General features: G+C 35.7%; 1 protein-coding gene across 1 annotated transcript; it reads left to right on the top strand.

The window, feature by feature from the left end:
* The first annotated feature begins 13,813 nt into the window (after positions 1–13,813).
* Positions 13,814–54,944, top strand: LOC114491861 (transmembrane protease serine 11E-like). The gene is made up of 10 exons (XM_036021343.1): positions 13,814–13,906; positions 29,761–29,885; positions 33,719–33,840; positions 35,226–35,293; positions 38,092–38,255; positions 41,154–41,192; positions 43,128–43,305; positions 44,197–44,456; positions 45,510–45,652; positions 53,197–54,944. The coding sequence occupies exons 1-10, from the start codon at positions 13,899–13,901 to the stop codon at positions 53,356–53,358; spliced, it is 1,269 nt and encodes a 422-aa protein (XP_035877236.1). The 5' UTR covers positions 13,814–13,898; the 3' UTR covers positions 53,359–54,944.
* Positions 54,945–72,089: the final 17,145 nt, after the last annotated feature.

The following is a 72,089-nucleotide window of genomic DNA, read 5'->3' as shown; positions in this document are numbered from 1 at the left end:
ATGTTGTTGCAAGAGGCAGTATTTCATCTTTTCTGATGGCTGAGTAGTATTCTAATGTATATACGTATCACATCTTCATCCAATCGTCTATCAAAGGATACTTAAACTCTTTCTTTAGACCAGTCAGGAACACCCATTGAACTAAGGTCTATTTTCTAAATCAGAGTGCAGCTAATCAATGAGGAGTAGGGTGGAATGCATTTGGAGAATCAAACACAATTAAAAAACTTATCTATCTATCTATCTATCATCTATCCTATCATCTGTCTAATCTATATCTATAGAGAGAATAAAAAATTAATACTACACTATGATAGTATATGGGCACTGGAATTACATTTCTTATATACTTTTAAATTATCGCTCTAGCTGTATTACAAATAGTCTAGAAAAGTAATACTACAAAATGATGGTATATGGATAGTGAAATTACATTTCTTTTACATTTTCTTCTTTTTGCTTACTATATGTAATATTATTGAACAAATAAGCATGTTTTTTGTCTCTAACCTTTTAGTTGGAAAATTTCAAATAAATCTCCAAGTAAAGGGAATAGTACAACGAACCCTCAAGTACTCATCACTTAACTTCAACAATTTGACAAATCTTGTTTTATGCATTGTTTCATAAAAATATTGATTTTAGTTAAAAAGAAGTTAAGAACTAGTCACCTACTTAATATTTTCTTTAATCTGTACAACTTACCTTTATTCAAATCAGTGAAATTAAGTTAAGGATATCCCAATATATTATTCTTGTCAGTTGTACAAGAATATTATTGTGCCCAATTATTTTTGAAAGTTTTGTTTTACTTAACTTCTTATCCTACTTACGCTTCTCAAAAATTGCACTGTGGTGTCCCCAGGATTGGGGAGAAAACACATGACTAGGAATTTGGGGATACAAAATGAAGTGGCTCAATGAAAGTAGTTATTTTGAAACCCCACTTTTATTTTAAAAATCTGTGCAAATTTGTATTTACCTTTTCTATCTGTGTTTAATAGAATTAGACTCTTTAAATTACTCACCACTGGATAAATTTGACACTGCAGGACGGTGGTCCATGCTGGACTTCCGGCTTTCTGTCCTCCAAGGCAGCCTGATAAATACCCCTGTGAACACAAGGTCCCCAGTTTGAGAGGCACAGCCTAGGTTTTCTCCCCACTTCTAAAATCCTGCTTTCGTCCCTAGACTTTGTTTGCTTGACTTTAAAACTCCAGTCGCCTTACAGACTTGGGCTTACATTCAGTCCTTTGGCATTTTCCACCACAGACCTCCTCAGTTAGTGTGCCCTACCCAAGGAACTATTATTCCTCAGTTGCCATTCCTACTAACAAGTCCAGGCCTGGCCCAATATTATGCAGGAGGATCGTGCATCCACGAAACCACAGGTGTGAAGATTCTTGTTCATTTAATAGGTCTTTATTGAGAGCTATTTGTCAGGCACATAAATAGTACTTCTAAATACTATGGTTGAAAAGAAGGATACAATCCTAGTGTTTAAGTAGTCTACATTGTCATGAGGGACACAAATGTACAGACAATTACAAAATGGGCTAACAAGTGCTACGTTAGGTGAAGTACTGTGTTATATGAAGCACAAAGCAGGGTCCCTTAAGTGGCTCAAGGATGTCCTCCAAGAAAGTGATGCATTATAATGACAGGAGAAATAAAGATGGGCTGTCTTGGTAGTAAGTTTTTATATAAATAATTTAGCCATGCAAAATTATTTCTTGGAAGTTAAGTGGATTGTCAAAAATGGCATTCAATATGGGACCTTGTTTCCAAGGTTGCTTTTATATTGACCTATCAAGAAGGGGGCGAGCCCGAAGAGTTTGAATACTTAGAGTTGTGATTAAAAAAAAACTCCGAACAGGGGGTCCTAAGATGGCAGCTTTGTTGGAGGGAGCATAATCCTCTGTGCAGGGGAGAGAAACTCGTGGATCCGTGGAGGAACAGAGCGAGGGGCCTAGGTTATTGCAACATTTATGAAAACAAGACATCAAAAATTATAGCAGATATTGAAAAAACAGATGGTAAGGAGGCTGCTTCAGCACAATAGGGACACAGGAATCAGTGCGGGAACCAGGGGGGTTGCAGCCCTGGGCCCTGTGCTCTCAAGTCTGCTTTAGGGCACCCGAGAGAGCGGAGTCACCGCTCCCTCCCCAGACAACAGGGATTGAGCAGCACCAGGGGAGGCCTTGTTGCTTGAAGGCACAGAGAGGGGAGTTGGACTGGTAGACAGTCATGCATGGGGCTGCAGGCACCCACACATAGCCCTGGGAGGAGTGAGTGCCCCCAGCCTGCCCAACCAGGGGCGGCCTGGACGTGTGCCTGCGCCCCCAGCCCGGTGGGAGTATGGTTCTGTGGAAGACCCAGACCTCGCAGCCCTGAACAAGGAAAGAGTGCAGGGGTTCGAGGGCTCCTGGAGCCTGCAGTAGTGAACTTGGGGCAGCACACGGCCCTTCGGGATTTCTGACTCTCGCGCTGTGAACCCGGAAGGGACTCAGTGCTTTGGGGGTTCCTGGAGCCCACAGCAGGGAAATTGGTGGAAGTTCGCACCCCTTCACAATCCCCGGAGCTTGCACCATGAATCCAGAAAAGATGTGGGTGCTTCCCAAGAACATAGAGCCTGCTGCGGTGAAATTTGGGGGAAGGGTGTGTCTTCTCTCCATCCCCGGAGCTTGCACCCTGAACCCGGAAAAGATGCAGGAGCTCTGCAGGGCCCCGGAGCCCGGGAGACCATGGCAGTGAGCTCTGGAGAGCGTGCTTGGGAGCGCCCATACCCACATTCAGGATCCTGCAGGGGAACGTGGGATTGGCTCTGGGGAGAGCGCCCTGCTGGCCCTGGGGACAGTACCTGAGAGACTGACTGAGTTCTGACTGAGAAGAGTGAAAAGCATTCCAAACGCCCCTCAGCCTGCTGAAGCCAGCAAGACCAGAAAAACTGGTCTGGCGGGTGAGAACTCAACACCCCTCCCTGATCTCAGCCCACTTCTCAATTTCCTGAACTATATTAGTGTGGGGGTTGTCTCTATTCTTTTACACACTACTCCTATTTACTAATCTTTATTCCCACCCTGCCTCAGAATCTGACCTCCCACAGCCTCACAGCTTTCTAGATCCAACTAACAATCCTTTTGTCCCCAATAAGAGTCTTATCTTCTTTCCATCCTTTCTAAAACATGGCTAGTGGGGTGGAAGATCACGTTAACACTATATGTAGCCAAAGGATATCCCATCTCTTCTCTACTGGCTGCTAGTGTAAATATCATAGAATACTGTCTTGCTGTTTTAAACCATTTTGCCTTACTCCAACTGATCACAAAAAAGAGTAGGAGGAAGCTGTGAACACCAGGATACATGAAGGAAACTGTACCACTGAATCTCACAGGTATTCTACCACAGAAGTTCACACCATAATCACAGGGAACCAGAACAGATCAATTTCAATTTAAGAAACAGAGGCTAGCAAGAAGAATCCCACGAACAATGAGAAAACAAAGAAACAATCCCCAATTGGAAGGGAAAGGAGAAAGCCTCAGAAAAAATGCTAAATGAAATAGATGCAACTCAACTATCAGATATTGAGTTCAAAACAATGATTATCAGGAAGCTCAGTGAGCTCACAATGAGCTACCAGAAACTAGAGGGAAGCTACAACGATCTCACTGCAAACTATATGAACATGAAAAAGGAAATAGAAACTATAAACAAGGGCCAAGAGGAAATGAAGAATACAATTTCGGAACTGAAGAACACAGTAGAAGGAATGAAAAGCAGGATCGATGAAGCAGAAGACCGGATTAGTGAACTGGAGGACAAAGTAGAAAAAAACACCCAGAAAGAGCAAGAAAAAGAAAAGAGGCTCAGAAGGAATGAAGAGGGATTAAGAGAAATGCAAGACAATATGAAATGTAATAATATTTGTATAATAGGGATACCAGAAGGAGAAGAAGAAGAGCAAGGGATAGAAAACCTATTTGACAAAGGAATGCTGGAAAATTTCCCTAATTTGATGAGAGAAAAAGTCACACGAATCCAGGCAACACAGAGAGTCCCAATCAAGAGGAACCCAAAGAGGCCCACCTCAAGACACATCATCATTAAAATGGCAAAATTTTAAGACAAACAGAGAATATTAATGGCAGCAAGGGAAAAACAGGAAGTAACATACAAGGGAGCCCCAATAAGGCTAAGAGCTGACTTTTCAATGGAAACATTCCAAGCCAGAAGAGAATGGCAAGAAATATTCCAAATAATGAGAACCAGATGTCAGCAACCAAGGCTACTTTACACAGCAAGGCTCTCAATCAAGTTAGAAGGCCAAATAAGAAGCTTCCCAGACAAAAGAAGTATAAAAGAGTACACCTCCACCAAACCAGCTCTGCAAGAGATGCTAAAGGGACTGCTTTAAGGAGAGGAAGGAAAAGAGAGAGAGAGGAACACATGTACATAAATGGCGATGAATAAGTACCTATAAATAATAACCTTAAAAGTAAATGGATTAAATACTCCAATCAAAAGACATAGAATAGCTGAATGGATAAGAAAACATGACCCACACATATGCTGTCTACAAGAGACCCACCTCAGGTTTAAAGACCTGCGCAGGCTGATAGTGAAGGGCTGGAAACAAATTTTCCAAGAAAATGGACAGGGAACAAAAAGCCGGGGTAGCAATACTCATATCAGACAAAGTAGACTTCCAAAAAAGGTCCATAAAGAGAGACCCAGAAGGTCACTTCATAATACTCAAGGGAAGAATCCACCAAGAAGACATAAATATTGTAAATATATATGCACCCAACATAGGAGCACCCAAATACATAAAGAAAATCTTAGAGGATTTTAAGAAAGATATTGACAGCAACACAATTATAGTGGGGGATTTTAACACCCCACTATCCAAAATGGACAGATCTTCCAAACAAAATATCAACAAAGATGTTGTGGCATTGAACAATACCCTAGATGAAATGGACTTTACTGATATATACAGAGCCCTCCATCCCAAAGAAGCTAAATACACATTCTTTTCAAATGTACATGGAACATTTTCAAAGATAGACCACATGATAGGACACAAAACAAGCCTCAAGAATTTCAAGAAAATTGAAATAATATAGAGCATTTTCTTGGATCACAAGGGACTGAAGCTAGAAACCAACCTGAAGGAAAAAAACCCAAAACACTCAAAATCATGGAGATTAAATAGCATGCTATTAAACAATGAATGGGTCAAGAATGAAATTAGGGAAGAAATCAAAAGGTATCATTTGCCAATGACACCTCAGACAAGGGTTTAATCTCCAAAATATGTAAAGAACTTACACGACTCCACTCTAAGAAGACAAGCAACCCAATTAAAAAATTGGAAAGGACTTGAACAGACACTTCTCTAAGGAGGACATACAGAGGATCCAAAGACACATGAAACCATGTTTAGTATTGCTAGTTATCAGAGAGATGCAGATTAAAACCACAATGAGATACGACCTCACAGCAGTCAGAATGGCCATCATAAACAAAGCAACAAATAAGTGTTGGAGAGGCTGTGGAGAAAAGGGGACCCTAGTGCACTGTTGGTGGGACTGCAGACTGGTGCAACCACTATGGAAAATAGTATGGAACTTCCTCAGAAAACTAAAAATGGATCTGCCTTTTGACCCAGCAATTCCACTGCTGGGACTATATCCTAAGAACACTAAAACACCAATACAAAAGAACCTTTGCATCCCGATGTTCATAGCAGCACAATTTACAATAGCTAAGTGCTGGAAGCAACCTAGGTGCCCATCAGTAAATGAATGGATCAAAAAACTATGGTACAATTTACACAATGGAATTCTATGCAGCAGAAAGAAAGAAGGAGCTCTTACCCTTTGCAACAGCTTGGATGGAGCTGGAAAGCATTATGCTAAGCAAAATACGCCAGGCAGTGAAAGACAAATACCATATAATCTTACCTTTAACGGGAACCTAAACAACAAAACAAAGAAACAAGCAAAATATAACCAAAGGCACTGAAATAGAGGACAGGCTGACAGTGACCAGAGGGGACATAAGAGTGAATTTCAGGGGAGAATGGAAAGGATTTACAGGAACAAATTTAAAGGGCACATGGACAAAAACTAGGGGGAGGGTGGTAATGGGAGGGAAGTGGGGAGGGTTGGGTGGGTGGGGTGGAATGGGAGTAAAAGTTTAATATATATATTATATATCATATATATATATATATATATATATATATATATATATATATAAAAGAAGTCATACAATAATGTCTTCATTGACCTAGGTGCCAATGAAAAGTTTACTTCTGGTAAATGTTCATTTTCATCTTTATGTACAATGAAAATTATGTAATGAATTTCTGCTCTGGTTTGCTTTACCTATAATAATTAAATTCAAAATGGAAGCCCAACTTTAATGTTTCTGAATGACTGGTTTTCTGCATAACCACATATTAACTCTTTCCTGGTTTTAATCTTCCAACTCTATTTCCTCTGAGAATATGTATCTGTGTAATGTTTTCCAATTTACTGCATGGATTACTGCAATCCTCAAACTACACTGTAGAATAAGGCAAGGAAAAAAAATACAATATTTAAAATAAAAAAAAAAAAAACTCCAAACAAGCTGTGGCGTTTCTTTCAGATTGAACTTTTTTGTGTGTGTGGGCATCTTACAATTGTATTATGTGTTTTGTTCAAGTATCATTACTTTTGCTCAGGCTGCTGTTGAGCAAAATTGACTTTCTTTGTTAAGCTGGTGCAATCTTAATTATTTGTGCATCCTTGGTCCTCTGTGAAGTCCTTGACAAGCAGAATCAATTGCTCCATTTTCTCTTGCATTAGCCTTTTGTTACCTTACCACACATGGAGCATTCATATTTGCCTTCTTTGTCCTGCCTTTCTGCTCACAGGGAGCAATTAATTATTCTGCTGTCTAACCATGAAACTCTATATATAGGGGTTGGCAAAAGTAGGTTTACAGTTGTCAGTATGTGAAACAGTTTATTCTTGTATTATTATTTATTAATTATTGTGTTATTTTCTACATAAAACTGCAATCCTACCTTTATTCCATCTTGTATACTTAAATATGGTAGATATTAAAATACATAAAGTAAACTGATGCAAATAAATTTTTTCATAGCCAACTGATTCTTTTGATTACATTATCATTAAAAGTCTATACTATCCCAGTATTCAAAAACTTTACATTTATTTATTTTTTCTTTCTTTTTTTAAAAGTGAAAGCTCTGATCTAACAGCTTTTTAAAAAATTTATTTATTTATTTATTTTTAGAGAGAGAAGGGAGGTAGAGAGAGAGAGAAACATCAATGTGCAGTTGCTGGGGGTCATGGCCTGCAACCCAGGCATGTACCCTGACTGGGAGTCAAACCTGTGACACTTTGGTTCACAGCCTGAGCTCAATCCACTGAGCTACTCCAGCCAGGGCTTATTTTTTATTTCTCAATAAAAGAATCGAACAGTGGTGGTGACAGCATTAGTTCTGAAGCCATTAGTTGCTTAGGTGAATATAATGTAAGACTCATTTCCCATTGAGTAATTCAGAAACAAACATAATTAACCATTGTGAAGTCCTCTGAGGTGGAGATAGAAGGATAGGCTTTGTCTACCCACAATTAATCAGGGCTGAGTAATGGAATTGAATGAGAAAACAGGTGAAGGGCCTGTCTACCCTTTTTTTGCCCTCCCATGAGGGTACAGTCCTGCACTTCAAGTTATTTCAGTGAAAGAATGTTTTATGTCTGGACTTTTTCTTTCTCAATTTTAGCCTCACCTTCTCTTCTCTTCTCTTCTCTTCTCTTCTCTTCTCTTCTCTTCTCTTCTCTTCTCTTCTCTTCTCTTCTCTTCTCTTCTCTTCTCTCTCTTCTCTTCCATGTGTATATCAGGCCTAATAATGCTATGTACAGTGACTTTTGATACTGAGTATTCTCCCTTAAATCTTTTTAGACCACAAAGAAATGGCTTGTTTATTCTGACAGCTTGTTTAGGGGTTCTATTTTAATAATTTGTATCTCATGCTTTCAGATATTCCACACTTAGGGCAAGTATCATAATTGCCTATGTATCTGTTATAACTTTATCAGGCCTAAACAAAGTAAGATGAGTCACTAATACACAGGAAAACATATTACTCTAGTAAAATAGGATTTGAATGGTGACAGGAAGTTATAGCTTCCAGTGATTGAAATAGCCTTGTTTGTAATTTTAGAGAAAACCAAAGGAATTGTTCACTTAAGACCAGTTTTAAATAAGCTGATCAACATATGAGTATTTTATAACAATATTTCTAATAATTCTGTAAATATTTTTGAGTGATTTTGCTGTACTATTTATTGTGCTAGATGCCATAAGAAATAAAAAATGAAAGAGGACAAAGTTATTTCCTTAAAAGAGACTGCAATATCAGTTATCCTTTCCCTTCACTGTAATCAAAATCATTTTATAATTTCCAAACAGAGACATACATATGTGCCAAGTACTACTCATTATGCCCATTGCTAGACTCTGCAGTTGAAGTTTGATTAATTTAGTACCATCTAACCTCATTTAATTTGTATAAATTTTGTATTAGAAAGTATCCTTTATACAGTTGTATATCAAACCATTAATATCGCTAAATATCCTTTCCTATATTTCTCCCTTTTTAAAAAAAATTAGTGTTACATAAAACTATAAGTAAATACATTTAAAATAGAAACTCACTAGACCTCACATCTATGACTGGATATTAAATAGTGTGTGCCTCCCCTCAGGAAATCTAGATAATTTATATGTACATATTCTCTTGGTTAGCCTCATAGGTTCAAAATAGTTGGTCTTTTGGGTCTGGGTGGCCCCACCCTGGTGAACACCCAAGACTCCGCCCCTCATACATAACAGGCATGTGAAGACAAAAAAAAAGGCCTACATGGAAGAACATATCAAAGCACCAGAACAAATACAACTAAGTGACCAAGAGATAGCCAACCTATCAGATACACAGTTCAAAGCACTGGTGATCAGGATGCTCACAGAATTCGTTGAATTTGGTCACAAATTAGATGAAAAAATCAAGACTATGCTAAGTGAAATGAAGGAAAGTGCACAGGGAACCAATAGTGATGGGAAGAAAAGTGGGACTCAAATCAATGGAGTGGACTGGCAGGAAGAAAGAAACAACCAAACAGGAAAGAATGAAGAAACAAGAATTCAAAAAAATGAGGAGAGGCTTAGGAACCTCCAAGACATCTTTAAATGTTCCAACATCTGAATTATAGGGGTACCAGAAGGGGAAGAGGAAGAGCAACAAGTGAAAAAGTTATTTGAACAAATAATAAAGGAGAACTTCTCCAATCTGGCAAAGGAAAGAGACTTCCAGGAAGTCCAGGAAGCTCAGAGAGTCCCAAAGAAGTTGAACCCAAGGAGGAACACACCACAGCACATCATAATTACATTACCCACAATTAAAATGAAGGAGAGAATCCTAGAAGCAGCAAGAGATAAGGAGACAGTTACCTATAAAGGAGTTCCCATGACACTGTCAGCTGATTTCTCAAAAGAGACCTTGCAGGCAAGAAGCGGCTGGAAAGGAGTATTCCAAGTCATGAAAGGCAAGGACCTACATCCCAGATTGCTCTATCCAGCAAAGCTTTCATTTAAAATGGGAGGGCAGATAAAGTGCTTCCCAGACAAGGCCAAGTTAAAGGAGTTCATCATCACCAAGCCCTTATTTTATGAAATGTTAAAGGGACTTATCTAAGAAAAAGAAGATAAAAAACATGTATAGTAAAAGGACAGCAAACTCACAATTATTAACAACCATACCTAAAACAAAAACAAACTAAGCAAACAACTAGAACAGGAACAGAACCACAGAGATGGAGATTCCATGGAGGGTTAGCAACAGGGGAGTGGGAGGAAGAGAGAGGGGGAAAAGGTACAGAGAATAAGTAGCATAGATGGTAGGTAGAAAATAGACAGCAGGAGGGCAAGAATAGTATGGGAAATGTAGAAGCTAAAGAACTATGACACATGGACATAAACTATATGGGGTGAATGTGGGTGGGAGAGGGTGTGCAGGGTGGAGGGGAGTGAAGGGGGGAACATGGAACAACTGTAATAGCCTAATCAATAAAGCATATTTAAAAAAAGAAAAAATGAAAAAAACAACAAAAATAGGCCCAAAAATGTCATATTAATTCACTCACTAATTTAACAATATTAACCAGTCTGTATTGTATATTCCAATAAATTATACCATAAAAATATTCTTTTAACATTGTTATTATCTGTTAATTGTAAACACCTTACCTCTGGTTTTTACTATGTGTATCATTATGTATTGCAAAGATTAACAGAGCCTCCCATCAATGCCCAGAGAAATTAACTCCAGCATTCTGGACACAGTTAAACAGATGAAGAATAAAGGAATACAGAAAACAAATCATATTTTGGCTAAGAAAATAAGACACAGAAAAGGAAAGTTAGTGACAAAAAGTTACAACTTGCTCTTCAGCAGCACTTTTATATGATTTCTTTTTGCTGAGATAGAAAAAAAGATTGATTAATTATATATATTTATTTTTAAAAATGAGATGACATTGGCTCATAGTGTCATATAGGTTTCAGGTATACATTTCTATGATACATGATTTGTATATTGCATTGTGTGCCCACCACCAAAGTCAAATCATCTTCTGTCACCGTATATTTTGTCCCCTTTACCTTTTACTACCCTCAACCCCTTCCTTCTGGTAACCACCATGCTGTTGTCTGTGTCTATGAGTTTCAGTTTTATATCCCAGTTATGAGTGGAATCATATGGTTCCTAGCTTTCTCTGACTAACTTGTTTCCTTTAACATAATATTCTTAAGATCTGTCCCTGTTGTAATAAAAGGCAGTATTTCATCCTTTCCTATGGCTGAGTAGTATTCTGTTGTACATATTACCACATTTTCTTTTTCTTGTCCTCTATCGAAGGACACTTTGGCTGTCTTCATGTCGTGGCCACTAATTACTTATATTGATACTGTTTGTTTTCTCAGCTTAAACAAAATAAAGTTCTTGGGGCCCTTCAAAACAGGAGGAAATGGATCCACAAATGAAAATAACTGTTTGTCTGCTAACTAGCTGATTCACTAGTTTAATGACATTGGCCAGTTTGTAATGTATGACCCAGCAAATTGACCAATAAAAGTATTGCTCTAGCAATACAAAGATAACATAGGTACAACTTCAAGTGCTTCTATAAATTAATCAGATTACCATGCATATGCATCCATGTATTATTAGGCATAAAAGAACTTGGTTTAAGCTAGGGGATATTTGGACAATGATATAAACCATCCATGACTAGCCACAATGGCATTATACTTCTTTAGCATATTCAAGCTTACAGCCATCACATGCCTTTTTGTTATGACATGGGCAGGTATAGGAAGGACTACGGAATAGTTTGTTGACTGGTAAAAATGCCTGTGGTCATGTTGCTATTTTACTAGTTATGCAATGTAACATATCTGCTGTGGGTTTCAAGGCCACAAATATGTTCCTTCTGACTCTGCTTTCACATTGCACAGAAGCGCACAGAGAAGAGACTGCCTTAATCTCAGGCACAAAATGAGGATAAATCTTTGAATACATTTTCTTGACAAAATAGTTTAGGGCAAAAGGATTGTAGAATAAAATTTATGATTTCATGAAAACAGCAACACAGAAAATAAATATATGAATGAAAGACAAACTTTTTTCTAAGAGCCTTTTTTCCCGTAGAGATTAATTAATTTAAAAATGGTTGACTTTGTTTTTGTATTCTAGAACTCTAAAAATAATTATCAAAGGGAAGCCTAAGTACATAAAATGCTGTGTACATAAAATCTAAGTACATTTGATGGATAATTTAGAGTCTAATGTTTCATTCCTCCTTCTTTCCCTGTCATTCTCCAAATATCTACTAAAGTATAAGTGATATGAACTTCGATGACACACACTGTTTATGTCTTCTGAGCAGCCTGAAGGAAGGACATGAACGTAGGAAGAATGTTCTTATGATAATCTTTTGATACCTTAGACTAATATGCAGTCAGCTTCTGTTTACATAGCCTTAATCTCTGGCTTTCTGGTTTTCTATAAATTCTAGCTTATATTCATTGGGTTTTTAAAAATTTATCTTTAGGTGTACAAAATCCTAAGTATACAAGATCATAGGACCATATACAAGAATTTGTTTGAGTTTGAAATCTGGATTTGGGTTAAAAAAAAGTCATGCAATTCTGTTAAAATGAGTCTGACAAGTCTTGGCCCAGAGTCACACTGAGAAAAAATCTGTTTTTCTCTGAAGGCAAGAGTATTATCAACATTTTCATAAAATATGAGCATAAAGTAGAATATAGTAAACCAGTGTTAAACCAGTATTAACGCCTCCTTAGTGAGAATTTCACTTCTTTTTAAAGGCTGTGTAAGAACAGTTTAATCTCATAGAATGGAAGTTTTTACTTCATTATTGTTGCCTTTTTATTTTTGGCTAAATTTTTCTTTCTAATGAGTATACAGAAAACTAATACTATGTATTAAAAAACTTCAAGTAAATATAATGTCATTCCACTGCATTAAGTGATTTATTGTCCAGAAAAACAGGGTAGATGCAATGCTCTCTCTAGTCCTGAGTACAGTGTGCCTCAACATAGAGTTTTTTGGGGGTTATTGCTAGAGAGTGATTCAATTTTTGACAGCTTATGCCCACACTTCACTGTGGATCCCAATGTCTATGTCTGTTCAGATGAGCCATTGGCTAAATGGATGTGTAGCAAACACGAAACAGTATCTATTTGCATTTTTAGTGGTGGTTTTTAGGATTGGTCACAAATACTCTCTAACACTTTCCTTCCCTCCCTCCTTTCCAGACATATTTTCAAGAGCCATATGTGTTAGAAATATGGTTATTGTTTTTTAAGAATTCACAGTCCAGTGGAGTTGAGATATAAGTAAACAAAAAACTGTAGTATAATATGCTTAGTGCTATGATACCATGAGATCATAAAGGAGAAACACCTAATCTAGTTTCTTAGGATTAGGAAAGTCAATTTAAAGATTATACATAACACAAATACATAGTTTTGCATATAACTGTGTGAACAAATTTTTATAATACATAATTTATTTTTCAGAAATAAGACAGTAGTGATTCAGTGTTGGCTGATATGCTGGTCTCTGGTATAATGAAAGAGATATACCATCTCAATTGGGGGTTAATATTTGTAAACAACTTGACTTTTCTAGAAGAACAATGTTACATAATTTTAAGATATTCATGCTTCTCTAATCTCTACTATATTTTCAATAGTTGATTATAGTTAATACCAAAGGAAAACTTTCATCATATTCATGGTAGAGTGGAAGGCATGTCAGATTAGTTAAAAAAAATATGAGCGTTTGTACTGGTTTAGTGGTTAATAAACTATGTGATTTTGACCAAGTCATTCAACTCAATTAAACCTCAGTTTCTTCACTGGAAACTCAAAGATGTTGAGCCAGAAGATTTCAGAGTTTCTTTCTAGATTTGAACATCTGACTTTTATAAACATTCTGGTCTATGTTAATACTTTTAAGTTAGAGTCTTAAGAAAAGGTTTTTAAGTTTCCACTCCTAGAAAGTACTTATAAACCATGTTCTCCAGCTCCCTATAAAATTTGACTTTGTCCTACAAGTTACACAAACAATTTTCATCACACTAGCCAAGACCCGTCAGACTGGTTCTGTTTAGATCATCAGTGACTTCTTTCTTCACCTCATCCAGCCCAGGAAGTTGCGGATAGAGCCTGGATGCACACACTTGGTTGCAGACCGAGGTCTCCACAGGACTCTTCCTGGCTGGTCAGCAATGCATTCGTGAGTTGCCCCCTCTCTTTTTCTTCATCTTAAATTAACTTGTAGTTTAAAATGACATAAACAACAGATATATAGATATGATTTATTTTTTGTTTAGCATAGAAAAATACTTCTGATATTTAACATAAAATTACATTAAGAAATAGATTTCTATACTATTTTAGTGTTTTCTGTTCTCTTAGGTCCCATCCCCCAAATTTTTAATATACTTTCAGAAGAGTTCAAAAGAGGATAAAGGTACATAGTGGTTGGCAGTTCTCTTTTAGTTTTTGTTTGTTTATTTCAAGAAGAATAGAACATATTTTTTGCTTGGGCTTTGTCTTATTGAGAAAATATTCTTATTTTTCAAAGACATACATGATAAAAATATCTGATATCATGCAGATCCAAAGTACATTTATTTATGTAAGTAGTTTACATTTTAAAAATTATTGATGTTTTGAAAGAGTGAAAAATAACTTAAAAAGACAATATGACTAAACTGTTATAACTAGATTTCAAAATAAACCTAATGAGGTACCACAATCAATTTCTGTAGTAGATGTGTCATAATTATTTTGAGGTCATTTTCTTTCGAAGTTAGAAACTAAACAGAATCCAGATTTTAGTGTATAAGTTTGTATTCTGAAAATAACTTTATCTTCAGATTAATATTTTATTTTCTCTGATTGATGTATGGGCATATCTTTTATTGAAATTAATTTCTACTTTCAGAAGAAAACAGTTTGAAAAATGTAAAACTTGCAATGGAATCTTAATAGAGAACAACACACAGGTGCTGTCATTGATAGAAAGTTCTATATACTTGTCATGAGAAGTTTAATACTTGTCTATATATGTTAACGAAGAAACTAAGAGCTACAGGCATTACAAATTTAGTCAGATTTTTTAAGACTCCCTGCCTTTGCAAGTACTTCTCTATAATCTATGATAGTTTGTGTCCTACCCTTTTTGCCTGCAGTATTTTTAAGAATACTGCCATAGAAAAGAGTATTTTCATTTAAATTTATAATTTCTATCAAACTCAAGATATTAAATAGATTTCAGGGTTTATTTTCCATGCTAGATCTGAGTGAGTCTGGGGTTTGCTGAGAGGAGCTATAAGGTGGGGGTATTGGAGTGAATTTTTCTACGTATAGACTTTAATTTGAAACAAAAGATGTACCTAGTTTTAGTCCTCCTTTCAAGCAGATGGAAGGTACATCTCAAGGAAAAAATAAAAAACAAACAAAAATGCCTTCCTGACCTAAAAATTGTACAATGAGTAGAGCATATCATGGTTGAATTGACCTTTGGAAATGCTAAGAGAATGGACTCCAGGAGAAGGGAATATATTTAGTGCACACAATTGCTGGAGTAAGTGTACCAACAGCAACGCTCTGGGGAAAAGATATGATTGAAATACTAGGACATATGTGGGCAATTTCTTTTTAAGGACATTGGTTCATAACTGGGAAGTTATATAAAAATAGGTGGATAGGTTTATTAAATGGCATGTTCCTCTTTAGTCAGATTTCTGATACTTTCCTACCCCCACTCCACCTGTTCTAAATGAGAACCACTATTTTAGAATTTAAGGGTGAGAAGAAATCTAGACCAAGATAAAAATTCTTTTGCTGCTATTTCCTTCAAACTCTTATGCTATTCTTTGAGCATGCAGTGATCAACAGGTGAGTTTTATAAACACATACCTATGAAAGAAAGTTAAAGAAAACTTTACCAAGAATAAATTTATAGGGAAAAGAGTTGAGTAGAAAAAAATCTATTATTAATAGAGGGGAGTGAAAAAGTAGGTTTACAGTTGCAAGTATGTAAAACAGCTTATTTTTGTATTATTATTTATTAATTATTGCATTATTTTTCCAAAGAACAACTGTAAACTTACATTTGCATATATTGATAGTGGATATATGCTGTGCCCACCAGCAACCACTGATAAGAATTAAAGGTAAATAGACCAAATTTACAGACACTCATATCTACATACATTTAAATAGATGAAGGTGAAATGAGTAATATTCAAATTAAACATCATGGACAACTTTAATTTTTACTCAATAGGATATGACTGTCTCTCAGTGTGTGGCTTGCATTAGATTCACTGGATGCTTGTTAAAAACAGAGAAGTCCAGTTCTCATTTCAGAAATTCCAATAAATCTCTAGTTGAGGCATGGGAGTTACACACATTATTTCTTATTTGTACTGAAGTTTGAGAAGACCTGATACAGTATAAAGCCATAAAAAGGGAACTGTTAAGATATAAAGAAACAAAAGCAGACATGAAATATGTCATGTTTTAAAGAGGTAGCCCTTTGTTCTATTTAAATTGGTATAATTATAGCTTAATGGGAGGTGATCTCACCCTTTACCTTTCCCTGCAAGGGAAAAAAGTACTCATTTATGCAACGTAGTGATAATTATGGAGGAGAAGATAATTTATGAAGGTATGGAAAACTGAAGGGAGGATACAGACACTACTTGGGTAGTTTGTGTCAAACAGGGAGGGTGGTCATTTTTGGATTAAAAATGTTTGTTTACATGGAAAATCTTGATATAAAATTAATCTGGTAATCTCCCCCCCTCCCAGTAAAATTAGTCAATAGATAGTGATATTCAAGGGCCACTTTACTGAGAGTTAGGCTCAGGGCTGCTGTATGATTGTGCTGCAGGTGTTTAACATTGGGCCTCACCTCTCCTTCAGCTAAGATCAGTCCTGTTTGCCCTGGCCAGGTAGCTCAGTTGGTGAGAGAATTGACTTGCTATGTTAAGGTTGTGGGTTTGATTCTTGTAAGGACACATGCAAGAAGCAGCTGATGAATGTATACATAAAGGGAATAACATATTGATGATTCTTTCTCTCAAAAGAAAAAAAGGTCAATTCTTGTTAATGCAACAACTTTTAGCGAGTTCTCATTGTGTACTCAGTTCTACATGGAAGACAACCATCTGTTGAGCACCTATTATGTATTGTACATTCTGTAAATCTCATTTAATTTTGACAATATCCTGAGAAGCAGCTATTGTGATCACTGTATTGTTGTGATCACCAGCTCGAAGTATCCAGGTTCAGTGAAGTGTTGAATCTAGAATCTAACTGTGGTCTATCTGGCTCCAAAGTCTATACTTTTCTACTGTAACACACTGTCTATCATGTGTGGGGACCAAAAAGGAGAGTCTTTGAAAAGTTTGCAGTCTAACAGAGAAATGGTAAACACGCACATGTGCATACCCACACATGGAGAAAATGTATGTGTATGTACACCCATGCATGCCAATACAGTATGGGGACAAAGAAAGAGATCATAAATAGATTAATATGAAATAATACACATATATGCTTAAGAAGAAAAGGTGGTGATATAATTTTATTTTCATTGGTATGATTTTTAAAACATTTAAAAGAATGCATGAACTGCCCTTATTTAATTTTCTTAAAACCATCTTTATATTTAAATAAAATACGACATGATTTTTCCATCCTATCTCAAAGGTGATCAGTGACTGAGAGTATAACACTTAATTACTATTTATCATCACTGTTTTATAAAAAGATTACAACATGTACTATTGCCTGAAAATCAAGTTCATCTTAGTGCAGCATTTCATGAAAGGAATTCATCAGTTTGGAGTAACTATGACTGTGTAGAAGACCTTTGTTATTCTTTCATTGTTGTCTGCTTCCCTCCAAAAACATGTCACTGCTTCACTATAAAGAGGGAATAAATAGAAACATTCAAGAAGAAGAAGCAATATCATGTGCTTCAAAATCAGCACAAAGGTTTATAAGTTTTATGATGTCTTTTGGCCTTATGCTTGATAATGGGGTCAGTTGGGCAGTTGGGGAGCAGGACTTCTAAGGGGATAGGTGTTGAAATGGGCACTCTGGCTACATTTATTGGGTTTGTCAAGGTTACAATTTAGAAGAACTGTACTAAAAGCATTTAGAAATGGATTAGAGATTAGGAAAGTTTTAAGAAGTTGAGAAAAAAAAATGAGCTGTCAAGACACAAGTCATGCCAGAACCTGCAAGACCAATCTTCTCCCAGACACGTACATTGCCTGCATGGTTGGGCAATTTCTGAGATTTTTAGAATAGTGATTGTGAGGTGATAGAACTAAGCTTTGGGTAATTCAAAGTACCATGCAATCATTAAATTCTATCTTGCAAGCTTTCATCTGAAGTTGTCAGATGATATCTTTTTTTTTTTGAAGCTGCAAAAGCAGGTTTGGATGAATTTAGCACTTTGTTTAAAGTCAAACTATGAGTTGTTGCAGAAGAAAATAATTGTTATTGTTTCACATGTACTATGTTCCAATTACTTTTCTAAAACAACATGCACATTTAATCTTTATAACAAGCTATGGTTATATTATTATACCCATTTTACACACAAGGAAACTGAGGTTCACAAGGTAACATTATCTTCCTAGGGGCAATAAATGGCAGAACTGGGTAAGCAAGGTCTATCTGACTCCAAACGTAGGCTCTAATTACAATGCTGTACTATCTTCACATTGTCTCCTTTATCTGCTTAGGTGGTTTTACTGCTACACTAATTAACTGTCCTGTGTGTTTAAAGACACAAAAGTTAAATTTGCAAGAAACAGTTATTACTCAATGAATAATCTTCTAAGTAGACCTCTGAGGCAGGTAGACAAGAAGAATTGCTGTCTGTCTGACATTTGCATATATTATATATTATTATATTACTATTATATTATAGGCAGAATGTCTGTCTGACGTTGAAAGATTAGGTGATTTGCACATGGTTACAAGAATGGGTGAGTATATTAGTATTAGAGATAGAATGTGTCTTCCCAGTTCACCTGTACACTTAGTCCAATATTGTCAAGTAGAAAAGTTAACACAGGTGTCTACCTGAACCAGAAAATATTATTGTTATTGTTATTACTAATACCATTTAGGTTTGTTTAGAAATATATGGCCTTTTAAAAATTAGTTATTATAAATTAAAAGCTTGTCAGGTCACATTTAGTAAAATTCAGAGAGGGTATATGTAGTAGGAACACATATATTCAGATATATATATATATATTTATGTATAATATGTATATGTTATTCATACATAATTCCTATATATAAATATATAAATAAAAATATATAATTTGACACCTATCAATAACCTTGTGAGGCAGACAGTATTAATATTACCATGATCTTATAGACAGGGAAGTAAAAATTAGGAAGACTGAGACTTTCACCTTTGTGGGTGATTGATGGAGCTGGAGTTTGAACGCACATGCTCTAACTCCAGTTCTGTACTTTCTAGTACTTCCTGCTGCCTCCACCACACCATGATCCCTGGAATCACAAGTGCTACCTTGATTAAGCAGAGCTAACTTTCCTTGTTCTTCAAACAATTAGCTTAATCTTAGTGCTTCAATTTCCCTAATCAAGAGACTATCAAAGATTTCAAATGATACCTCCAAAATACTACCAACCAATCTTTCAATCTATACAATACATTCAAGCCATAATTAAGCACTTGGACATACATCAATAGCAAAGCTAGATTTGGGCCTCATAAGTAGAGTTCTAAATCCTTGCACTAAATGCTATACTTCATGGCTGACTATTGGTCTGACTTATAGATTCTTAGAGACAGATCCAAAGATGAGTGTTTTTTTTTTTTTTACATTTTCTTACCAAGTTGAATCCCTTTTGCACATAAGGCCTAATTCAAAGCCTTGTTTGAATAGGGCAGAGGTGCTAGGGGTGGAGTGGGACTAAAGCTTTGAGCCTCATCTGCTCCTTCTCATCTGCTCAGGAACACATAAAGTAATTTCAGGGATTTTTCAACTCACTGTAAAAAGAAATTAATTTCTCATTATGAAGGTGGAATGATGACAAAGCCAACATTTGTTGAGCATTTACTGTGTGCCTGGCAGCCAATTGTTCTGTGTTATTTCATTTAACCCTTAGAAGAACCCTACAGTTAGCTTCTCATTATCCCCATTTGTAGATGGGGAAACATAGACTTGTAAAGGCTAACTTGCAGTAAAGGCTAACTTGCTCAGAGCCACCTAGTTGGTGAGAAGCAGAGCCAGAACTGAACCCAAACTGTCTGATACTGAAGCCCAGACTTTTATCTTTCCACTAAGTGAGAAAATGGAAGTCATTTGTTTAAAGTCGTATTATAATGAGTTTAAAGCCTATTATAATGAGATCCTTAATGGAAACTTGATATACTGATTCATTAGTATTAGATGTATTACTTGTATGTAAAATTTATATTGGTAGAGAATATTAAGTAATAATGTTATCATCTTTCTCATGTACAGAAATTGCAAGAGAATTAGTAAATAATTTTATTGATGTTCTCTTTTCTCAAAGATAATTACATAAAATAGCTATTTACCTTGATTGCAATTAACCTGTTTTCATATTGTAATTTCATTAAATTTGCTTATAATAGCAGGAAACACTGCTAGGGTTTAGTGGCTTTAGTATATAAAATGTAGTTTTGTTTCAGTTTAGTGTAAAGCAAGTCTGAAGGCAGGCAGGTGAGGTTCACAAAGAAATTAGGTATCTAGGCTCCTGCTGTCATGCTGTCCCACTGGCATAAATGTATATCATCCAAATCATGGTTCGGTATGGTTGCCTGAGCTCCAGCTACCACATATGTATTTTAGCTATGACATGCATACCAAGGTTCTAGCCACTGGAACAGAGATTCCATTGGTCAGAACTCATTCAAATGGAGACTCCTAAGGACAAGGGACATTATTCTATTTTCCAGGTGGATATATGCCTAATTCAAACTAAAATATTCTATTACTAAGAAAAAAGAACAAGTATTTGGGACCACAGACATGTTAAGTTTGAATGATGAGAAGCACATCATCGTTCAAATGTGATGAACAGTAGGCAGGTGGCTGTATGGGTCTGAAGTTTAAACAAGTTAGTTATTTGGTAATCATCAGCATATACATATAAATTAATGTCATGGACATTGGTATTAGAAAATACTTGGTTCTTTTGGATAAAATAATACTTTTCTTATAATACTATGGTATTAATTTACACATCAAGTTCTACCTTATTCTAACATGAATCTGAGCACATTTCATCATTATTAAAATATAATTGGCATTATTATCCAGGCAGTGCAAGACAAATACCATATGATCTTACCTTTAACAGGAACCTAAACAACAAAACAAAGAAACAAGCAAAATACAGTCAAAGACACTGAAATAGAGGACAGGCTGACAGTGACCAGAGGGAGAGGGGAGGGAATTTCAGGGAAGAATGGGAAGGGTTTGCAGTAACAAGAATAAAGGTCACATGGACAAAAACTATCGGGGGTGTGTGGAACTGGGGGGGAGGTGGAGAGGGATGGGTCGGTGGGCTGGGATGGGAGTAAAGGACAGAAAACTGTACTTGAACAATGATTGAAATAAAATAAAAAAGAAATAAAAATAAAAGAATAAAATAAAGAAAATATAAGTGGCATTATTAAAATGCCAATATAGTAGAGTGTAATTAAGGTGAGTATGTTATCATCAATTTCACAAATCTCATGTACCATCCAAAAGTTAAGACTCAGTACTTCCATGTATTACAGGTCGGCAATTGGATCAGGAAATCTATTAATCAAGAAATGTCACTTTTGGAAAATAATATAAACATTGAAATAGTTCATATATTTTCCAATTGTGTTTTCTTACTAGTGTTAATTCAGACAGGATTAAGTACAGAAATTTTTAGATTATCTGAAGGATTCCTAGTGTATGGTTTACAGTGCTTACCAGGGAAACAGCAACCTAGAGGACCTCACAGGGTTTTAGCATGTGTTACAACTGGCACATTCCATCCAATTTGAAGGCCCTTCAGTGGCTTAGATAAAGTGGAATTTTATGGGTCTATAGTTTTTAAAAATGACTTAGAATTCAAATAATTAAGAAATTTTATGTTTTCCTTATATAGTATGATACTCAGATTATTTCAAATGACTTGCAGTTCCTTAATTTGACCATTCTAAGTTATCTGGCATATAGCTACCAGAAAAATAATGCATTTGAAAAATTATGTTAAAGCTTATTGTTTAACAGATGCTGAATTTTAATTATAATAAAATCAAGCTTTTCTAGTTTGAGGCATGGAACACTAGCTTTGGTGAAAACTGGAGAGCATCTATATCAATTAAAATCTCCATTATTGTTTTTTTAAGGTGAAGATAGTGAGAGCACATTCAACATCATACAAATTGAGGGTTAGAGGATCCCAGAATTTGTAATGTTGACTATGATTTCAGATTTCTCATCTGAGAAACTTAGCACTTAGACGAAAGACCTTAGTCCTTGAATGAACTCTCTTAGGAATAAGATGCAAGTAATTGGTCTCCCACTTCAGTTATTTCCACTATATCATGCCAGCTCTCATAGGTGGTATCTAAACAAAGTCATGAGAAAGACTTGGTAGAAAGACATCAAACACTGCAAAAATTAATGAAAGTCTGTGCTGTATATTAGCAGTCTCAAGTGTCTATAGCTCAGGTTTCTCAATCATTTTTCTTCTGATAGACCTGCCATGACAATCACATACTTCCTATTAATTCTTATTTTCATTCCACATTTTTAAGAATGTATAATTCCCTGTGATGAGCTGCAGTGGCATTCATCGTCAACATTTCTGTGGGAAACTCCTGCTTTTAAAGTTGTTTATTCAGATCATACCTATTTATTATCTTGAACTAGAAAGAGTTTGAGGAAAAGAAAACAAATGTATTAGTGGAATTAACAGTTAAATAGTTCAATTTAGAAGTCTGTAAACTCATACCTAAGTACTTGATAATATCTTTAATTTTTTTTGTGCTCCATCTATCTGTGATTGTAAATTTCTAGGGGTCAAAGTGACAACTTAAATTTCCTAGGCTGCACCGTATCTGGTTGGGAACTTAATAAAGACCTCGAGGATAACGCAACAGAGATCAGAGACATTCCTTACTGTTGAGTTACCACGAATACTTATACAGTACACTTGTCTAACAAGGTCTCATGATATCAGATGCTATCTTTACAACTTCAGGTTAAAGTAGGAGGAAAGATTATCACTGCAGTTTTATGGTTGGTTAAATATAGGAATGGTTAAGCTATGGGTTTTGCCTAAGTTAAAAGTTAATGAGTGGTAGGGTTTTCTGTCATTCACAATATTTATCAAAAACTTCCTGCTGTGCAAAATAATATTATGTTGATTAAGACATTACTGCAGTAATAAGTAATACTATTTAAAAAAATCCTTTCCTGAGGACTTTTTTTTTACTTCTTTTAGAGAGAGAGAGGGGAAGGGAGAGAGAGAGAAATGTTGATCTGAGAGAAAAATATTGATTGCTTGCTTGCTTATTTGCATGCCCTGACTGGGATTGAACTGGCAGCCTGGGTGTATGCCCTGACTGGGAATTGAACCTGTGACCCTTTGGTCTATGGTATGATGCCCCAACCAACTGAGCCACACTGGCCAGGGCAATAATGCTGTGTTTTAATATCTGTGATTTCAATCACCTTTAGATACTTTATAATGTGAAAATTCCATATGGAGCCATTTCAATAATAGTTATAGGGAAGTATTGTCATATAAAAGATTATCATAGAACTTTGTATCTAAATGGTTTCATACTGTTCTGCCCCACATTGCATTGCTTCTACTGAATAGTAATTGATGACATTTGTTAGTATTGAGGAACATTCTAAGAGCATTATAAAACAAAGTTTTATTTCTGTACTAAGAATATTTTAGAGAATATAATTCATTACATTACATAGCACTTTTTTATGAGGAATTGAAAGAATTGCATTGCTTCTGAACAATTGCTCAGTTTTTATCTTCTGAGTATTTTGAAAAATGTACCTGATCAAAGTTTGCTTCTTTGCTTTTTTTGTGCAGTTTGGCTTCAGATGGCTCCTACAAAGCTGTAAATTTTGTGGACTGATTTAAGGAAATGTCTACATAAGAATTATGAAATACAGTTTTAATTCTATTCCTATCTAATGTTTTCACTTATGTTTTGCTTTTTTCTTGCATCTCAACTTAATTTAATACCATATATTATATATAATATACAATGTCTATGTAAAAATCTATGTATATTTAAAATCTCCTTACAAACTGTTTTAATCCAGTGTAGAGCAAGGGGAATATAAATAAAAACATTTCTAATGAAGACAATGAATTTCCTACCATTTGTCTTAGTGTTGTAAGAAGAAAATGGAAACAGTCGTATAGTAATTAGACTACCACCTTGTTATAATTATAACTTCTCTATGAGAACTATTTATAGTTATTAATGTAGGGAATGCACACACAATTCAGTTCAATGACCTTGTTGACGCTTTTAGACAATTTATAGGTATCTTTGTGCAACAGTAGACAGGGAAGAATGTGTTGTTTGTAATTTTTATTAAGGAGTAATTTGTGTTGTTTTTAAAAATCAGTGAAATCATATTCTCCATGTACACATATACAACAATTTCATTTTACCCTGGATATTTTTATAGTCTTATTGTAGAAAGTATGAAACAGATCAAAGATCTCACCAATAGGTCTGCTGATAGGAAAAACCATTTGAAAGATTTGTGTGGATAGGAAAAGAAGTCACAACCCTATGAGCTAAAAAATAAAGCTAGAACCAAACACAAAATAAAAAATAAATAAAATTTATTAATTTATATTATAAATCTTAGGCACTGACCTAGGGAATTAGCAATGTCATAAGGTAATACATTGTTACTTAATTGTGGTATCTTTCATTATGCTTTTGTTTAGAAATTGTTAACATACAGACATTCAATGGCCCCAAATAATGTCTCCTGAAATTAATGTCCCTTTATTTGCATTTGTCATTTTCTGTACTATGATAGTACTTTGTAGCTGGTAGATCAAATCACAGTTGGAAAATCACGTATTTAAACACAGATGAAATAGAAATATTAACCAAAACTTGATTATTATATAAAGTGTTTTATGGATATTAAGCTTCTTAAATAGAAATTTTTCTTTACAATGTCTGACCTGTTTTTCTTTGTGTGCCATATTCAAAGTTCTTTTCGAAGACTATGGCAGACCATAAGTGCTTTAAGAAAGATCAAAACCCATATTGTGGTACTAACAAATGGTTTGTTCAATTTGGTTTAGTCAACACCAATTCAATTCCCTCTGAGAATATTTCTTGAGCATGTAGAAATATATTCTATATTTACCATATTCAAAGAGCCCAAAATGCATACTTAGATGTGGTATTTGTATGTGGTATGTGGAATAAACTTAACTGAAGTGAAGGGGACTTTTGAAATTGGTTCCTAAATACACAAAAGCTTTTATGATGCAAGCATAGACTCTATGTGAAAATGTTATTCAGAAACCGAGGTAAATACAAAACAACTGCTAAAGACTCAAGTGCTATAGTTACATGTCACTTTTAGAAAATATGCATGTATTACTTTGATGAAAGTAAAATTAACTTTTAAAAAGTCCTTTCAGCTAGACACACACACAATCAGAAAGCCCACAGCACTTTCCAGCATTGGTGCACCTACCAAGATAGGCCATCCTGGAGAAGAGTGAGCTAAAGGGAGGGACTTGGGTATGAATGGGCCTTGGTAACTTGTTTTATATAAAGTGTACATATGCATGTCCAAAAAAAAAGAATAGACCCTGAGGTACTTCATGTAGCAGACAGGATGAGAAAAGGCAAATAATTGGACAGTTGCAGGGCAGAAGGAAGATTCCAGCCCACCCGAGATCAACTTGGGTTTCAAGCAGTCTCGCCACTGGCTATATCACTTCTAGAAAGATAACCGAATTAATGGAGAATGATTCAGAGATGGGGTAGACAGGACAAAAACCTGTTGTCAAGCCATAAGACAAGTTTTAGTGAGAAATGCTAAAACAAGGTCAGTGGCAATGGGATTAGGATGGACGACATTAGATTTGCTCTGAAAGTGAGAGTAAGGAATGAAAAGACCATTACAACTTCCCAACATAATTAGCATTTCATCAACTCTTGCTTAAGTCAACCAAGCAGAAATTATGTCCCAGAGGCCAAATTCAGTTTACCATCTGTTTTTGTACAGTGCTTGAGCTAAGAATAATTTTTGTACTTTTCAATGGTTGAAAACAAACTGAAAGAAGAAAATACTTCATGGCAAATGAAAACTATGAAATTTAAATTTTGGTATACAGAAATAAAGTTTTATTAGAACACAGACATGCTCATTTGTTTAGGTATTTTAGTCTGTGGCTGCTTTTTCATTACAAAGGCAGAGGTGAGCAGCTGCAGCAGAGATTGTATGACCCAGAAAGACTTAGTTACAACTCTTTGAACTTTCATAGAAAAGTTTGCTGACTTCTGGGTTCAGTAGTTGATAATAATGCTGTGGCACCAGCAGCTTTGTAGGTATTGTGCACATGTTCATTGCTCAACTGGACCGACCTGGTGAGACATGTGAACTAAGAACATCACTGCTGCTTATCTTTGCAGAGAGTGAGCGAAGGCTCACAATTCCCTATCAATGAGTCCACAGTGGTGGTGTCGTGTAAGGGACTTTTCTGGTGAACTTTCCTCTGAAGCACTGTGACTTCTCATTCACTAGTGCTTGCCTTGTTATTTGTGTTATTACCTTTTTTCTCCTTGCCTTTTTGTTGTTGTTTGAGGCTTTTCTTTTTTAGTACTCTTTTAAGAATGACACATTAGAAAGTAACACTAATGCAACTCTGGTCATGTTACTTGTCTTCTGGCCATTTTGGGCTTATCAAAATGTACCCACATTTTAACTGCTTTATTCACCTGATATTTTCACTGTCTAATCACAAGTGTCCCCAAATAAAAAACAGAAGTAATAAAAAGAAAGTAATTTGATGCCACTGAAACTATTAGAATTCAACCAGTCTGTCTGAAGGTAATTTTATAGGAGGAGTTCAGATGAGTTTCAACAGCACGCAGTAATAATTGCACAATAACTTATGTGCAGAAGGGGGTTAATTACATGTTTCTGATGATATATAAAATGGTTTTATTTCTCCATTTACTGATTTTTTGAGCACACTCATAACTCATTTAATTTGGAGCAATTCAGTATTGAATCACTAACTGAGAAAACAACAAATAAAGTAAATTAAGAAACAGGGTGAATCAGTTGAAAAAGCTATTCTGTACAGAATGAAAGGGAAGAGAAGAGATAATGTTTCAAATGACAGACATCTCAGTAATGTGGTTATTACTCTTATTATTAATAATTAAAATAATGATAATAATAATAGTCCTTGCTATTTGTACAGTGATTTTCTACTTGGGAGCTCAAAGTAATACAAGGTTTTATCACTTTTTTAAAATCTCTGCATAGCTCATCAGGTTAGGAGAAGTCTGGGGTTATTATCCCTGTTTTTCATATGGAGAAAATAGGAGATAATTAAATATGCTGGTACAAGATTGTACAAGAAATAGGTTGATGGTGGTACCCAGCAACATACTCTCTTAATTGTTTATTCAAAGTGTTTTTGATAGTTTCTCTTAACGCTCTGTCCCATGCTATCCCTCTTATCTCATTCAAAGTCACCAAAGACCATCACTGAAACAGCTGTAATAGGTGGGGGTCAGGAGAGAAGGACACACTGGTGCTTTGGGCACAGTAGTGACAGAAATTCCATGAAAAGGCAAATAATCATCGTAGTTATTTTTTGCTGTTTTGAAATTCAAACTTTTGCTCTCTCTTTTGTTTAATTCAAAAGCTATGATATTTTTGGTTAGAAAAAATTCATGATAAAACAAAAAAGTACATTAAAGTTTCTTATTTCTGCTATTTTGTCTCTATATATTTTGCTTTGTAGACAAATATGTAATTTTATTTACACAATTTAAACACAGAATGCATATTCTTCTGCAATTTTTTCATTAAAATATATCATTGACCTTTTGCATGTTAACACATGTAGCTCTACCTCATCAATGTCATGGCTGCATTATTTTACTTTTCTGTCTTGATTAAAACTTACCATAGAATAGAATTTCTGTCGTATTTCACAATTCTACATAGTGCTCATATACTCCCAATAATTATATGTGTCTTATGATTATAAATTTATATTTTTTAATCTGGCACGTTTTCATATTTGTTGAGAGGCTAATGTCTGCCTTTCCTTTGGCAGACATTTGAGAAGCTAATTTCCTTTCCCATGTATGCCTCCCCGTCCCCAAGTTTTACTTACGTCTGCTATATGCATCTCCCTTCTTCTGCAACAGGCGAATAGCAAGCATTCAGAGATGAAGGAAGGGGAGTCAGTTTTTAGGCTTCTTAGGCACATTTGCACATAAAAAACAACCTCCTGTGGAGGTCTTTTTATATTGCAGTAATTGTCATTTTAGGAACAGGTGTTTGGAATCCCACTCAAGGGAGAACTAGTGTTGGAAGAGACTGGGGAGAGGAAGTGGAAGTTTCCTTGACTACAGCCTCATGGGAAAGTCATGGGAGCAAGGGAAGAGACCAAGTAGAGTCCCGGGAGCCTTCCACTACATCCCAGTGCCTTCAGCAGAGGCACAGTCATATAGTGATGATGGCATTACTCACTACTAAAACAATGGTCGCACAGAACAGAACATGTAGGATGTGATGATGGTGTGGCAGGGACCAAAATGATAATAGCATTTTTGGGTCATAAATCACCAGGAAACAGAGATACCTTCATTTTTGCAAGCAACACAATTTCACATTCACGATCTCATTCTGGGTCCCACAGTCAACCACATGCTTTAGGAAGAGTGGGTACCCTGTCCCTCATTGACAGATGGAGAAACTTAGCTCACAGTCTAAATAATTTGTACAAGCTGGTAAGGAAAGAGCTGGACTTGTATTTTTTTTTCTATTCTGATTCAAACCCCTGGTGCTCCTCCAAAAATATCACCGCACATTTCCCCTAGTCCTCATGTACCAGACACTTCTCTGGAAGTATAAGTGCATGCCCTTGATTTTACCAGCATGGTAAATACCTGAAGAAACTAAAAATAGCATCACATTCAAACTCCTTAGCCAACTGACTGATTGTTTCATTTTTTCTAGTTGTTGAGTTTGCTTAGCAACTATTACAACATAAGGAAACAGCAACTTCACTAATCAAACATAAAACAGGTTAATGAACATTTTTTCAGTAACATGCTTTTGATGGCAGAAAACATGGGAGTGGTTGAGAGAGTCTCAAGAAGAAAGGATTTCCTGCAGCATCACTGAAGTTTAGAGATAAATATTACCTCAAACATTCAGCTTTTTCAGAACAGACCTCTGGTTATCTCTTATGTGTATGCTCAAAGTTTGTTTTGGAAATAAATCAGAAAAATAGAAAGAGATTGAATTAGAAACTCTATTTGGAACCTGGTATTGTTCAAGCTATAACACATCTCATAGGTTAAGATTCCAGGATAGTAGAAACAGGCTTTAAACATTTCCATAGCTCCTACAGTGCCTAATTCAGTGTCTTGCACATAACACAATAAACCATGGCTAACACCAACATGACATTTTGTACGTGCTAAGCACTGTGTAGGCATTTTAGATGCAGTAATTCATTTAATCCTTGCAACAATGCTATGAATAGGCACTATCATTATCATCCTTATTTTATGGACAAGGACACTGAGGTACAGAGAAGTCAAACTACATGCCAAAAGTCAGGTAACTAGAGTCAGGCTGGCTTCAGCAACTTGGGACCAAGGTGTGTTCTAAACAAAAAGAGTACTCTACCATCTAATTGAGTGTTCTGATTTCCACAGAAATACCTGTTTTACCTAAGGAGTGGGCACAGTGTACACTGTGGTATAATTCATCTATTTCCTTTCTTTCTCAGGTGTTCTATGACGAGGGCCACAAAGAGATCTCGTGTGAAACCATGGGTTATTGGTCTCATCACCTTTATTTCCCTGATTGTTCTGGCAGTGTGCATTGGACTCATTGTTCATTATGTGAGATACAGTAAGTATGGGCTTCCCTGGCATCCTGTGATTTACCCCAGGTATTTCTTCTTGTACATTCCTGTTTTGGTTAGCCTCAGGCTTATTCACTCATTACTATTATTTACATAGGTGGTACAAAGAACACTCTACCTGCCTTGTTTCATGTTTAATCCTTACAAACCCAAGGGATTCTTTCTCCAGCTTTGATGAAGCAAGTGTCCTGCTGGGAATAATAGCATGCTAGTTTTCAAACTCATTAATAAGTAATAATCTAGTCTTAATTAGGGAAAGACCATGGGAGAGCTAGAGTCCAGTGTCTTGAGTTGTTTGAGGTCATAGGGTTGTCACCTTGATTTAAAATACTTCTAACTCATTGAAATCCTGACAGCCCAATAATCAGAGATCATAGAGAATGAGTAGGTTCTCCTCCATGCTAGTAAGTTGGAAAAATGCTCCTAGTGATATATTTTTGAATAAGTGCCTATTTCTGTTATTTTAAATCTCATCTTGGGATGTATGACAGGTGATTAAAAAGGACAGGATACAGGATATGATGAGAAGGTTAATTGTAAAGAGGTTCACTCTGCAGTAATTGAGTACTTTGCTGATAGATGAAACATGAACACATTCATGTTATTAGAAAGGTCCCCAGGGTACTCCAGAGCTGCTCTTTGAGGGTATGAAACCCTTCTGAAGTTACCTTCTACTCTGCCTCAGGTTTTAATTAGTTGAGTCCACTATGACCTATTGGTTTAATATCTCCCTTACTCACTAGGTAATGTTTTCATATTCAAAACCCTGTAACTAAAGACTACTCACTTGATTATTATGTAATTGGGAATTTGCAGAAATGATTTTATGGTGATATGTAAATTGATGATCTTCTGCTAGCAGACACAGTTCAGTCTTAATTTTCCATGCAACATGGATCATTTACAAGCAGTTTAAAGAAAAAATATTCAATGTAATGATTTTTTTGGGTAAAATTTGTCCACAGGCAAGTCTTTGAATTTGAAGTACCTGCATTTTGATAATTTTTCTGGAGCATGTTTTTAATAAAACAGAATAGTTAAAATAACTTAACAATCCCATAATTCTGTTATGAATAGATTGAGTTCTGTGATGTTGTAAGCATCATTATTCTTCTCCATGGATGCCTAGGACTAGGTTTTATTCACTTTTGTATTTTTTGAATTTAAGAGGATCCTGACACATATTAGAAATTTAATTAGTATTTATTGAATTCTGAATGATAAATAATGAGCTAGTCATACTTACAATATTTTCTAGGGGCATACTTTGTCTTGTCTGAGTTCTTAAGGAATTCCTAGTAATGCTAGGGGTCTCAATACTTGAGTGAGAGAAGATGTTTCTTTCTTCTCCTTTGTCTCTTCTGAAGCCAAGTGCTTATAAGCCTTAAAATCTTATTCATATGTGTGCAATGAAAACCTGGCAAGATTTTTCTAGTAACCCGTTCCTGGATCCTATTGTTTGGATGATCAGCTGAGTACTATGGAACAGTTTTTACTGCCCACACAGCACACCTGAATAAACAATTGTTGTGATGTATAGTACTGTCATAATTGTGACCTGCTGTCTGTTTAGGGGAATGTAAACTAAAAACAGAGTGAATATAGCATGTGTGTATTTAGGAGATGGTACACCTAGATAACAAAACCAAACCAAACAAATCTATTACAGAAACAGACAGATAAAGATGGAATTGATCAGACTCGAAGAAATGTTGTTTTGGCATAAAGCCCAGGACAGTGTAGAATTGTGTGCCATTTGTGTCCAGGGGCCTTTGAAGTTACATCTCTGTTCCCTCTGTGATTTGAATGACAGATGGTGACTCTATTATGAGTAACATCATTGTAGGTTATAGAATTACAAATCTGTGAGAAAATTCAAAGTTCATCCCTATTTTTTCTTACTTTCTTGTTAATATTTCCAAAGATATTCTTCAGTAACTACACATGCCATATAATTCTAACAACTGGAAATATGTTTTGACACTTAGTGATCTGTTTAAGTCATTTGAGCAAAGTGAAATAGTAACTATAGATAAGTTGTTCGTTTGGTTGAAGTATATGCAGTTGCAGATATTTGACCATTTCTGACTTATATGAATTGCAACTTCAAATGATTCAATCTAATAATTAAAGAAAAAAAATCCTAACAGGTCTAAGGATCTAGAAGAGTGTGTTTTCTTCCTCTTTAAAACCTTACTATTCAACATGTGATTAGGTGCCAGTAGCATCAGCCTGGTGCTGGGCAATGAGCTTGTTAGAAATGAGGTCTTGGGCCCAACTTTAGACCTAAACTATTGGTCAATATTTCAATAAATTGAAAACCTTACTTGAAATTGTGTATATTGACTGGGACCTGCCTGCATTTCAGCTCACACTGGCCATTCAGGGAAGGAATGTGAGGAAGGAGAAACTTCACCAGTACCTCAGTTTGGTGGCTAATGCCCAGCAGACCCCAACCTTTCAGTGTCTCTGGCCTGCTGGCCATCTTCTTTATGTGTCATTCCAGACTTTTTTAGAGTATGACTGGTGGCTTCCCTCTTTGGATAGCCAAGATGTTTTGTTTGTTCATTTGTTTTTTAATTTACCAGCAGTTTTCTCTCATAACTTGTATATTATAAGAACTTTCTCTCATAGCTTTAATGAGTAGGTTTGGTTTTTTTCCCACCCTGAGAAGCAGCATATAAAGAAAATCTGTGCTTTGGGAGTCAGGCCTCAGGTTAAAGCCCTGTTCTGTCTTTTCTCACTATGCCATGTTGGGGGTAAGTGATTTATTGAATATTTATTTACCTTATCTGATAAATGTGGATGGATAAATCTGCCTTCCCATGGGAGTTATTATAGATAAGTGAGATATGTGAGTATTTCTGGGATACAGGTGTCCAATGCTAGTTTTCTTTTCCTCTGGGGTTTAGGTGAAAACGGAAAGAATGAGAAGCAACAGAGAAGAGGAGAGAGATTGAGATTGGGTGAGGCACACTCCACTTTCCTGGAATAATCATCAACACCAGTCTTGATCACCACCATATTCCTAATGTTCAGCACAGAGCCTCTCATAGAAAAGATAGTCGGCATTAGTATTTGTTTCATGAATATTCTGACGGCTCTGTGCTTACTTCATGTACAGAAGGGTAGAAGAAAAGCCTTGCTGTATTCATTCTTTAGGAGGCCCAAAATATGGCCTGCTTAAACTAGATGCAGAAAGTGGATAAAATGGCTAAGGAAGCAGACAAGCCAATTCCCCTGGCTGTCAGGGAAAAACAAATACAGTGGCAAGGGAGTCAGGTGAAACTAACTAGTGTCCCTGGAAGGTTATGCCAGGTGGCAGCTCTAGCTTCCTAAACTTTCTGTATACTGAATTCCTAGCATTTTAAGCCCTACCCTCATCTCATTCTTTAGTCAAAATACATGTTATGCTAGAGTCCTTTTGGCCAGAACTGATGTGAATTGGAAGAAACCTACTCTTGGAATATAAAAATGCATCACCCCTTGGGAAGCTTCCGAATCCATCCCTGTGTGTATGGGCAGATGGCGTGACCTGCTGCCTCCTGCAGCTTACTCAGGTGTTGATAACACATGACTAATTAGCCCACAGGAACCCCAAGCATTTCTTATGACTTTTACACTCTAAGTCTCATGATGATGAATATTATTGTCTTTTCTTCTGAGATAATCATGAAGCTCATGACAGGATGATGGAGATGAAGATTTGAGTAGGGACATTCTTCCTGGTCTCCGTCTTTCCAGCTACCGTGAAATGGGAAAATGAGCTTTACAAGCATCTGATAAAAAATATGATGGGTTTTTATTTCTGTCCATGTAGATCAAAAGAGGACCTACAATTACTACAGTACATTGTCATTTACAAGTGACAAACTGTATGATGACTTTGGAAGAGAGGCTTCTAAAAATTTCACAGAAATGAGCCAGAGAATTGAATCAATGGTAAGCATTTTGTCTTCCATTTGTAGGGCCATCAATTTTTACCATAATTTTTACTACCCTTGTTCCTAAGACATCTATTCAACTGATCTTTCATATCTTTTCAAAATGAGAAGAGGCCCCCTACCTAAGATATGTAATATAAAAATAACAATACTTGACTTTGGAGAATATGATGTGCAGAGCTGAACCGAGTGACCTGAATCATTCCTTTATGCTTTCCTACTCACCCTTCCTTCTCTAGGGCTCTGCTCTTAACCAGAAGAATCCAGAAATTCTGGGAATGTGAAGGTTGATGTATCTTAGACTTCCTGTAGAAGAGACCTTGAGAAAAAGACCACAAGACTGAAACTATTCATAAATATACTTTAGTATTTTTAAATACTAAAATACTTAACCTTGGGCCAGATTTTAGTACATAGGTCTATAGAAAATCTGTGGGTACTCATTCTAGCTTTAAGGCATTAACACTATCCTGAGGGATGTTTCAAATATTTTAAAAAATGGGAAAATAAGCAGTATTGGCCAAAAGAACAAGGGCTTGGGTGATTACTTTTCATTGTCAGGTTACTTAGAGAATAATTTAGACTTTTCCCAATATTTTGTGAGGTAATTAGTGTTATGATGTGATGGAAATCACCCTAAACTAAGAGTTGGGACACCTATTTTCAATATCATGCACTAGCTAGTGATGTGTTGTTGGGTGCATCACTTATCATTCTGGACAAATTTCTATATGTAAAGATTGAACATTAAGACTAGATGATTTCCAAATTGTCTTCCAGTTCCAACACTCTGAGTAAAAACAGAATGGCAGTGAGGCTCCTGGAAACTGCCTGGTAGACTAGGAGCTTGAAGATTTGAATATCTTGCTAAGAACAGGGTCAAATCCTGGTTGTGTTTATTCTTATAAACACCGAATCAGGGATGTGCCTGAATAAGCTCTTCATTCATATATATATGTTTTCCCACCAGGTTTGGAAACCATGTGACACTCATGAACTCCTTTTATAACCCAACTAATTACTTGGCAGAATTATTTCATTTTCCTTGTTTACATTTGCCTATATCTCAGGATGTGAATATTTACTCCTGCTTTTCAAAAATCAGTCTGTTTATTCTCTTTTATTTCTTTCTGAGTGTAGCATAGAAGATGTCACTCCTGCTCACTCCACCACTGTGGCTCCCTAGTTCTTGTAATTCCCAAGGCAAAGTTCAGTGGAAATCACTGAGTAGAATACTAAAAAAATTCCTCAAGTTTAGTACATGGCGAAATGTTGGTCAATGTATTTTGTTTTGTTTTTAATTAAAAAATTTAAGCTTTGAATTAGCTTGCAGAATTTCAGAAAATTGTTCTTGCTGACATACTTTGAATATTTTTGGAACAGGTGAAAAGTGCATTTCATAAATCTGTACTGAGAGAAGAATTTGTCACATCGCACATTATCAGATTCAGGTATGTAGATCTAAAATTATTACTTCTGAATACAATTTAAAGTTAAAACTGTTAACATGATCAGTTATAAATATTGTTCTAAGTGTTCTAATATGATATAATTCAATTTAACAGATATTCATTTCATACCTGTTCTGTGTTAGGCTTGCTCATTCTCTAAACACAAAAGAAAGCATTTGCAGGATGATTGTGAAGGGCAGATGTATTATTGGTGCCTATGTTATAGAACTGTTTTTATGGAAACTCTAGCACAAATAGGGACCTAAGTCACATCCTTTGGTTTAATATTAAATAGTGTAATAGACAAGGTTTGTCTTTACCTCTTGGTTCTCCTTATCAGCTTTTTATCTTCTTCTATTCTACCCTTTCTGCTCCAAATATTTAAGATCTCAGATCTGATCATCAACTGTGAGCATAAATAAAAGTTCAGAGCATAAAACTTTAAGCAAAACACTCTATGAGAATCTTAAATAATATATTGTCTTAATGAAAATTATTTGCATTTTCCAAAGATAGGATAAGAACTATTTCCAATATTATTTCAATGACAAAAACTCCAAGAGTTACTTCTTAGTCTATTTGCTGATATCTTTGAGGTGATCACTTTGGCCATGTTCTCCTGAAAATTCCACACTCTCTAGCATTTAAAATAGTGTTCTTTTTTGGATCTCTTTAAATTTTTACTTTCTGAGGGGGATTTCATCAACCCACATGGCTTCATATGCTATTGAAATCAAAGTTTATATTTCTAGTTTTTCTGACTTCTGTTTTTCTGACTTCTAGAACCATATGCCTGCCCATGTACATCTCCACATGGAAGTTCCACAGAAACATTTTGAACTCAAGGAAAATTCATTCATTCTAATAAGAAACCTGGAAGCCATTGTATATGCCTTCCTTTCCTGGGCTCCTTGCATGTTATGAATAACTAAGTTCTACAAATTCCATCCACCAAACCACTTTCCAATTTACTTCTTCATCTTACTAATCTTGCTGTTCATAATATTTTTTCTCCTGTTACTGCAGTAGGAAGAAATGAAGTGTAATAGAAAGTTGAAGTCAGTGTTAGAGATGTTGAGTTGAGAGACTAGGAGACTACATGAGCCTGAAATAGGAGTCTAACTTGGGGGAGGAAAAGGGAACTGAGGTGAAGATATGCATTTGTTCATCATCAACTCAAAGTATCAGAAAGTGTGGATATATATATAATTTCTCAGAAAAGGGGTAATGAAAGACAGAGTTTGATGAAAGCTTGAAGCAAAACAATATTTAAGAAGATGTAAGAAAAATAACAACCTAGCAAATAGGAAAAGAGCAGGAAAAAAGAAAATTCATGATAGATGCACAAAAGTTCAAGAAGAGAGTGGTCAGCATTGACAAATACTACTGACAGACCAAGTAATATGATTGGAAAGGATTGACTGGATGTGTCAGCGAGGAACTCATTTTTGTACCGAAAAGAGTCAGTGGAATTGGAGGGGAAGAAGCAGAGAGCAAAGAAAGAAATATGAGGCAGAATGTAATTTATCCTTCGAAGAAGGTTTATTGTGATAAGAATGTGGGACATAAATTAAATGGCTGAGGCAGAGAGAGTGTTTTATTAAGCCAGGCAGTATAGGAATAATTTGAAACAGAAAAAGAAATAATTGATGTACAGACTTGTTGAAAGACAATGAAATACATAATAATCCTTTTAAAGCTCTATTTGTTTCTTCAGATTACAAAAGCAATGTATGTAAAATTCAATAATATGGTATTACACAAAACAGGATGTGAAAGCTCCCTTTCCAATACTTCCACTCCCAGGAAGAATTCACCTTCTTGACAATTTATTTTGCACACCTTTTCAAAGACTGAATGTATATCTGTTTCATTCTTTAGCTGGCTGTATAGTATTTCACTACAAGTGTGTTTCAGGGTTGACTTACCAATAACCTTTTGATGGACACTTGAGTTTTTACATATCTTTCTGATTTAAAAACAAGGTATTATGAATATATGCATACATATATCCTGTACACAAAAGAGTGTGCTTGAAGATTAAATTTCTAAAAGTAGAAACACTGTATCAGAGAGGATGGATAATAAAATTTATAATGAACAAAACTGACTTCTAAAATAATATTCTAATTTATATTCCTGTTTACAGTTTACATGAGTGAGGGTCAATGCCCTGCAGATGGAGGAGTAAGATTCTTTGGGACCTGATTGTATGGAAAAAAGGTGGCGGTGGAGCAGCTGAGAGAATGAGAAAGAGCAGTCAAGGTTGAATCCAAGGCAGTAACTCATTCAGATGACACTAAAGCTAATTAACACTCTACCTTGAAAATGCAATCACATAAAGTCAACACAGTTTGGTCAAGCTCTAAAATTCTTAGGTTTTAGGAGTTGTTTAGGACAGCCTGAAGATTGTTTAGGAAAAATTTTTGGATTAAGCCTGAAAGCTAAAGCCAGAGTTGATTTCATACTCAGTATGCATTACATTTGATAATTTTGAAAAGTTGGCAAGAGAAGTGTCCATTTTATATGTTAATGACTACGTAGTTAACTGGATCCTTTGGTGGTAAGTGACTATGAACGTTCTAGCTTACTATCAAGGAGGCTGAGCCGAAAGGTCTGTACGTGGTAAACAATAGAAACATAGAAGACAAATTAGATCTTTAAAATTACATCGATGGATTTGCTTTTGTGTGTATTTCAAATGAATGATAAAGAAAAATACATTATGATATTATCATAAATTTTATTCTGAACTATATATTTTAAAACCAACTTTTTATTCCTTTTTTGGTTCACAGTAAAGAGAAAAATGGAGTGTTGGCTCATATGCTGCTGATTTTTAGATTTCCCTCTACTGAGGATCCTGAAGCCATAAATAATATTGTTCAATATGTTCTACACAAAAAGCTGCAAGATGCTGTAGGGCCTCCTGAATTAGATGCTGAATCAGTTGAAATAAAAAGTAAGTTTACTTTTCTTATTTAGTTTAATTCTCTTACATTCAATAGCTCCATGTTAAGTTTGGTCTTGGGCAATGGTTTTTAAAAACTACTTTAGATGTCTATAATTATGGGGTCTTGCCACTAACAGGACATTTATTTGGCACCAAATTGGTCCTAATAAAGTATTTTAATTTTTAATACCACCCAAAACTTATGCCTTGCATGCAAGTCTGTCATTAACTCCCACTTGGGTTTTCTTTCTATATTGGGCCTTATATTTTAGCTATAGAATCCAATGATAGAAGCGAAAGTGAGTTTGCATATCTATTCCCCTTCTTTTTCTTGTTCTTGCATTTTATATATTTTATGTCCTGAGAGCTTGATGTGTGTGTGAACAGTTTTATGCTATCCACATATTGCCTTCAAATATCATTGATATACTTTGTTATAGTTTCTTCCTGTAGAATATTTCCCATTGAAAAATTTATAATTTATTTTTATGTGTTTTTGGTATATTTTACAATTAATATAAAATTTCTGGAGGGTTTTTTGTTTACTTGATTTTGTGGGGATGGGGTGAAAAAACAAGCAGTGATAGGGCCCTCATTATTGCAGAGTAAGAAATATAAGAGATCCTCAGTAGAAATAAAATTCTGGCTAAGACCTAAGTCTTATTCCAGGAACAATGCTGGTCTGTACAAATGTGGAGGCCATATGTACAATCTTAAAATTTCTAGTAGCCACTAAAAAATAAAAGTAAACATACAAAATTCATTTAAATAGTTTATGTATTTAATCCAATGTATCTAAAATATTATTTGAACAAGTAGTCAATGTAAAAATTATTTGAGCTATTTTTTCATATATTTTTTGTACTGAGGCTTTGAGATCTAGTGTATACTTTATATTTATAGTACACTTCAATTTAGATAAGCCACATTTAAAGAGCTCACTAGGCACATGTGGCTAGTGGTACAACATGGGAATTGGCAATACTAGAAATGAGATGATAGGGGACAAGTAGAAAGCTGGTAGACTTAACTCAAAGCTTAACCTGATGGTCAGCTACCTTACTTACTTAGAAAGGGAGGCTTCCTTAGTCAGGACTAGCTATACAATTTCTGGGGCCCAGTGAAAGTAAAAATGTTGGACTCTTCAAAGCCCAATAAAAAAGGGCTGTTAAATGGAAGAAAATATAAGACTTTTTTCCTTTCACAGTGTTCTTCATTTGTAATAATATTTTTGATAATGTCATTCAAAGTGAAAAAATTAAAATTGCTAGCATGAGTTTTACTGTTCACCTTCATATTGTGAAATGTCAATTTTAAATACAAATATAAAAGCATTTAACCTCTACATGGAATTGCAAAAATTATACAACTGTACTTCATAGCTCATACATACATGTATTTTGGTATTTACCAGATCAATGAAAACTATACAAGGCTAGCACAACCTTTTTTAATTTCCCTTGTTGATATGTGCACATTTTAAGTATGCTTTCTACCTTCACATTAAGTGAGGATGGACCAAAATTCCTTCTATATCATTATTTCCAGCAGAAGTTGTTGGCTAATACCAAGAAAAATGACAGCAAGAAACAATATTATAAGGTCTCTTGGTTGTTCATGTCTATTAGAATGTCATTGCCTTCTTTCTATATTTTAAGCAAGTTCTGGTTCAAACAGAAAACATGGCCTCTTGGGACTATCACTGCCCTCTGCTTACTCAGTGGCAAACATCACATACTTATTTTGCAGTTTGCTGAACATGGTGCATTTACCACAATCTCGAGTTCATAGGGTATTATGACTGGTAGAGATTTAAATGGGGTAGCAGTAGCTTGTGGATATATATGGTATGTGTATGTCCTCTATTCATGACATGCTCCATTGTCCTATTGGACTTGACTTTCAAAACACAAGGTATGAGATAAAATTATTAATAATTTCAAGACAGTAAGCATTAAACTAAGTACAAGGCCACACCAAATGCGGGACCCAGTGCAGACATATGTTACACATCCATGAGGTCGGCCCTGTTGGTGGCACCATGTGAAGCCAGAATTTTCCCTAGGAAGAGCTCAAGACAGAAAGGAACAGGGAGATCTGTGGTGGTGCTTTTTAATATTTACTGAGCAAAAATGTCATTTTTTCCTTATTTTTGCCATGTCCCTCCAGAATAGCCAGAATAAAGTCAGAAAGAATCCTTTCTAGAATACAGATTTCTAGTAAATCAATACTATTAAATACTAAAAGAAAAATTAACATTAGGATTTTTGCATTTAGAACTCCCATCCCATTGTTCAGAGAGAATAATTTTGGTCATTGGAAATCTACCGAGTCAGGATATTTGAGTGCTTAGAGTTTAATGTACCTGTGGCTTAGTGTTTGCATAGGGTCAGGGCCCGATTGTTCCAGAGTCAACAAGCTAAGGAACCATTGGCTAGATGTGGAGGCAAATTGTGTTGCTAAAACTTTAGCAGAAGGAAGACTTATGAAGAAATAACATTGGTTTTAAATGGGAGTGGCAACTAATTTATGGAGATGCCACTTGGATGTTAAACAAATGGGACTATGCCTATGACTGCTGGTTTGATTCCTGGCCAGGGCACAGGCCTATGTTGCCGGTTTGGAACTCAATGCTTCTTTCAATCAAAACATTGATGTTTTTCTCCCTCTTTCTCTCTCCCTTTCCTTCTCTCTAAAATCTTAAAAAAAGAAACACTCTTCAGCTGTCTCTTTTCCCCAAGGTGATGAACAGACAATATCTATGATACAATAACTATATTACTTTCTTTACAACCTAGAGGTATGTTATCTTACAATGGAATTAAGCAGCCTTCAGTATTTGAAGTATTCAGAGGTATTATGCAATTCTGATGTACCGACCCTGTTCACCATTTCTGTGTATTTTAGAAATCAACAAGACAGAAACAGACAACTTTCTGAACAACTGTAAGTTTAATATATTTATTAAAATTGTATGGCTTGAACATAAAAAGTTAACATTAAGTTATTTAACCTTACTTTATGTGGTGTTAAGGGTGGGACTAAAGTTGGATTGTTCTGCACACAGCTCAGGGTGCTTTATCTTATCTCTGAGATATACTTTATTACTAAAGAATAAAAAAATTGGGAAAATTTTGGAGTGGATGTATTGGTGTCTGTGGTAGATGTGTAGTAGAAATGAAGCATGCAGTTGTTAAAGACGAAGCAAAAAATAGTTCTTAATGTTCTGACTGAAGCTGTCTATAATATACTAGCACAAAAAGTTTTTTAAAGTTTGTAGAAAAGTCATCTGTATGTTGGTATTTGTCAGCTAAAGGAAGATACTTGTTATTCTACACTAAATAACATCTTCTTGATGTTATCAATTCCATATTGTGATAATCACAGGCAATTATGGGGTTGGAGCATATATTGATGAAATTACCAAAGGTCCAGATAATATCTTTACCTGTATTTTTAAGACTGGCTCTAGATCTAGTATTTCCCTTCCCCTATAGCAGAACATTCCACAGGATTTAGAGAATACATCTGACAGTTACAGAATTAGTACAGAATGTATTTATTTTAAAAGATGGTAGGAAATATGCTACTCACAAACTCAGAATGTTGGTTCACTTATAAATTTAATGAGGCATGAGACCAAAGATAATCTCATTACCTAAATGGCACAGATCTTGCCACCAGTATTTATTGGAAACTTACTATGTGCCAATGCTGTGTTAGACGATAGGAATCTAAAAGATGGAATATACTCCTTGCCTAAAGAAGCTCTTACTCTAAAGGGACTTTATACATAGGGACTAGTGCATGAACACATTGTTCTAAAACAATAGTTCTCAAACAAGGGCAATTTTGACCCCCAAGAAGATTATGCCCCATAGTGGCATTTTTGGTTATCATGATTGTGTGTGTGGTACCTCCTATGTATAGGCCAGAGATCCTTCTAAACATCCTATGATGCATAAGACAGCTGTCCTCACAACTAAGAACAATTCATCTTAAAACGTTAATACTTCCAAGGTTGAGAAAACCTGTAATAAACATTTTATATATATATAATTATATAAATATAGGCAATTATGGGGTTGGAGTATATATTAATGAAATTACCAAAGGCCCAGATAATATCTTTACCTGTATTTTTAAAAGACTGGCTCTAGACTTAGTGTATATATGTATATATACACACACATGTATGTATATGTGTGTGTGTATATATGTATGTGTGTGTGTGTGTGTGTATATATATATATATATATATATATATGACAGAGAGAGAGAACCATATTTTGCCATTTTGCTATGTATAACACTCACCCACATTTTTGGCCCAAACTTTCAGGAAAACGTTTTTTTCATTTTCATTTTTTAATTCAATTATTTATTCATTTATATTTAGGCACTTGTTTTTTACATTATGAAAGAATTTTAGCATTTATTTTTGAACATATTATGATACAAGAAATTTTATGTAACAAATACTCACAAAACACAAGAACAGATTCAAGGTATTTCAGGTACTACATATATATAATGTGCACCTTTACTTTTCCCTCAAAAATTTGGGCAAAAAAGTGTGCATTATACATGGAAAAGTGTGGTATATGCAAACACTATATATAGAGTATTATTGCTTTTTAAAATGGAAGCTTTAAAGAAAGTCATAACCAATCCAGTTTGACTATGGGAAATTTTTAGAGAAGGCATCCTAAAGGAGGTAATGACTGATTTAAATCTTACAAGATTAATAGAAGTTAAATAATGAAACATAATAGTTTAAGGAAATGTAAAAATGAAACAACATGAGAATTTTGGAACATAGGAACGCAATTTGAAAGTTAAAAACAACTGCTAACTAAATACATCATTTCTCTCTGGCAGGTTGTGGGACTCGAAGGAATAAAACTACAAAACAGAGTGTCAGGATTGTTGGTGGGACACAGGTAGAAGAGGGTGAATGGCCGTGGCAAGCTAGCCTGCAATGGGATGGGATCCACCGCTGTGGAGCAACTTTAATTAACAGCACGTGGCTTGTGAGTGCTGCTCACTGCTTTAGAATGTAAGTCCTGAACATCCTGAGTGATTGGGATGAGCAGAGTACACTGGGGCTTAGCAAGAAGAAAATAACTTATGAAGTTTGAGAGAGAGGAGTTTAATGTATATCACAAAGAAAGTGGGAAACTCATAAATCTAGTAAGAAGTTTAAGAGTCTGGAAATGGAAATGGCATCAAAGTATATGTAGGTAAATTATCCATTGGAAAAAATATACAATAATTTGTCAAAGGAAGCAGGAATTTTAAATCATCTTTGGACTTTGAGCTTGATATCGAAGAGAAGAGCCACAATGTTTCTGCTGTGTATTCATCAGAAATGGAGGCTAAGTGGGTTGTAGGTTTGACCTAATGGGGTAATTCCCTATGATAAGAATTAAATATGAAGAAATCTTGTATTAACAAATTATACAACAGAATAGGTTGGCTAGTTATATTCTAAGGAATAAAGACTTTCAATCCAGTGTAAAATGCTTACAGTGTTCAGGATAGTAATGCTTTGTTAAATTATTGAGTAGCCTGTTTGGTTTTCAGGGAAATGTGTATGTTTGTGGGGTAGGTGACATGGTGCACATAGAATGCATTTAGTTCTCCCATTCTGTACAGGATATTCTTTTTATATGTCCCTTGGAGTCACTGATGCCCAGAAATGTCAAAAGGCCTTAGGATGTGGAGTGCATGCAAATCAGCATATACATCCCAAGAAATATGCCATTATGGCATTTCTACCTGATCTGACCCATGAGACAGATTCTCAGATTATAAAAGTTTGTTTCTAGACGTACAAAATTGTAATTTTGAAAAGAAAACTCATATTGACCAATTAAATTGTATCATGGAAATCATTATATTGGTAGCATGGGAAAATGGAGTTTGTTCTTCATATCTTTCTCCCCAGGTATAAGGACCCAGCCAGGTGGACTGCCTCCTTTGGAGTGACACTATATCCTCCTAAAATGAAACATGGCATCCGGAGGATAATTGTCCATGAAAAATACAAATATCCATCACATGACTATGACATTTCAGTTGCAGAGCTTTCTAGTCCCGTTCCCTACACAAATGTGGTACACAGAGTTTGTCTCCCTGATGCATCCTATAATTTCCACCCAGGTGATGAGATGTTTGTGACTGGGTTTGGAGCACTACAAAATGATGGTGAGAATCTGAAAAGAAACTCAAATTATAGTAATCTAAGTTAGTATTCTAAGGCATTTAAATGACATAATGTGTCAGTGGGTGACCTAATGTCAAAACATGTTAGTGGCTGACAGTAACCAGAGGGGAAGTGGGAGGGGATAATGGGGAAACAGGGGGAAGGGATTTCAGGAACGTCTATATAGGACACATGGAGAAAACCAAAGGGGGATAGGATCAACAGTGGGAAGTGGGGATGGCTGGGTTGGGGGGAGCAGTGGGGGGAAAATGGAGACAACTGTACTTGAACAATGTTAAAAAAATATGTTAGTGGGTTGGTCATATGGACTTGGCTCTGCTTGTGGACTAAGTCATTTAGAAGATACACAAATTCCTTCAGGCCCTAGGTTCCTATCAAGTGCATCATTACCAACACACGATGGTGCTTGGTAATGTGTGAAAAAGTAAACATATCTGAACTTTTTACTAGGGAATTAAAGACATCAAAGATAAGGGATTACTCATATGTTCAAGTGTGAAGATCAGAGAATCCTAAAATCACAATGCCCTCCTGAAATTACTTTCTGAGCTTAACTATGGAATGGGGATTACTTAACACAACTTGAGGTTCTTTTCTAGGCACCTAACTATTTCACTCATATGTGGAATGTAATGAACAAACTGAACTAACAAGGAAAATTGGGACAGACTTACAGATGGAGAACAGGCTGAAAGCGGTGGGGGGGGCAGTTAGAGGGTGGAGGGACTGAGCAAAAAGGAAAAGGGACTCACAGGCATGGACAACAGTGTGGTGATTGCTGGGGTTGGGGGTTATAAGGTGACTAAATGGGAGTGGGAAAAATTCAATAAATATTAAAAAAGGAAAACAAAAATAAAATAAAATAGAAAAGCATTCTTTCCCTAAATATTACTGTATCTGAAAAAATACATTTTCAAAGTTTCTATATCAGTATCTTGTCCAATAATTATGAAAGGATTTCATAATTATTTATAAGTCTATAATATATATGTATATATATGTAAACAAATATAAAGACAATTTGTTCCCTTTAGGTAACAGTCAAAATCGTCTTCGGCAAGTGCAGGTGGAACTTATAGACACTAAAACCTGCAATGAACCTCAAGCTTACGATAATACCATAACTCCTAGAATGCTATGCGCTGGCTCCTTGCAAGGAAAAAGAGATGCATGCCAGGTATGTGGTTTTCTCACTAATATGATGCATAACTTTTTGTTCATCGTATATTTTTAAATAATAATAATGGATTTATAGAGAGTTGCAAAGATAGTACAGAAGAGTCTCATGTACCCTTCACCCAATGTCCCCCAAAGGTTACCTCGCATGTAACTATAGTACAATATAAAAGCTAGGAAATTGACATTGGTACAATGTGTGTTTCTATTTCTACAGCATTTTGTCACATGTGTAGATTTGTGGAACTGTCACTGCAGATGAGAATTATTTCAACACCACAAGTTCTCCCTGTATAGTAACACCCGCTTTCCTCTCCCATCACTAACACCTGGCAATCACTGATCTGTTCTCCATCTCAATAATTTTGTAATTTTGAGTGTTATATAAGTAGAATTATACAGTAACTTTTTAAAAAGAATTGCATTTTGACTAGACCATCTCTTTGTAAAAAAAAAAACCACTTTGTGGTTCCTCCAAGTTACATACACATAATTTATCACAGTGGTCAGATTCTGCTAATTTGAATGAAATGTAAAACAGAAAACTTAATGTCCCTCAAATCTCTTTACCCTTCCCCACTTATAACATTAAATATCATTAAATATTTCCTCTACATATATTAGGAACTACATTTGACAATATTTCTGCTTCAAGTGCCAAAACATAACAGGAAACTCAAGAAAAGGGAAGTCTATTACCAATATTTTCATTCTTTCTTTCTTCCTAGTTTTTCAAGTTTTTTTTATAATTTCTTTTCTGTTTCAAAAACTTCCTTTAGTTTTCTATTAGTGGAGATCTGCTGACAACAAATTCCCTTAGATTTTCTTTGTTTGGCAAAATACTTAACTTCCCATTAATTTCTGACACATAATTTTGCTAGATATAGATTTTGGGATTGACACCTCATTTCTTTCAGCACATAAATCATGGCCTTCTCTATTTCTAATAAGAAACCTGCTGGTATCAGAATTATTTTTCATTATACATGAGGCGTCATTTCTCACTTGCTGTGGTCAAGATTTTTTCTTTGTCTTTAGTTTTCAGGAGTTTCACTATGTGCCTTGGCATGAATTTCTCTGGGTTAGCCAGTGTGGGGTTTGATTAACTCTTTAACCTGCAGGTTTATGCCCCTTGACAAATTTGGGAAATTTCCCCCATTATTTCTTTGAATACTTTTTAACCCCATCCCATCTTTTTTGTCTTCTTCAGGGGCTCTAATGGCAAGAATGCTAATTCTTTTGTTATAGTCTCAGAGGTCCCTGAGCATCTGTTGTTTTTATTTTTATTTTTTCATTCTGTTTCTCTCTATTATTTGGGCTGAGTAGTTTTATCATTCTATCTTCAAGTTCACTGATTTTTCATTCTGTCATCTCCATTCTTCTGTTAAGCCCACCCAGTGAGGTTTTCTTTAAAGATTTTATTTATTTTTAGAGAGAGGGAAAGGAAGGGAGATGGAGAGGGAGATAATAATGTGTGAGAGAGACATCTATCAGTTGCTTTTCCCACACCTCCAACCAGGGACCTGGCCCGAAACCCAGTCAGGTGCCCTGAATGGGAATCAAACCAGTGACCTTTTGCTTGGCAGGACAACGTCCAACCCACTTAACCATGCTGGTCAGGGCCCCACTAAGTTTTCTAAATTTTTATTTCGATCATTTTATTTTTTTGTTCAAAAATTTTCGTTTGATCCTTTTTAATATTTGCTATTTCTTTGCTGAAGATTTAAAAAATTGTTTCAAGCATGTGGTAACTGCTCATGAAGACATTTTTGGGACGGCTGCTTTAAAATCTTTGTCAGATTTCTGACATCTGTGTCATCATCTCAGGGTTGGCATTTGTGATTGCCTCCTCTCGTTCGAGATTTTCTTGGTTCTTGGTATGAGAGTGATGTTCAAATATATCCCTGACATTTTGAGTATTGTTATGAGACTCTGGATCTTATTAAATCTTCTCTTTTAGCAAGCCTCCTCTGATATGACACTGGAGAGGGGAGAGAGGAGCTACCTCATTCCCCACTGATTTTATCTTGACACCATTACTGCTGGATGGTAGTGGAATTTCAGGTTCCCCAGGAGGCCTCACCTGAACCCACACTGGCTGGAAGACCCTGTTCCTGCTCCCCTTCTGGCCTCCACTGACATCATGGGATAGTAGCCTCATTATTCTTTGGTACTTGTAAGAGCCCTGACTCTCTACCTGGTCTCCTCTGACATTTTACTGGGAAATAGAGTTATGCCTCATTACCACTAGGCTGTCGTCCATGCTCCCCAGCTAGTCACTGTGGGGGAGAGAGAGGAGGCCTTTGTTGTCACCTGGCATGGATGATAGTCTGGCTCCTCACTGAGCCTCCTTTAACACCAGTCTGGTGAGGGATTAAACCTTAAGACAGCCTGGTAAGGGTGGAATCTAAGCTCCCCACTTGGTCAGTGCTGATGCATGTTGAAAAGGGGACACAGTTTTTTTCTGTGTTTGGCTGGAGTGGAGAGAATATTGTCTAAAAGATATTTTGTCTTCCTAGGTTGCTCCCTTTCTGTTTTTTTTTTTCTCTAGAGAAAGAAAGCTTTACTTTAGAATTGTTGTTGTTGTTGTTGTTTTCACTTGCACCTCTTGTCAGGTTGCCAGGTTGCTGGTTTCTTTAGCTCTATGCCTAGGGTAAGTGAAATGGGGGAAGAAAGATCCAAGGTTCAGGGAGCTCACTGCCATGTAATTCCTTGAGTCCTGCGTTTCTTAGTTTATCTGCCTTCTTCACTCGATCTTTCAGAATCTTTTATATTTGTTTTATTTCTAATATCCAGGGTTTTATAGTTTTTAGATGGATTTAGTTTGGGTAAAAGGAATAAGTATATTCCATCTTGGTCTACAGCATAGACACCCTTCTGAATTCTGATTTTGCTTTTTGGCACATGGGCTATCACTGTTGACTTTGTACCTTTGCCAGATGTGACAATCAGGAACTCTATGTCTTCATGCACATTGCTGATCAAATCTTGAAGAGGATCAATAACTAATTCCTTGGGTATGTCCTTAAATACCCTTATAATTTTTAATTTGTGATTAAACAGACCTTATGATCAATGTGCTCTCTAAGCCTCATACTGGTCTCTGAAGTTCCATGCTATTCAATGTGCTTTGCAGTCTGGATTCAAAGAGTGAATATAATTAATTTTTGATACTCTTATTTTTTCAACTTTCCATTTTTCTCCTCTCTCTCACATACATATTGTACATGTTTTTTTCCTTCATTGGCTTTACTTCCCTTAATGCACAGCTGACTTCACCATAGGCCTTTCCCAATGTTTACCTCTGGACCAGTCACGATAGTATTGTTTAGTTGGTTATATTAAACTCTTTTGCCCAATCGATCTTTCTGCACACTACTGGCAAATGCTCAAGATTAAACTCATTACATTGTGATTCTTTTTTCTGCTCCGAGGCTCTGTTTGTTCATAAAGGAAGACACAAAACAATGTAGATTGACTCTATTACAAAATTCTACAGAAAATTTAAGTTGATTCTATAAATAAACCTACTAAAATAAAGCCAACTTAATAAAAGATCTACTGGAAAATATACTTGGTCCTCATTATTTGCAGATTCCCTACATGTAAATTCATGTACTTGCTATGATTTGTTTGAAAACCCAAAGTCAATACTCAAAGCGCTTTCATGATCATTCACAAATGTGAGCAGAGTGGCAAAAAATTTATTACCCAATGAACACACTCCCACCTCAGGTCACAAAAGGTGACACTGCCCTCTTGTTTAACTTTAATACCGTTAACCTATCTCCTTTTGGTGGTCTATTTAATGCTACATTTTCCACAATTTGTGCTTTTTGTTGGTGATTTTGTTATTTAAAATAGTACCCACATGTATAGTTCTGAAGCAAAGTGCAAGAAGGCTACGATGTGCCTTGTGGAGAAAATACATGTTAGATAAACCTCATTCAGGCATGAGTTACAGTGCTGTTGGCTGTGAGCTTGATGTTAATGAATCAATAATATATGTTAAAAAGGTGACTTGAAATAGAAACACACATAAGATATGGTTATGTATTGATCAATTGCTAAAAATCTGACCAAAGGCTCATGGAAACCTAACTCTGTAGAATCAATGATGGTTTATTATTCACTAATTCAGTGTAAGCAGAAACTTCATAGAACATAACTACTGTGAATAATGAGACTCAACTATATTTTATTTGACTTTTTGATAAACATAAAAAAATAGATCTATAATCATTGTTTAGATATTATTTAGGTCTTGTCCAATCTTAATCCTCTTCATCCTACTTGCCTCCAACTTTACTAAAACTATTGAAAACATTTTATGCTTTCACGCTTGTCATTATCATTTGTGATCATCCTTCAAATACCTCAGCCTCTATATATAGTAACTCCCTTCTTCAGAGTTTCAGGGGAACAGCTGTATGCTTCTTTAGTCTTTTATTTTTTTAATTTCATACAGAAATTTCAAATGTAATGTATGCAAATGTAGACAGAACACTATAGCAAACCCCATGTACTACTCATCACCTAGCTTCAACAGTTTTCCACTCACAGCCAATCTTATTTCATCCCTGTCTTTCCTAATGCAATGTCCTCAAACCACCCCTCCATGACAAAATTCCAGATCTATTTTGAAATAAATCACAGGTATCATATAGTTTCATCTGAAAATACATCCCATATTCTACAATGCCATTTTGATGGTGGTATTAAAAGTGAATGTCCTTTATAGATTTGGGAAATTAAAGATGAGGAACCAAGTTTATACCTGTGATCCTAATGCCCTACTTTTCTATTTTTGGAGGGATTTGGCAGCCATTTTTCTTCTTTTATGACCAGCATACACAATTTAGGGAATTGACCTGCTCCCTATATTTTAATATCTCAAAAATCATCAATAACCTCAGATACAAAAATCTTTGCTTGGGTCTCCTACTCTTTCCCATCTCAGTGATATTTGGCTATTAGAATACGATCCTTCATTAGGTTCTATGATTCTGAAATATACTCACCCTTGCCTCACCCCCTGCCACAGCATCCAATTCTGATTTCTTCTTTCCTATCCTCTCTCTGAGTCTGGCTATCTCTTAAGACTCAGGGCTCAGGTGAAATTTTTCTCGGCTCTCCCTGTATTCACTCAAAGAAGCCATCTTTTTTTTAAACACAGTGTCACTTTATTGGCTTCCAAATCTACGTGTCCAGAATTAACCTTTTGCCCAAATGTAGTCTCACATTTCCATCTACTCCCAAGCTATTTTCATTTATATGTTTTAAGTTGTTAATATCAGACTAACATTTGTGTCTGTGTGACCAAAAACTCAGCAGGCATCATGAAGTGTTAACCAGAGTTTCCATTTTCAAGCTTCTCATTCATATTATTGGGTTTCTTACTGTTGGGTCTTTTGTATCTCCTTCACATGGACTCGATCAAGTCCTAGAATATTTTCCCTCTTTATCATATCTTTCAGTTTTATCTCTTTTGTCTGCATTCCATTTGTGAACACTTCAACTGATTCCTTCATTCCTTCATATCTTGATCTCTACAGTTGCTTCCTGGTTTGGATTCTTCTAATGTCAAAGCTTCTTGTTTTGTGTATTCCTGAATAAATGCCCTATTCCATTTCTCACTAAGTAACTCAGTAAAAGTAATAGAATTCATGGAAAAAATAGTATTAGAAACAGATGAACAGACTCTACAAAAGCTATGCAACTTTGTAACCAGAGAACTGACAACAACAAATAATTGTACTTTGAAAAATGACTTGGATGGTGGAGGCAGGCAGAATGCCCAGGGTGTCTGGTGGCTGATTTGGGGGATGTTAAACATGCACAGAAACAATGAGTGGAAACACCGGCTTGCTGGGGCTGAAATAATGCACATGGGAATGCGACCTTGATCAGGGGAGGAAGTGCAAACTGCCAAGATCTAAGAACTAAGCAAAACTGGTGTGTGCCTGTGTGTGTACGTATGTTTACATGGGTGGCAGGTAGGACTAGGCACCAGCACTTTTTAAACATTTTGTTGAAACAGAGCCCCAAAGGCTTCTGCCTCTGGATAGCTGAGTTGATTGTCTTTTCTTTTCACCTGAAGATTATAATTCTCCTCTATTATTCTGGCTTTCCTGTGTGAGACGAAACACAGAACACACATAAACCATCACATCCATCACTGATGTTGGCAGAACAGGCTATAGCTTTCCCTACTTGATACTTGCTGGACATCACCTTATTTTTCATCTTGTAATGCTGTTGTATATACTGCCACACTTTTTCTTTGATTACTTTATTCTCAGACTTCTTCGTTCTTTGTCTCTTAAAGAGAGTTAAACTTTACTGTCTCTGACATCATGCTAACCTGCTCTACCTTCCTGTAGGCTTGGTTTCAATGATCAAAATGGTTTATTTTTGAATAGCATCACATGGTACAGGCTATTTCTATAAATAGATTGTAGGCCTCTTGAGGGCAGGGCCCCCCCATGTCCAGTCTTTCTGTGTCTCCTCCTTCCACAGATGAAGGCATCAGTCAATACTTATTGGTAATTGATTTAAAAATTACAAACACAGTTTTTAAAATTCAGCTATTGTGAATATTGTTAATATTTTTACATGGACAAAAGAAAATTTGCAAGGAATTTAGTAAAATGTTGAGGGGAAAAACAGGAGCTTCTAGATACAAATTCAACTTCTGTCACCAGCATGTGACATCAGGCAAATTACTTAATTTCTATGAGTGTCAGTTTCCTTACTGCTGAAATGGACAAAATGAAACCCAACCTCAGGTTTTGTTACCAGAATTATAGATATTAGTGAAATAAAATATTAATTAATTAAGAGCTTCACAGAAACGTGAACACTGAATGGGCGGTCAATGACTCAAGGTCCCAGGAACCTAAAGAATGATCAGCCAGTACCTTGTTTGTATGACCTGAATAAGGAAATGGCCCACAAGATAGAGTCCACAAGATAGAGACAGTTAGAGTTTACAGTTTTGTATATGAGTTTGTGAAGTTCTGCTTTGTTCCAAGATCTATATTAGGTACTTTATACAGTCTTGTATATAATCTTCAAAATAGTCATCAGAGGTAGGTATTATTAGGAGCATTTCCAATAAGTAAAGATCTTAGCCAGTTGGGAAGGACCAGACTCGAGATATAAGCCCATGCATTTGACTCTGATGTTTGTGCTCATTATCAGTAATAGACTTATCAACCTTCTTTTGAGAGCTACATGACCTTGATAAAGAGCAACCAGTATGGTAATTACTTTGTCAGCTGTACTAGATAGGTTAAAAATACTGTTCTCCCAAGAGATCGAGCCTTTAATCTCAGCGTATTGAACCATGAGGCTAAGACAATTCTCTAGGCAGTGAAGCTCCTCCTTTATGTGATTTATGACTTAGAGGGAATCACTTGTGCATTTGAACACAGTGAAAGCTTATGAAAACCCACTCTTTTATTAAACTCAAGTTAAAAGAAAATAGCAAATATCTCTGTAATGAATAAATTATTAATTATGAATCCCTTTCTTCTCCTTTAGGGTGACTCGGGAGGACCACTGGTTAGTCCAGATGCTAGAGATATTTGGTACCTTGCTGGAATAGTGAGCTGGGGAGATGAATGTGGGCAACCCAATAAGCCTGGTGTTTATACTAGAGTGACTGCCTTCCGGGACTGGATCACTTCCAAAACTGGTATCTAAGAGAAAAAACCTAGTAGAGAGGAGTGTATTTTTGTTTATAGGCCATTTTTAAAGATGTAGAATTGCAGAAGCAGCCTTGTAGGTCACCTCAATCTGACAGAAAAATGAAATTGTCTGCTTGATGCATAATTTCCTTCCTAGCTCTGCTCCACATGTAAGCATCCTGTTTCTTCTAGACGGATTGTCTCAACTTGCATTCATTTATTTTCTAGAAGTTTTCTGTCACTTATGCCTTGTTGACATAAGTGTCTCATGCATAGATATAATTGAAGTGGTTTCTTTCTTCACTTCTCCAGCTTCTGTCTTATTAAAATTCCACTTTGAAGGCAGGACAAAGAATAAAAGGAAATACAAAAAAACCCCACTACTACATTTTTATTTACAGAAAAATATTCTTGTCTAAACAGAATAAGGAAAATGATCACATTCATTATGAAAGGCCAATCAGAGACAGCATACCGAACGCTTCATGATGAACCAAGAATGGGAACTAAATTAAGGAAATACAGACAGAAACACGTTGCAGCTTTTTTCCCCATTTCCAGTCCAACAACCACAAAAATAAATCTGGGGAAGATTCTGTTTTGTTGTGACCAAGAATAATTATACAAGCTCTATATAAAGCAACTAATATTTATTTAACATTGCACTGCCAAGGATGTTAATATATAATAAAAATAATAAATCTTTCATTTGCTTGATGTTATGATAGTCCATGAAACAGGAAAAGATGGGGAAATGTCACTAATTAATTGCAAATTCTTTAAAAACCTGAGGCTAAAATGAAAATTTATTTAAGAACAACCAGCATAAGGTATGTGGTAAGATTTTTGTGTAGTTGAACGGGAGGGAATGAAGAGAGAATCAGTTCAAAAACAGTCAATTAAATGGGATTATCACCAAGTGCTTGTGCATTTGTATTTGAAGGCTTCCCCCACTTCAAGGCCTTGAATGGGAATAAAGTCCAGATGTTAGTATGTAGTTATGGTCATGCAAATGAAGCTAGAGCTCTTCCCAACATTGATTTCTGCAGCTTCGTTTCCAACACTTTGAAATAATTGCAGACCTTTTCCCCCACGGCTGTGTTTTCATTCCATGCTTGCAGTGTGGGCTTATCTGGGTTCAGATGGGACGATTTCATGGGGAAGGTATTCTGGAAGCTGATTCTCTGCATCTAGAATGGCACTGAATTGCTAACTGCTTGGATATAAAGTGGAAGAATAAACACCTAATTATCATAACTTCAGTCTTGGTAAGTTACTATTGAACTGTTAGAGATACAACATTCAAGTGGTCTAGGCCCTTAGGAAGTTGGGGCTGGTGCCAAGGCATAAGTCACATCAATGGTGAGAGTTCCCAGGATCTTTTGTTATGCCACTCATTGTACACAGCTACTTACACAGCTCTGTGTTGTACCACAAGCAGTATGAAATTAACCTGATCAAGTACATTTGACCTTAACTGACCCAAATGACATTGGCCTGGTGAGCTGTTAACGTTTAAGCACTTGACTAAAGTATGAAAACTGACATCAATTGATAGTGTTAAATATTTTACAGAAACTGTTTTTGTTCCATTTAATAAAATATGTTGAGAAATAACAAAACTGAGGGAAGTGATACTTTTTAAATTAATTTAAGTATATTTTAGACTAAATTACTCTGTGTTCCATGAAAAAATAGATTTTCCTTATTTCAGTATATTCTGAAGTCTGGCCTGTAGGTGGCACCCGCAGGCTGCTGGAAGATTTAGGGAAGAGGGTAGGGTTTCCCATTGGCTTCAAGTAATCATGAAAACTAGTAGAAATTCTGTATTACAGTCTCATAAAACCAAAAGAATATAATTCATGGAAGGGCATTTAAAAATAAATCCATGTATACTGGAATCATGGTTAGTATTTTACAGATTTCTAGAGGTGATTTTCCAAGCTAAAATAAAATTGACAAATGACATGAAGAATTTCCTCTGCAAACTAACTTGAAGAAATTTAAACTGATCAGTTTTAGAAGTTTAATTTCACAATGGCATTATATTTCTTAGGGAAATATTTTTCATATTTTCAAAGGATATGAGAAATACAGTCTGAGTCACTGTGAAAATATAAGCAATATTTCAAACAATGTGTACAGAGTAATAGGTAGCAATATACTATATTTTTAAAATAACTTCTTTTGAAAGATAACATGAAAAGGGTTTAACATTATTGGAAATGTATGTGTAACCAATTAATTGGGGAAAGTTGTCATGATCAAAATAATATTTACTAATTGTACAAAAGGGCTGGTGATTTCTCTTTTCTTTTATTTCTCCTTTCACGTGGCCTAGTGAAGTGCTCTGTACTTTCAATAGTCTTTCAATAAATGTTGTTGAACTGCTCTTTTACTTTTGTGTTATTTAGAAAGCATAGTGTTATTATTTTTTACACATTGATTTTAAGGAGTATTGTCAGATTTTACACTGTGTGACTTCAACAACTTGTTTAAATGCTCAGTATTTACATCAAATGGTTGTTTTTGGAACATAGTAGGTGCTCAAGAAATAGTGTTATTGTAATTGTTATTGTAATGAAACTACAGTCTTGTTTTGAATAATTGGTACTTGATCATAGCAGGATGAATAAATATTTTTGAAATGAAGAAATAATTAGACTAAGAGAATGAGCCATTTTCTTGTTTAATTCTGATTCTACAAAAGAAATTATTGGGATAATTCCAAAACATGTTGTCAAGTTTTTCTCTGACTGTCATAATTTTTCATTTCAACTTTTAAAGACAACCTTATTAATCATAGAGTAATTGCTACATCAAAATCTATTGTCTTTTAAATGATGCCTCCTCTATGAAGTCTTCCTTGAGTCCCTCAAGTGAACATAACATCTTTTCTGAAATGCCTTACCATTAAAAACCTTTTTTTAAATTTTTAAATAATTATAGACTTAAGTACAGTTGTAAAATACAATACATAGAAATGATGTGTATCCTTTAACCAATTTCTCCCAATGGTAACATGTTGCTTAGCAATAATAAAATATCACAACTAGGAAGCTGATGTTGAGAAAATGCATCAACCCTAGTTAGATTTCAACAGTTTAAAAAGCCTGCAATTATGTCTGTGGCTGTGTATTTTGTTTCATGTAATTTTATCATGTAAGTGGATGACTATGTTTCATGCATGTATTTGGGTGACCACCACCAGAGTCAAGATACACAATAGTTGGATCGCAACAATTCTTCATGCTGCTCACAGCCACCTAGCTTCCTCCCTACCTCCATCCTCCATCTCTAATCCCTGGTTACCACTAGTCTTCTATATCTTTATCATTTTATCAATTCAAGAATGGTGCATAACAGGAATTAGGGAGTATACAACCTTTGCAGGTTGGCTTTTTTCACTCAGCACAATTTTTCTGAGATCAATCCCAGGTATGTGTGTTGATAGTTTATTATTTTTTATTGTTGCAGAGTATTGCATGGTATGGATGTACCACAGTTTATTTATGCATTCACCCATTAAAAGACATTCAAGTTGTTTACAGTTTTTGGCTATTGTAAAAAAAATCTACTATAACATTGATGTGTAAGTTTTTTGGGGGATATAGATGTTCATTTCTCTGAGGTTGATGGCCTCAAGTACATTAATGGTTGTATGGTAAGTACATGGCTGGTTTTTAAAGAAGCTGCCATATTGTTTTCAGATGGCCTCTTACCATTTTTAACGTCTCTGTACCCATACCCTCTACTCATGTTTTTTGGTTATGTGTGAGTAGATCTGATTTTAACACTGAACTATAAGTTCTGTAGGGGTAAGGACCATGACTGATTCATTTTTATAACTTTCACAGTTTATAGAAAAGCATATTATTTATGGGCCATGTTCAAAAAAGATTTATTAAATAAAGAGTAAAAATAGTAACAACAACAAGCAAATATAGCAATATATGTAAAATGAAAATGAAGAAATTCTTTGGGTAAGACACATGAAACGATGTTCAATATAGCTAGCTATCAGAGAGATGCAAATTAAAACCACAATGAGATACCACTTCACACCAGACAGAATGGCCATCATAAACAAAGCAACAAACAACAAGTGTTGGAGAGTCTGTGGAGAAAAGGGGACCCTAGTGCACTGCTGGTGGGACTGCAGACTGGTACAACCACTATGGAAAGCAGTATGGAACTTCCTCAGAAAACTAAAAATGGATCTGCCTTTTGACCCAGCAATTCCACTGCTGAGACTCTATTCTAAGAATACTAAAACACCAATTCAAAAGAACCTATGCATCCCAATGTTCATAGCAGCACAATTTACAATAGCTAGATGCTGGAAGCAACCAAGATGCCCATCAGTAAATGAACGGATCAAAAAACTATGGTACATTTACACAATGGAATTCTATGCAGCAGAAAGAAAGAAGGAGCTCCTACCCTTTGCAACAGCGTGAATGGAGCTGGAAAACATTATGCTTAGCGAAACAAGCCAGTCAGTGAAAGACAATTACCATATGATCTCACCTTTAACAGGAACCTAAATAACAAAACAAAGAAACAAGCAAAATATAACCAAAGACACTGAAATAGAGGACAGGCTGATGGTGACCGGAGGGGAGAGAAGAGGGAATTTAAGGGGACAGTGGGAAGGGTTCACAGGAACAAACTTAAAGGACACATGGTCATAAACTAAGGGGAGGGTGGTAATGGGAGGGAAGTGGGGAGGGTGGGAGGAGGGACTGGATTGGGAGTAAAAAGGAGAAAAGTGTATTTGAACAACAATTAAAATAAAATTAAAAAAAAGAAATTCTTTGGGTAGAAAAGTATTGCCTTCGTGAGTGTACTTTTCCATAATTTTTATAATTCTGGACTTTATGACAGTACTTGTAAGTATCTAAAATTGGTTGATACAAAATCTTGTTCTTCACTTTTCATGTGGTGCACAATCAAACACACACTTAAGACATGGTTTTTATCATGGTCCAATCCTCATCCTTGAATGTATTTCCTGATACATTTATATTTAAGGTATTGAATGGTTTTCTCATATATCTTTTTAAGATTCTATGCTGTACTCATGGCATCAATTCCAGAATAAGAATACACTTAATAAAATATTTGTCTTAATTTTTATGACCATGACTGTATAATTGGCTTGTCTTAATATAATTTTTATTGTATAATTTTCAAGGTATAGGTCTTAATATAATTTTTATTGTATAATTTTCAAGATGGAGGCCTATGCAATGCAATTAGATCTTCCTTAGTTGACACTGATTCATTCATTAATCAGTACCTCTTGGCTTAGCTGTATTCAGCTTAAATAAATACAACAGTCTATCATTATAATAACTGCCTTGCATACTTCTGTCTTGCTTCTTTTTTTGTTTCACCACGCTGTGACACTTGCTTTTTACCATAATGCTGATAAAATGCAAATTCCCATCTTTTCTTTTTCTATACCATGTGGTTGAATTTGGAGAAAAATATACAACCACTCTGACTGATCTAAATTCAAATTCATGATCACAAATTTCCAGCATACCCTTAAGACTTCCTCTCCCTCATACTATGCTTCACCGTTTACTCTCCCACTTTCCTAGGTTCTACTTCACATTTTTCCTCTTATCAACTCTCCTAACATCTCTCCTTATGCATGTCATTCCCAACTCCACTGAAGAGCTTGAAGATAATGGAAGCATTTGGAAGAAACCCCTCACAACCTCTACTTACCAGCAGCTGCATCCTCACTCTTGACTTTTCTACCTGTTGCCTAGGCACTCTAATTGAAAGCCAGTCCCTCCACGTGCACACTAGATCCCACCTTCTCTCACCTACTTAAGGAATTTCCTCCAGTAACCCTTCCCTCCCTCTCCTATATGGTCAAAATTTCCTTTTGTTATTTCCACCATCTTAAAACAAATAAACCAACACCCCCCAAATTATCTTGACCCCGCTTTTTCTACTAGTTGTTGCTACAAGACTTTGCAGGAAAGTTTCTTTAAAAAATCCATTATTCCTTAAGCACATTTCAAACTTTGGCTTTATAATGTGCTGCTCTTTTCAAAGACATTTATAGTCTCCATATTACTAAATATAATGGTGAATTCTCACCTTATATGTCTTATCAACAGCATTTGGTGCAGTTGGTTTTCCTTCCCTCTTCATTAACCTTCTCTGTCTTACGGGGCACAACACACTCCTGGTACTTTCAAACTTTGTATTTACAGGCAAGTCTTATATTATGGTTGCTCCCCTAGTGCTTGACCTCTTAATGTTGTCATCCTCCAGGGCTAAGACCTTGTTACTCTCCCTTGGTGATATTCAACCTCATGGTTTTAAATACCATATACAGATTTTTATCTTCAGTCCAAACCTTTCTCCCCAAATCCAAACTTACATGTCTAATTGCATATTGGTTATTTCCATTCAATGTCTAATAACCATCTCAAACACATGCCATTTCCCCAAATGTGATATACCCACAGCCTTCTACACCTCACTAAATGCTGATTTTTCAGTTGTTCAAGCCCTGGCCTTGTACCCACTTGACTCCTCTTTTCTTCTTATATCCTACACCTGAAACTTTTCTAGTATATTAATATTCTCTGGAATTTTGCCTACACTCAAGCTTACTTGTCAATTGTTTATACATTAATCTTCTGCTGCCTTTTGAAAAAAAGTCATTTGCCATATCTTTTTTTAAGATTTTATTTATTTTATTTTTAGAGAGGGAAGGGAAGGAGAAAGAGAGAGAGAGAGAGAGAGAGAGAGAGATCAATGTGCAGTTGCTGGGGGCCATGGCCTGCAACCTAGGCATGTGCCCTGACTGGGAATCGAACCTGAGATGCCTGGTTCGCAGCCCAGCCAGGGCCTCATTTGCCATATCTTTCATTTTCTGAATTGCTATAATTTCAGAGACGTTAGCTTCAGTAGTTAAGTCATCATTTTCAACTAGTTTTCTTACCATGGAATAGAATTCACAATTGCATTTATAATAGCAAAGTAGCTTCCTAAATGTTTTTCTTTTCTCTTGAGCTTCTGCTAACTACAATTTAGCCTTCTATTCATGAGTAGTCAAGGCACCTCAGTTAGTCTACAGCTTACTCTATTTAGACATCAATTGGAATAATCAACTTGGCCAGGCATTTTATCACAGGAATTACTTTCTAGTTTCCTCAACTTCCAAAATTTGTATTTCAAACTGCAACTTTTTTAATGAACTCCAGTTTCATATAATCAGTTACCTATTCAACAACCCTACATACATTTCTAAAAGCCCTCTTTAATGGAGCATGTTTAAAATGAGGTTTTGATTTCCAATTTCCACTCCCTATTTTTCTGTGTGTTACTATCTCAGTTAATGTCATGACTGTGAACCCAACTGCTCAGGCTCCAAACTTTCCACCACAATCAATTCATCAGCAGATTCTGCCACTTCAGCCTCTAAAGTATACCAGAATTCAGCAATTTCTTACTATCTCTGAAATCCAAATAGCCATTTTTGTCATCCAGACAAACTGTGACAGCCTCTTAACTCCCTTATTCCTGTCCCTACCCAGCCATGACATCCAGTTTCTTGTTTTACACAGTCACTGGAATATAAGTTTGACTGCTTGATTTTCTGTTTTAAAACCTTATAATGGCTTTCTACCCAATTTAGAATAAAATTCAAAGTTTTCATTGCATCCCCTAACATCCAGAAACACTGTTTCTCTTTGGTGATTACCTGTCTAACTTATCTTTCTACTCTTTTTCTAACTCTTCACTACTTCGGCCAATTTGTAGTCCCTCAAGCAACTCATAAATTCTCCGGCCCCACCTTTTAGCATTTTCTACTTGAAAAGCTATTTTCCTAGATAGTCATGTGATTTTTCCCCCTCTCCTTATTTCATTTAAATCTGTTCAGAGAGGTTACTTTGACTACCTTATCTCACTTAACAGCCTTTGTTACTCATTTTCTTTTACTTTACTGTACATCTCTTTATAGCAATCATTTTTGACTAACACTACTGACAGCCACCCTGTCTGTTTAAAATTTAAACAAATTTATTTATTTGTTTAAAAATAAATACACTACTGACACTATTCAATAGTCAATACACTGTTGACACTACTGACAGCCCCCCATTTGTTTAAAATTTAAACAAATTTATTTATTTGTTTAAAAATATTTGTTTATTGTTTGTCTTCTATGCTGTGATTTAAAGTTCATGAAGCAGGAAACTGCTCTGTTGTTTGGTGTATTTCCAGTGTGTCTGGCACATAGCGATTATTTATTTATCAGATGAATAAATGAATGAAACTCAGCCTTTATACCTTGAGATCATCTAAGAAGGAATCTAAAAAGAAGTTAATCAGGGCTCAGAATGCATGGTATTGTTTCCCGTTGTCTTAAATATATGGTTTATTATTATTCAAGTACTATTCTAATTGGTTAGTTTTCTTCACATCCTTGGGACTAGAAAACATTACTTTGATTAGTAAACATAATACTAATGTCTTACTTTTGGTTCCGTTTTGCTGCTTTTACTTTTTTACATGTTTGAACACATAGTCACATGTGTTCCATCACTTACCCCAGGTATGAGAATGGCTTTGTTGTCAGATAGAGTTCTAGCATTAGTCTCTCTCCATAAGCTGGAGAGAGACACTGCTCTCTTCTTTAATGGCAGGCCATCAGGAGGTCTGGTTTCTTGTGTAGGGCATTAAATTAGTTATCTACTGCTTGAGAAATAAGTTACCCGAAAACTTAGCAACTTAAAATAGTAAATATATTAATATCTGGTAGTGTCCGTGGGTCAGAAATCTAGGTGCAGCTTTGCTGGATGTCTGGCTCAGGATCTCTCATAAAGCGTCAATCAAAGTGTTGGCCAGGGCTGTAGTTAATTTAGGGCTGAACTGGAGAACCTGCTCCCTTATGAGGCTGTTGGGTCCTTGCCGGCTGTTGCCTAGAATCATCATTAGCTTTTACTTAGGGCAGCTAACAATATGGTAGGTGGTTCCTTCAGACAGAGCAGCAACAGAATGAAAGTGACTTAGTTTCCTAGGGCTGCTATAATCACGTACTTCAAACTTGGTGTCTTTATACAACAGGAATTTCTTAACTCAGAGTAATGGAGGCTAGGAGTCTGAAATAAAAGTGTTTTCAAGGCTATGGTGTCTTAGAAAGCTTGGGGGAAGAATCCTTTCTTGCCTCTTCTTACTCTCTAGATGTTGCCGGCAATCCTTGGCATTCCTAGGCTTGTAGCCTTATCACTCCACTCTCAGCCTCTGTCTAGGAGAAGATGGTTATTTTGTGTTTTCTTAACTAAGCTCTTTCATTCTCCACATTGGTTATTGAAAATCATTTACTATCTCCTTAAACCTACAGTTTTTTTTTAAAAATTTTATTTATTTATTTTTAGAGAGGGAAGGGAGGGAGATAGAGAGAGAGAGAGAGAAACATCAATGTGTGGTTGCTGGGGGTTATGGCCTGCAACCCAGGAATGTGCCCTGGCTGGGAATCGAACCTGGGACGCTTTGGTTCCCAGCCCGAGCTCAATCCACTGAGCTACGCCAGCCAGGGCTTTAAACCTACAGTTTTGTCACCTTCCACTTGGCAAAAAACTTGCCTTCAATTTTACTAGGAAAAATGAGCACATAATGTATATTTGACACTAAACTTACTAACATACATGCTCTGTTTCCGTTCTTTTTTCCTTCCCTACTGTTGCAGAACTGAGATGTATTTTGGATGCCATCTCCCATCAATGTTCCTTGAGAGGCTCCAGGAGAGAATCATTTCCTGCTTCTTCCAGCTCCTTGTGGCTACCACATTACTTGGCTGTGATCACATCACTCCCATCTCTGTTCCCATGTTCACATGCCCCTTTCTTTCTCTGTGTGCCTAATTCCCCTCTACCTCTCTAATAAGGACACTTGTAGTTGGATTTAGAGCCCACTGTAATAATCAAGAATAATCTTTCCAGGACAAGATCCCTAGCTTAATCACATCTGCAAAGACCCTTTTACCTTATGAGTTAACATTTCCAAGTTCCATGGATTAGGGCCAGATATCTATAGGTGGCCATTATTCAGTCTACTATACCTTCCATATGAATCCACAATATGCCCTACATTGAATCATAATAAAATGCAGCCTATTTTTTGAGAGCAGGAAGGGACAATGATTTGGAAGTGGTAAGAGGAGGAAGTAGAACTCCCACCCCACCCATAGGGAGAGTGGTAAAGGGAGAAGGGGAGAATGAATAACCACTACTTGAGGGGGGAACAAAGGAAACTGTGTACTGGAGGAAAGTCAGGCTTCAGTTCGAGCAAGAAAATGAAGAGGATGTTTGGAGGAGATTGAGGGCATGAAGAATTTGCAAAAATACTTACTGTGACTTCCAGAGAGTTGGAGAAAGAAGTGAGAAGGACTCATATTAGAAAATGGGACAAATGAGCTGGGAGTCAAAGAGGTGAGTGATGTGAACAAGGATACAGTGTAGGAGGGAATTAGTCCTATTAGCATCCAATGCAATTTATGATGAAAAGTCTGTGAGGATTGGTGTTGAGGAGGAAGGAGGGTGAGTGAGAGGCTCTCAAGAAATGTGGGAACCAAGTGAGAAAAATGTCCAGACAAACTGAATCAAATCCTTATCAGAAATATGTGGGAAAGAATAATTTCTGCAATTGTTATTAGTTCTCATACACCCTATGCATTTATTAGCTTTTATTTTGATTTAAAATCTTTTTTATTGAATGGTTTGAGAGAGAGAAACATACATTGATTTGTTGTTCTACTTATTTATGCATTCATTAGTTGGTTGATTCTTGTATGTACTCTGACTGGGGATCAAACCTGTAGCCTTGGTTTGGAGATAATGCTCCAACCACTGAAATACTAGGCCAGGGTGTATTTTGTTTTTTAAAATTAGTGATATTGCCTAAAAAATTAACCCTATATTTAAAAATAAATATGAGGACAGTACTAAATAAACTGCATTCAGTGTGCCATTTAAAAATAGACTTTTTCCACAGAGGAATATGTAGGTAGGATTCTAGATGATACTATTAGTCAGGAAATCAGAGTTTAAACCAGGAAAGAAAACCTGCCTCTTCAAGTGGGAAATTCTAAAGTTAAAAAACAAAACAAGGGACTTCTGGCCAAGATGGAGGCATAGGTAGACACACTGTGCCTTGTTGTACAACCAAAATAAGGTCAGCAACAATTTAGAAATGAGATAATAACCAGACCTGACAGAAAATTTATCTGAATGGAAGTCGGACAACCAGGAAAATAGACACGTTCATCCAGACCGGTAGGAGGGGCGGAGTTGGAGCAGAGAGTGTTGGGACTGGGTGAGTAAGGCCTCTGAGAGCAAGACTGCAGAGGGTGGACCCTGAGCGCACAAGTGGCAGCTGGCAGACCCCGGCTGAGGGGTGGCAAACAGCAGACCCAGTGAGGCAGCGATTGTGAAGCAAGGCACTGGGCGCAACCCAGGATCACAGAGCTGGGAAATAGAGCCTTGGGACACTGACTGAGGACACCTGTGGGGATTGAGGAGCAGGGAGGAACTCCCAGCTTCTCAGGAGAGGTCCTTGGAGGGTCCCATGGTGTGCACAAGCCCACCTTCATGGGAACTGACACCAGAGGGGCCCAGTTTGCTCGGGGGAAGCAGTGGAAGGGACTGAGGTCCCACAGAGAGCAGAGCAAGCACCATTGTTCCCTCTTGGGCCCCGCACCCACATACAATGTCACAACCCAGCGATTGGAGTACCCCGCCCTAGTGAACACCTAAGTCTCCACCCCTCATACGTAACAGGAACAACCAGACCAAAGGAAAAAATAAAATAAAATTAAAAAGATGACTTAAAAAGAATTAAAAGCCCCAGAGCCAGTTTTTTTAAGTGACCGAGAGCTAGGTAACCTATCAGATGCACAGTTCAAAACACTGGTGATCAGGATGCTCACAGAATTGGTTAATTTTGGTTGCAAATTAGATGAACAAATGCAGGCTATGATAAGAGTAATGAAGAAAAATGTATAGGGAACCAATAGTGATGGGAAGGAAACTGGTACTCAAATCAATGGTATGGACCAGAAGGAAGAAAAAAACAAACAACCAGAAAAGAATGAAGAAATAAGAATTTAAAAAAATGAAGAGAGGCTTAGGAATCTCCAGGACATCTTTAAATGTTCCAACATCCTAATTATAGAGGTACCAGAAGGGGAAGAGGAAGAGCAACAAGTGGAAAACTTACTTGAACAAATAATAAAGGAGAACTTCCCCATTCTGGCAAAGGAAATAGACTTCCAGGAAGTCCAGGAAGCTCAGAGAGTCCTAAAGAAGTTGGACCCAAGGAGGAACACACTAAGGCACATCATAATTACATTAGCCAAGATAAAAATGAAAGAGAGAATCCTAGAAGCAGCAAGAGATAAAGAGACAGTTACCTACAAAGGAGTTCCCATCAGACTGTCAGCTGATTTCTCAAAAGAGACCTTGCAGGCAAGAAGGGGCTGGAAAGAAGTATTCCAAGTCATGAAAAGCAAGGACCTACATCCTAGATTGCTCTATCCAGCAAAGCTTTCATTTAGAATGGAAGGGCAGATAAAGTGCTCCTCAGATCAGGCCAAGTTAAAGTTCATCATGACCAAGCCCTTACTATATGAAATGTTAAAGGGACTTATCTAAGAAAAAGAAGATAAAAGAACATGTATAGTAAAATGACAGTAAGCCTACAATTATTAACAACCACACCTAAAACAAAAGCAAAAAGAAACTTAGCAAACAACTAGAACAGGAACAGAACCATAGAAATGCAGATCACATGGAATGTTAGCAATAGGGGAGTGGGAGGAGGAGAGAGGGGGAAAAGGTACAGAAAATAAGTAGCATAGATGGTAGGTAGAAAATAGGGGGAGGGAAAGGATAGTATGGGAAATGTAGAAGCTAAAAAACTTATTGACACATGGACATGAACTAAATGGGGGGAATGTGGGTGGGAGAGGGTGTGCGGGGTGGAGGGGAAAGATGGGGGAAATGAGACAACTATAATAGCATATTAATAAAATATATTAAAAACAAAACAAAACAACAGCAAAAAACCTCATATGCAGTAATATGTTAGTATTTTCAGCAAGTTGAAACTATATTGCAAACCACGAGAAAATATGTAATATGTATAATTTGATTAGTTCTTTCTACAATAACTTGAAAGTATAAGGAGAAATTAAAATATGTATTTGTATGAAAAAATTACATTTATCATAAAAAGTTTTAGCTATAAAGATTTGACAATAGATGTTAGAGCATCAGTATTATTTTTAAAATTTTGCCTTTTTAGCTAAATAAATAAACAACATTCATTTTCTTTTTATGAAAATTCTATTTGAAGAGTACAGTGGTCTGCTTCTTGGAAGCCTGTGTGGCTCTGGTGACAGGCCTGGGTTCAAAGCTCATCCCATCTCACCTTACTAGCAGCCTAACCATCAGGAGTCCTTGCATCATGGTGTCCTACCAAAGAAGTGGGGACACTCTCCTTCTTGTAGGAACATTCATCAAAGTCGTTCCTTTTCCCCTGTTTTGACTCATCCTCGCCCTGGGGAACAGTGACTATCCACTCACTCGCAGCACTGTCCTAAGTTTAAATTATAATTTGAGATTGTTTACATAATATCAAGCTGAAAAATCCCCCCCAAGAGAAAAAAAAATAATGATTAAAAAAAGTAAAATACATTGGAATGTGTATCTCTTGGACATGTCACCTTTCTTGAAAAAAGCCATTGTTATTATAATAACAATATCTACATGTGTTATACGAACATTTGATTTCTCTTATCAGATGTAACTTTTTAGATATAGATGATTTTTTTCTGTATCTTTTTTATCTGCCCTTACAGCACTTTTCGAAGTGTTCTGCCATGTAAGTTTTCAGTACATATTGTTCACAGGCTCTTCATTGTGCTTTCACACATAAATAATTCCTTTACATGTTAGTTTTTTTCAGAAAATGTGCCACGAAGTATAACACATACAGAAAAGAACACAGAAGACAAAGATACAGATTAGTGAATTGTCACAAAGCAAATAGCCATGTAATTACCACCTACTCAAGATACACAGCCAGCATTCCAGAAGCAACCTCCTTAAAAAATTTCTCCCAATGAACCTTTTTTTCTACAAAAGCAAACACTATCGTGGACTTCTAACTCTATACTTTAGATGTAACAGTGTTTGATTAATACAGAAATAAAAGCATATGGCAGACATTATTTTGTGTCTAATTCTTTCATTTGTGAGATTCATATGTATTTCTGCATGTGTTTGAAGTTCTTTTATTTAAAGTGTTGCTGAGTGTTTTATAAATATACCACACTAATATCACAAACCAAGACATATAAAGTATGTAGCCATTCTAGTGCTGATGGTCTTTTGAATCATTTACTCTTTGAGGCTATCAGAAATAGTGTGGCTAAGATTGCTCTTGCACATGGCTTTTGATGCACAAACATATGCCATTTCTGGTGGGTTTAAAATAGTAGTGTTAATTTCTGGGTCATAAGGCAGATGCATATTCTGCTTTCCTGGGAACTGCCAAGTAGTTTCCCAAAGTGGTGAAGCAATTTACACTCTCAACAGCAGTGATTTAGCAGCTCCTCTTCCTCATCAACCCTTGGTATTATTGTTTCACTTAAGCTGTTTAGTCAATGTACAGTGGTTTTAATTCCGTGATGACTAGGGAGGCTGAGCATTGTTTCATATGATTATGGACATCTGTATGTCTTGTTTTTGAAGGGCCTATTAAAGCTTTTATTTTTCCTATTGGGATGCCTGCCTTTTAAAAAATTTTTAATTTATAGCAGTGCTTTTTAAAATTCTGGATATAAAAGTATTTTGTCAGATAAATGTATTATAGATATCTTTTGCACTCTGAAGCTTTCTTTTTGCTTTTTAATGAGTCTTTTGGTAAAGGGGAATTCTAAATACTTCCAATCTATCAATGTTTTCTTTAGTGGTAAATATTTTTTGTGCACTATTTGTGTGAAAACTTTATATTCTCCCAGATCATGAAGATCTTTTCCTAACTTATTTTCCAAAATATTATTATATTACCTTTTACACTAAAACTTATGATCCTTCTAAAGTAGATGTGGTATAGGAGTCAAGTTTTTATATATATATGTGTATATATATATATATATATATATATATATACATACACACGAAGATATCCAATTTCAGACACTGAGTATATACTTACATTTAGGATGCCGCCTTTCAGGAGTCCAAGTCAAAGCACAAACAAGTTACCACCCACCTACACCCATAACAGGCCATGGGTTCCAGTTTCTGACCCTGTTGTCCTGATGCTATCACATATGCCTTCTTCTTCTTTGCAGATTCACAGAATTCTCTTTCAGAAAAGGCAGCTCCAAATGGCAGATTTTAATCTTTGGCTTAAACTATATATTTTATCCATGTCTCCCACTATAATTATCAGAAATGTTGGTCTGAATTGCTTAGTTCTTCATTACCAGAAATACCAGTCCCATATATTTTTCAAAAATTAATCTTGATGTTACTACTCACTATCTATGTGACCTTTGATAAGCAACTGAAGTTCTTTGAAATGCAAGTCCTTCATTGTAAAGTGAATGGCAATATTTATTTCATAAAATTGTTAAAAATTAATATGAAACATTATATATAAAACATTGGAAAAGACCATATAAGACTGCTGGTGTACTTTCAATAGGTGGCAGCTATTTTTGTTGTATTTGTGGTGATAACAATTATGAAGATGAGGATGACAGCAACATTTCTGAGCAACTATTGCTGTTACACTGCCATGATCTTATAATCTAAAAGGAATATAAGGTTAACCTGACAACATTTATTTTAAGTGAACCAACATAGCCTTTAAGTAATGATTTCTTCCAACTTTTAGATTTGTTCAATCCATACTTTTAATAATTAGTTTGGGTTTTACTTTACCCCAAATTGATGTCAGAATCAGTGCAAATTTTTATCAATACTAACTTTCCTCAGTTAAAAAATAAACTGTATTATCTCTACCTCTTGTATTTATCTATCTCATTTTATGATTCCTTGAACATTAGCTACAACACTGAAATGGTTTCAGTTGTAAGTACTCTTAGTGCCTAGGGATGTGATTAATGAGTTTAAGAAGACTGAAACTCATAGAACAGCAATTTGGTCTCTTAACAATGTGTGTTAGGGAAGATTGACAAGGGCAAGACTTATCAATCCTCCCTAAATTTTCCTTAGTAAAAACAGAATATATAATGTGATTGTACTTTCAGCAATGAAAATTATCAATGCATAGATGTTTTAATCTTGATGACATGTAGGCAGTGGGCAACCAAGCATCAGAATATTTTGTTTGATATGTATATAAATCTCCTATTGACCAGGCTACAGAGGTCCCTTGAAAATATCAAGTAGTTCCCTAGCTACAGACTGATGATGCATTCTATATACAGGGAATAGGGTTGCTCAAAGTCTAAGTTAACTGAATGACATATTGGTCAGAAAAATATATTTCATGAGTTTAATAACTATGAAACAATTTCTTAGAGCTGGATTATTGTGGACTCTATTGCTAAAATAGTGATCTTCTTATATTGCTATTTTGTGAACTAGGTCCTGTTAGAAGTAAGCTTATCAAGAACAGTGTAATTATAAAAAATCTTTGTCAGCTTACCAGCAAACCTAACCAAAATATTCTTTCCAATGTCAAAGAAAATAGCACTACTAAGAATCAAATATTATGTAGGAATAAACAAGCAGTGGAAAGACAGAGGTTCTTGCCTCCTATTCCATGTTTTAAGATTTGGACAATCAACCTGTAACTGCTTATTAAGAACCTGTAATGTATAAAAAATTAGTATAAGACATAAACTCTATACTTCAAGACCTTACAAGCTACTGGGGGAAATAAATATGGCATAGATTGTAAAATAAATAATAATTAGTTGTTATAAAGTATGTGACATTGTTTCACAGAAAACAATAAAATTAATGTGGGCCAGAGATATTGCAGATGATTCAGTAGAAAGTCTTAAGGTAGTTTGGACAGATTTTGAGAATTTTGAAAAAAAATGCATCTAGATGCAGATGCAAATACCATAATAAAGCTTTTGGAAAAATATAAACTCAGAAAGAGGAAGTGCTCTCATGAAGTGAATAATTCCCATTGCTACACAGCACTTGATTCTTTTCAAGTTGATATTAAGACTTCATGGTTGAATTGAAACTGGAACATGCAGTCTGTGGGATTGTCCTTTGAACAATATACATTCTATAACTCAGTCATGATGATTCAATAAAATAATTAAAATAACATGATGTATGTGCTTTTGTGGTTATGGAGTCAAGGGGAGAAAGATGATATAAATTAGATGAGAAAGGCTCATCTTGGATAATGTGGAAATTGGAGAACCACACCAGCCCATAGTTGTTATTTCTCATATTAGAAACAAGTACAAAAACAATGAAAAGTTTGGAAACAGATCCACATTTGATATCTGCTTGATTTCTAACAGAGGTAGCATTGCAGTGCAGTGAATAAAGAATTGCATTTGTACATTTTCACTGGGTGTACAGGGTCAACAAATAGTTATATAAAAATGTATCTTTATTCCTACTTTATAATGCACACAAAAATTAACTCCATATAAACTATTGGTCTAAGTGCAAATAAGAACACAAGTTTATAAAAGAAAACATGGGAGAATATATTTATGAAAGGCGAAGAAGGCTCACACAAACTGCATGCACACAGGTGTGAAAGAGTCCACCTTAACAGGGGAGTGGGGTGTGGTGAAAGGATGGGGGCGTTTGGAAAACTGGAAATGATGAAAATGAATTTGATTTTATTTAAACTTTTTGCAAAAGTGAGATAATTAAGGCAGTTCTTCACAAACAAAAGAAGTTCTGAATTTGTATAGATTTTTGGAGAAAAAATTAAAAGCATTTACAAACAAAAAGCAGTTAAAAATTAAGACAAAAAATTGATAAAAACTAACAAACATGTACTTCATAAACTAGTATTTCTTATCTAACTGTATATGTTGGTATGTGGGTTCTACTTTTTTAAATCTGAATTTATCTCAAAAGAGATAGGCTTTTGATATTAATATACACTTAGGAATTAAAGATTATAAATTAAGATTCCAGTGTTGCAGGTTTGAGTCCCAGTCAGGGTACATACCTGGGTTGCAGGCCATGACCCCCAGCAACCGCACATTGATGTTTCTCTCTCTCTCTCTTTCTCCCTCCTTTCCCTCTCTAAAAAATAAAAAAATAAAATTTTTTTAAAAAGAGACCTTTCTCTCATCCTTAAGTACTAAAAAAGTTTTAAAAAATTTTTTTTAAAAATTAAGATTCCTAATGACAGCTTCAATTAAAATTTATTTTTTTTACATTTAAAGCAGGGGTAAAATAATATATGAAAAGTGCTGCTTAGGACAGGAGAGAGTCATGTTAAATTTATTTCATTTTGATTATTTGATAGGCAGATTCTCTATTTACTTGTGTTAACAAATATTCCATATCTTTATCTTGACACAAAGAAAAATGGTTTATAATCAGACCTGAATAATACCAGTAAAATGTAAATGTAAAAAAATAACAATTTTAGATTAAAAAAACAGGAAAATACTTTGAAGAAATCAAGGTGGGAAATATTTGTTAACACTTTATAATTGTTAGTCTGATAAATTAGAATATT

The sequence above is a fragment of the Phyllostomus discolor genome, chromosome 1 (genome assembly GCF_004126475.2).
Source record: "Phyllostomus discolor isolate MPI-MPIP mPhyDis1 chromosome 1, mPhyDis1.pri.v3, whole genome shotgun sequence".
Taxonomy (NCBI): domain Eukaryota; kingdom Metazoa; phylum Chordata; class Mammalia; order Chiroptera; family Phyllostomidae; genus Phyllostomus; species Phyllostomus discolor.
Note: the sequence above shows the minus strand (reverse complement) of the source record. Positions and strands in the feature narration are given on the sequence as shown.

Excerpts from the sequence above, each read along its gene's own strand:
- LOC114491861 (XM_036021343.1), top strand. Across the intron at positions 44,457-45,509 it reads TGGAGCACTACAAAATGATG|GTAACAGTCAAAATCGTCTT; the intron begins GTGAGAATCTGA and ends TGTTCCCTTTAG. Across the intron at positions 45,653-53,196 it reads GAAAAAGAGATGCATGCCAG|GGTGACTCGGGAGGACCACT; the intron begins GTATGTGGTTTT and ends CTTCTCCTTTAG.